At 41.0% G+C, this 60,948-nt stretch overlaps 4 protein-coding genes across 7 annotated transcripts; 2 read left to right on the top strand and 2 right to left on the bottom strand.

Moving 5' to 3' along the window:
- Window positions 1-2,435: 2,435 nt before the first annotated feature.
- On the bottom strand, window positions 2,436-5,127 carry LOC139424015 (protein SCO1 homolog, mitochondrial-like). The gene is made up of 7 exons (XM_071175696.1): window positions 4,884-5,127; window positions 4,637-4,756; window positions 4,377-4,467; window positions 4,004-4,201; window positions 3,718-3,810; window positions 3,493-3,608; window positions 2,436-3,375 (listed from the first exon to the last, which is right to left on the bottom strand). The coding sequence occupies exons 1-7, from the start codon at window positions 5,043-5,045 to the stop codon at window positions 3,241-3,243; spliced, it is 915 nt and encodes a 304-aa protein (XP_071031797.1). The 5' UTR covers window positions 5,046-5,127; the 3' UTR covers window positions 2,436-3,240.
- A 454-nt stretch (window positions 5,128-5,581) lies between these two features.
- Window positions 5,582-7,311, bottom strand: LOC139364966 (transmembrane protein 220). Its single transcript, XM_071102245.1, has 6 exons — window positions 7,069-7,311; window positions 6,826-6,855; window positions 6,652-6,712; window positions 6,311-6,434; window positions 6,160-6,219; window positions 5,582-6,043 (listed from the first exon to the last, which is right to left on the bottom strand). Exons 1-6 carry the CDS (start codon window positions 7,177-7,179, stop codon window positions 5,914-5,916), a joined length of 516 nt encoding a protein of 171 aa, XP_070958346.1. The 5' UTR covers window positions 7,180-7,311; the 3' UTR covers window positions 5,582-5,913.
- A 377-nt stretch (window positions 7,312-7,688) lies between these two features.
- On the top strand, window positions 7,689-26,102 carry LOC139364965 (dual specificity mitogen-activated protein kinase kinase 4-like). 3 transcript variants are annotated; one of them, XM_071102242.1, is made up of 13 exons: window positions 7,808-8,330; window positions 9,241-9,276; window positions 10,754-10,786; window positions 12,696-12,798; window positions 14,056-14,227; window positions 14,605-14,724; window positions 14,881-15,000; window positions 15,122-15,173; window positions 15,336-15,463; window positions 23,739-23,816; window positions 23,963-24,111; window positions 24,423-24,468; window positions 24,679-26,102. In XM_071102242.1, the coding sequence occupies exons 1-13, from the start codon at window positions 8,186-8,188 to the stop codon at window positions 24,790-24,792; spliced, it is 1,296 nt and encodes a 431-aa protein (XP_070958343.1). In that variant the 5' UTR covers window positions 7,808-8,185; the 3' UTR covers window positions 24,793-26,102. The 3 variants fall into 3 exon arrangements, with proteins under 3 accessions (XP_070958345.1, XP_070958343.1, XP_070958344.1); XM_071102244.1 differs by lacking the exon at window positions 10,754-10,786 and having other exon boundaries at window positions 7,689-8,330; XM_071102243.1 differs by lacking the exon at window positions 10,754-10,786 and having other exon boundaries at window positions 7,959-8,330; window positions 12,708-12,798.
- Window positions 26,103-28,645: 2,543 nt separating this feature from the next.
- On the top strand, window positions 28,646-37,538 carry LOC139364963 (zinc phosphodiesterase ELAC protein 2-like). 2 transcript variants are annotated; one of them, XM_071102241.1, is made up of 23 exons: window positions 28,646-29,131; window positions 29,250-29,300; window positions 29,386-29,456; window positions 30,565-30,629; window positions 30,729-30,855; window positions 31,027-31,173; window positions 31,748-31,803; window positions 31,892-31,950; window positions 32,039-32,111; window positions 32,227-32,339; window positions 32,462-32,560; window positions 32,693-32,831; window positions 32,994-33,079; window positions 33,309-33,430; window positions 33,657-33,753; window positions 33,846-33,984; window positions 34,094-34,132; window positions 34,238-34,347; window positions 34,453-34,552; window positions 34,679-34,799; window positions 35,448-35,526; window positions 36,151-36,295; window positions 36,636-37,538. In XM_071102241.1, the coding sequence occupies exons 1-23, from the start codon at window positions 28,803-28,805 to the stop codon at window positions 36,879-36,881; spliced, it is 2,613 nt and encodes an 870-aa protein (XP_070958342.1). In that variant the 5' UTR covers window positions 28,646-28,802; the 3' UTR covers window positions 36,882-37,538. The 2 variants fall into 2 exon arrangements, with proteins under 2 accessions (XP_070958342.1, XP_070958341.1); XM_071102240.1 differs by lacking the exon at window positions 34,094-34,132 and having other exon boundaries at window positions 28,648-29,131; window positions 36,636-37,152.
- The last annotated feature ends 23,410 nt before the right edge of the window (window positions 37,539-60,948 follow it).

The following is a 60,948-nucleotide window of genomic DNA, read 5'->3' as shown; positions in this document are numbered from 1 at the left end:
AGACAATCTGGACCCTCTCTTTCTAAAACTCTCCGCCGCCATTGTTGCAACCCCTATTACCAGCCTGTTCAACCTCTCTTTCGTATCGTCCGAGATCCCTAAAGATTGGAAAGCTGCCTCGGTCATCCCCCTCTTCAAAGGGGGTGACACCCTAGACCCAAACTGTTACAGACCTATATCCATCCTGCCCTGCCTATCTAAAGTCTTTGAAAGCCAAGTTAATAAATAGATTACTGACCATTTCAAATCCCACCGTACCTTCTCCGCTATGCAATCCGGCTTCCGAACCGGTCACGGGTGCACCTCAGCCACTCTTAAGGTACTAAACGATATCATAACCGCCATCGATAAAAGACAGTACTGTGCAGCCGTCTTCATCGACCTGGCCAAGGCTTTCGACTCTGTCAATCACCGAATTCTTATCGGCAGACTCAATAGCCTTGGTTTTTCTAATGACTGCCTCGCCTGGTTCACCAACTACTTTGCAGACAGAGTTCAGTGTGTCAAATCGGAGGGCATGTTGTCCGGACCTCTGGCAGTTTCTATGGGGGTACCACAGGGTTCAATTCTCAGGCAGACTCTTGTATATATATCAATGATGTCGCTCTTGCTGCGGGCGATTCCCTGATTCACCTTTATGCAGACGACACCATTCTGTATACTTCTGGCCCTTCCTTGGACACTGTGCTAACTAACCTCCAAACGAGCTTCAATGCCATACAACACACCTTCCGTTGTCTCCAATTGCTCTTAAACGCTAGTAAAACCAAATGCATGCTTTTCAACCGTTCGCTGGCTGCACCTGCCCGTCCGACTAGCATCACCACCCTGGACGGTTCCGACCTAGAATATGTGGACAACTATAAATACCTAGCTGTCTGGCTAAACTGTAAACTCTCCTTCCAGACTCATATTAGACATCTCCAGTCCGAAATCAAATCTAGAATCGGCTTTCTATTTCACAACAAAGCCTCCTTCACTCACGCCACCAAACTTACCCTAGTAAAACTGACTATCCTACCGATCCTCGACTTCGGCGATGTCGTCTACAAAATAGCTTCCAACACTCTACTCAGCAAACTGGATGCAGTCTATCACAGTGCCATCTGTTTTGTTACCAAATCACCTTATACCACCCACTGCGACCTGTATGCTCTAGTCGGCTGGCCCTCGCTGCATATTCATCGCCAGACCCACTGGCTCCAGGTCATCTATAAGTCTATGCTAGGTAAAGCTCCGCCTTATCTCAGTTCACTGGTCACGATAACAACACCCACCCGTAGCACACGTTCCAGCAGGTATATCTCACTGATCATCCCCAAAGCCAACACCTCATTTGGCCACCGTTCCTTACAGTTCTCTGCTGCCAGTGACTGGAAAGAATTGCAAAGAACGCTGAAGTTGGAGACTTTTATTTCCCTCACCTACTTTAAACATCAACTATCTGAGCAGCTAACCGTTCGCTCCAGCTGTACATAGTCCATCTGTAAATAGCCCACCCAATCTACCTACCTCATCCCCATACTGTTTTTATTTTATGTACTTTTCTGCTCTTTTGCACACCAATATCTCTACTTGCACATCATCATCTGCTCATTTGTCACTCCAGTGTTAATCTGCTAAATTGTAATGATTCACTCCTATGGCCTATTTATTGCCTTACCTCCTCATGCCTTTTGCACACACTGTATATAGACTTTCTTTTTTCTACTGTGTCATTGACTTGTTTATTGTGTTATTGGCTTGTTTATTGTTTACTCCATGTGTAACTGTGTTGTTGTCTCTGTCACACTGCTTTGCTTTATCTTGGCCAGGTCGCAGTTGCAAATGAGAACTTGTTCTCAACTAGCCTACCTGGTTAAATAAAGGTGAAACAAATAATGAGTGGAGTGCTTTGCCGAAGAGTGCTGAACAACTGCTGTGCCCTCTCTAGTTCAGGTTACCAAGGAGGAACTCATCAACAGGTTCTTGCCTAAAATACAGTCATCGGCTGCATATTCAGTTTGCAAGGATATTGAGAAATAATTTGTATGTATTGTAAAACACAAACATATGAGTGTGTGTGTGTGTGTGTGTGTGTAAATTCATTGAAAATGATTTGTTACTATGAGCCAATCATGCATCTATGGATATAACCAGAAATAGAGGCTCCTGTGATTACCATTTATTTGCAGAACAATGGGCCCAGTCAAGACACTGTCCTGGCGGTTATATCAATAGCAACATGATTACAAGTCAAGCTGTTAAATTAATTATCTTGGACGGTACTCTACCCTTGACAACTCCTATGAACAACAAACTCTGACCAGCACGTGTTTGCCACTAGGAACAGGCTAGTCTACAATATGGTTGTACAAAGTGAAGCCCTGATAACCTGCATGGTAGCCTACGACTACATGGGCAGTAAAACAAAAAAAAAATCTGACAGACATACATAATTGTAAGTTCAAGTTTAATAAATTAAACATTACTTTGGAAATTCAGTTGAAATATGACTGATTTATGAATAGTACAAATCGAGTAACCAAAGAGTTATTACAGTGCATAAATGTTTCTGGTGTCACTGAGACGAGTCCAGGTTTTGGGTCAGACTTAACAGCAAGGCTAAAAAGGAGAATTAGTGTAAAGGAAGTAAAGCCGAACTGTAACTGCACAAAGACAACGATTCATGTTTTTTTCCATTAGGAGTGTCCAAGGGTAAACACTGGAAACCTTTAGTTCTTCAGTATTGATTTCCAGGGAATACTTCCCCCCTACATTTTATGGTAGTTACATTTGTTTAGGTACTTAAAATCAAGTATTTCTGGTTGGCTCATATTTTACATCGAAACAATTGTATTTCATATCGATTTAAATAATGGGCAAAGCAGAAAAAATAAACACTTAAGTATTGTCCACACCCATTTGCAAAGAATCACTTTAAATCATCTTAGACTTAAATATGATATTAGAGACCATGTTAAATGGTGAACCGCAACAAGGAAATGGTAAGTCGTAGACATCTGAATTCAATGAAAAGCTGTAATGCAAATAAATATTCCATGTCATTGACATAATATGGCAGCGTTCAGTCCTGCTGGGCCAGAGGCTGCTGGGCCAGAGGCTGCTGGGCCAGAGGCTGCTGGGCCTGAGGCTGCTGGGCCTGAGGCTGCTGACGGTCTCTGAAGGCTGTGAGAGGCACACAAGAGGTGTTCCCAGACACAGACAGTGAACTTGACCAGTTCTCCTTCATCTCACCTCTTAATTCCCCTTCTTGTACTTCCTCATGTGTGATGCAATGGAAGAGGAGATCTCAGCGCTCCTCTTGTTCTGTCCAAAATACTCTTTGAACTCTCCGTCCGGACCAACCAGGTACATGATGATTGTGTGATCAACCTGGAGTCAAGAATAAAGGAGGTTTCATTTAGATATCAATTCAGCTGGGAAAAGTGGGAACTTTACTATGACCAAATGAGAGTTCTGAATAAGGGCAGGATCAGACAATGAACTCACAATGTAGTCGTTGTCTTCATCCTTTGGTCCCTGGCTGTAGTAGACTCTGTAGGCTCGAGAGACCTGGTCAATTTGGGCCATTGTCCCAGTCAGGCCAATGAGCTTAGGGGAGAACTCTGGGGATAGAGGACAGAGGGGGAATGTTATTGTTCCACCAATGTGAGTCTAAGCCCCCCTTTTACCATGACATGGAAGCTACAGTAGTTAATGGCTTGTTCTCTTTACCTTTCACATATGTCCCCATGGCCTCAGGTGTGTCCCTGTCAGGATCAATGGTGATGAGGATGGGGGTCAGGTTTGGAAGAGACTGTATCCTGTCTGGGAAACATCGAAAGAGATGATGTTGATCACAACAAATCTCCTGTACATCCCAGTGTTGTAGCATTAACATTATGCTTTGTGAAAACATGATATGAGTGACTGACTGGATACTCACTCAACCATCTAATTTCCATGACATTCATAAATAATATGATGCATTATAAGAGACGTTTAAAATAAAACACTTTACCTATTTCATCGACCACCTCAATCATTTTTTCGATTTCATCAGGACAGATGTCAGGGCAGTGTGTAAACCCAAAGTAGATAAGGACCCACTGGCTGAGGAAATCCTCACTTTTACAGGGTTTATTATTCTGATCCACAAGAGAGAATGGACCTCCAAGTGCTGGTTTCCCCATTGACTTTGTCCTTTCTCTTTCAATCACTGCAGTGCATGTGTAAAAAAGACAACATAATGGAAAACAGATTGTTACCAACATGTACAGAAACTGACGATTAACTCCAGTTCAGTTCGGAACATAAACTAATTTGTGTAAATCCACTGTTGGATGTAGCCTAATGCATGATGGTGAGCATGCCAAGAGGTGAAATGTCCTTACATTCTTCTTTTTCCTTCTTGAAATATTTCATTCCGGCAAGGAGAACACCCCCGAATGCAAATGTTATTGCTAATGATTTCCAAGTCACTGGCTGCAGAGGATAGATGAATGGAGACAGGCAGAGCAACAAGGTTAAGGTTAAAGACAAAGCAAAAGGCACTGTGCTTTATTTTATCCATAGACATTAAAAACGGGTTTTATCAGGTGCCCAGCCACAGTTGTTTACATATCACTCAGAAATGAATTGATACGTTACATACTCCTGTCTTTTTGGTTTTATCACCAGAAGGGGGCGGTGGAGGTAAAGACGAGAACGATCTTGAGTCGTAAAAAGACAACCACTGTGATGTCCGGCACGTCCAACTCCCGCATAGATTTACCTGCACAGTGCATGAGTACACACAATATGTTAACATGATGGTTAGGTACAATGATATATGTCTTCAAGCTGTTAGTCATTCCGCGCTTCAAACCGTGAACACATGTTGTAAGCCATGTATGACCTACCAGACGGTGGACTGTCCGTGGTGAGAGATCTGTGTACGGAGAGCTAGTCCTTCTCGATAAAGCGCGTGTAAAGTTGCAGATTGTGCTAACGCTTTGGTGCGAAATCATACGGTTTAACAATCGACAACTCAACGTCTGATACGATATTAGGCCCACTGCCATGATAAGCTAGTTTGTCAAGATCTCAATGCGGAAGTGGTGGCAGAATTTTACACAACGTGAATCATGAAAGTAAAAACGCATTCAAATTCCTGATCTTGGATCAGTATACATTTTACAACGATGCTCATTGACCGAGTGGTTCGTAATATCAACCTTTAAAGCTGACCCTGGACCTGCCGGCGAACACAGTTATTTCTGGCTGTTAGAACCGGAAATTACGCACCTGAGTCCAATTTTTGTACTGTGTTCTCTGGGCGCTACTGACATCTAGCGATTATAAAACATAGTACAGAAAATTTACTTTTCATTGGCAGTAGCCTACATTAGCTGCCAACTTTAACAAGTTAGGAGCACCAAAAACAAAATGAGTTTGATTTACATTTATTTAAATATAGCCTACATTACTTTTAAAGCACATATCCTGTAGCTATTGAGGCGCAGTGGTGCTAAATAAGAATATCTAATTATTTGGAGTACATGCATTTCTTTCAATTTCGATTTCTGATGCAAAACATAATAATAAAAAGCCATTTATATTTCTTATTAAATTGCTTTATTTTACTGTGATTACACCAGATATCACCACAAGTGCAATGGGTTGCCTACAACAACAAAAATGTTCAGAAAGAGAAAAGTATGATTCCAATAAAAAAAAGGAAAATGTATCAATCATATACATTCTAATTTATGACATTGTCACTTATTTAGATGTATGGTTTAGTAGGGGTGCTTTTTTACATGCGTCTTTTTAAACAATGCATTCATGATTTCCATGCTGCCACTGTAGCTAGGTCATATCCTCTTGTAAATGTTCCAACCCGCAGATATGTTGCTCACTCGTCACTGGACTATCTTAATGAATGGATATCTACAGTGCAGTTTTACAATGCGGGGGCCAGCTGGTCCTCAGCTCCTTGTTAATGTAGTAGTACAGCCAGGCCACAAAGGGGAAGATTGTGATGGCAACAGCAACAGACAGTCTGAGAGCCCCAATAGAACTAATAGAAAAGAGTTACGACAGTACAGATATCAGTGATGTACTGAGTTTGAGTCTTTTTTTAAATAAAGTATTGCATGTAGGGATATGGTCCAAATCTATGTTGAAAGTCCTTACCTTCCAGAGTGTTGACACAGGAGAAGCCAGACAAGTATCAACATGAGACCAGAGAATTCCCTGGGGATAGAGAGAAACTGTTGTGACCAAAAATAATTATTGTACACAATGCTCATCTAAACAGAAAAATATTTTGACTGTGAGACTATACCTTCCCTCCTCTTGCTGGAAGATATTTGTGATGTGCTTTTTATACAGAGTCCATCCCATCATGGAAACAACAGCAGTCGAAATAAGCACATGAAGTTTAGCAATTCTCCTCCAAAGTAGTGTCTCTGAAAAACAGTCTCTCAAGCGTTTAAACATTCAGGGTGCAGTGCAGGCTCATGCATATATATTTCTAGCTTTAACTACACATGATATAGCTACAAGATACTAAACAGTCAATGGCCTTTTTCACTGGCCAAAAATTTTAAAATGGAAATGTTATTTAATAGGAAAAATAGGCAAAGGTCATTGATGGATCTCTATTCATCCATAATGCCCACATACCTGTTACATGTGGTTTAATGGCAATCAATAAACACAGATTTGCTGGAATAGCATAGGCAACCTGGAAATAGAAAAGGCGTGTATGTGGAGTACTGTAAATAAAAATAAATAAAAAGCACTTTGATTATAGTAATTCATAAGAACATTAAACGACTAAAAAAAGCGTGATCCTACCATCCATAACACTGCATCCGGATCGTTAATCTATGCCAATAAAAAAGACAAAGGATAAGACGTGGGATTTACTCAGTTAGGCCAAATATTCAGAGACAGACATACACCATGTTCACTCATTAAATTACTCTGCTAAATCCATGAGATCAACAGAAGCAGATATACCCACAGCTAACGCCAAATACAGTAGGCTATAGATACAAAGTATCTCAAACAATGCAATCAAATAAGGGAATCACTTGCCTGCACATAACTTGCTAGAGCAAAGAACAATGACATGCATACATTGCAAACTCTCCAAATGATCAGAGAAAAGTTCGTTTTTGTGCACTTAACTTCACTAGGTTCGTTCATTGTCACTGTCTATAACTACAGAACCAGTTTCTAGTAATCAGCAATTCGACAGCAAATTTTCCTCCTGGACTTTGAACCATAAACTTTGCGTTGAATCCGTATCCGTTAATTTTTTAGAGTGAGGTTTGAGGTATGAAGTTTCGACAACTTTACATTTATAGGCACGATTGCAAAGTCGCCAAGACGCGTTGTTTTCTATCTTTTTTATCCTGGAAACTGCTTTCTGAATATATATGACTAAGGAAAACGATTAAAAGGTACATATGTGTTACTGTTACATTAAATACTGATTTGGCTACTTTAAAATAAAAACAATTCTGGACAGTATTACACACTACTTTATTGTACGTAAACTGAAATTTTACTGTTTACTGTATGGTAATTCATAGCCTAATGCTAGAAATCGCCCCTACCCACTGATACACGGTCAGATATGTGTCTTCCCCCTACTGCTTTAATTAAGTTAACGCTGGCGGTATGGTTAACTGAGCCTAGATTTGTGTTCCTCGAACTCTGCCCACAAACACAGCAGCGTCGCGTTGGAAGCTGTGGGTGTTCACGTTCGCAAGTGACATTTGGTCAGCTGACAGAGTCTCGACCAGAGACGGAAGAGGAAGCGAGACACCCCACTCGCTGATTTTGTCTGTTTTTTTTCTGGTTCAATTAAATTAAGTAGACCAGACCAAGCTGCTATTGCATTGGTGTCTATGGGAGACACACCCAGTTAAGTAAGCCGGAACTGACCTTTTTTCAATGGTAAAAGGCCTGACTGAATAGTCTTTATTTATCCACCATCTTTGGTCTCGACTATGTGGAAAGGTGGTTACTGGACCGTCTAACACTGTCCCGATTTCTTACTGTCTGTTGGTAGTTACAGTCTTGTACAGTAGCGCTCTCTACATCCACTACGCACATTTGAGTCGAAGAAGTCTGGCCAGTTTGATTATTCTCCAGTCTTGTTTTGTAAGGGTGAAGTTGCTCTCTGCATTGCAGCCTAGTGCTGCTGATGGAATTCAAACACACAATGGCGACACCCAGCCCCAACAACTCAACAACATCTACCAGCCACAACAGCAATAACGCAGGATCTACAGGCTCACATCACCACCAATCCCAGTCGCAACACATAACAACAATGAGCAGTATGCAAGGTAAGGATTGTAAAATACCAGCTTGTTAATAACTAGATATTTTTTGTGAATGGTGTTAACGGAAGTAACCTAATGACTATGCTAACGAACTAGCTATCTACTTACTAACAGATAACTTGCCTCAGTTGTATCCACACACTATTACTAATTTGTTAGGTAGTTAAGTTGTGTCTACAGTTAACGTTAGCTAGCGACTGTCAAAATCAGTTTCCCTTACACCCAAAACATTGTCTTCTAATCAAATAACGGGTTCTGAAAATGGGTTTTGTTAGAAATTATTAACACCAAAAGCAACGTTAGCTAACCACAGCTTACGTTAACTAGTGAATAGTTGGTAAGTTAACTCGCTAGCTAGATAACGTTAGCTAACAAGCGGCATTGCTAGCTAGCCTAAATAACGCTAGCTAGCTAGAATATAAGAAGGCCTGTCATGATTTATCTGGATGTGGTCATGTGTTGCTTACTGTCTTTCAATGTCAGGTTACCTCTAACTAGATAACTACAATATGTTGCAGTTCTAAAAAATAACAAGATCATGTCGGGATGTGTTTTGGGGAAATTCATTGTATCTACTAACATGCTACTGTAGCAGTTACCATATAATTCCAGTCATTGCACTAACGCTAGTTAGCATAAGCTCGCGAAACTACGTCAACTACTGGATGCAGAGACAAAAATGTTATCCATGATTTGATCTGACTCTTGTGAAGTGGATAAAGGGCTTTATTACTAAAATCTCGAAGTATCCTAGGCCAGGCAGTTATTGGTAGCCCAGCGACACTTGTGCATGATAATCTCTTAGATTTCAAATAACGTTAATTTACATCCACCAGGAGAAATCTGTTAAATGTCCACCCAATGCATATTAGCTAGCTATGTTTTTACAAACTATATATTTCTTAACTTACAGAATCCAACACGTGCTGGAGATGTCAGAGTGAAACAGGTAGCTAACGTTACTGTCAAAATTACACATTTTATAAAGATATATATACATCTTTGTTGTTGATGCTTTAATAACAATAACTGTCGTAGCTCGTTAGTTTCTTTTGGATCTGGTTCTATACTTTTGCATGCCGTTCTCAATCTGATATTTAACAGGTAGTAAATGAAAGAAACATATGTTATGCTCCGCTTCTGTTAGTGTCAAAGTATTGAAACTACATTTCTGTGATGTTTTTCCTTCCCTTTCCTTAATGCTACTAACTTCCCATAACCCTCCTGACTTGATGCTGATCAATGGTGAGCTGTCCCAAGAATAGTATCTTCAATTGTCATTGTCTCTCCCTGCCAGGATCATTTTGTGGATGCATTTCATTTTCTATCGCACACCCCTCCATTTTTAAAAAATAATTTGAAGGTTGTTATTTTTATACGTCTACCCCAATTATCTCCACTGAATCTGCCTGAGCTAATCCTCAATCATACCAAAGTTATCTTGGTTGTTTCCTGCTATATGTGTGTGCATGTAGTTTAATCTCCCCCTAGCAATACATGTTTCTGTGTGGTGGAATGCTCAGCGTAAACGTTTACCAGTTATGTCACTGATGTGAGGCCAAGTTCTAAAAGTTCATTAGTTCACTCAGCAGAAAATAATTTGAGTATGTCACGAGGCCATAGCCACACTTGTTTACAGGGACATTTCAAAGTGCAGTGTTACATTTGACAGTAAAAAAAGAATAACAGAACACGGTCTTCCAGATTTGAATAATAAATGTTTTTAACTCTTTAGTTATTGGTTGGTTTCTTTTGGAAAAGTGCATACAACATACAATAGGGTCTGGGAAATGTACCATCCATAGCATAGAGAAGACAAGTGCAAGAGGTAAGCCTACGTTTTTAGTAGGCCTTCCTTAGCACCAGTGCCTATTCAGCTAGTTGTCTCTGTGTTCTTATTGTATAATTTGGGGGGCTTACGCAAAGGAGCTTGACTGCTTCAAACTAAGTACATTTATGATTATTAACTCTAACATGCAACATTGATAACACGGCTGCTGCCATTTCAGCTGGTAACATCTGATAAGTACCCTAATTATTTAGTTAAGTATTGCATTTAGGTTAGGCCCAGATAACATATTTCCGGTCAGCATTTCTTCAATTGGGCTAGTTGGTCATGTTTTAGTGTGTGTAGTAGTTGTCCACACTTGGCATCAAACTGTGATTCATCGAACTTTCCAGGAATGAAGCCTCATTTAGCAAAATCAAGTTGATTTGAGATACTTCAAATAGTTGTCAGTCAAGGTGGTGCCGGGTGTTGGGAAACAGTGCTGCATCGTTCCCTGGTCTAAACTGAAGCTGAGAAGAACAGTGTTTGTTGTTTACCACGTTTCCTAATAGAACTTGATTGTTTTTTGTTTATCGGTCAAACAGTAGCCTAAATAAAGGTGAAATATGAAAAAGAAATGTTCTTTTCTCACCTCTAGGGTTTCAGATAAACCTGTCTGGAGCTCCCCCAAGTAAGCCAAACCTCTTTTGCTACAGTACCAACAGTTCTCAACCCTTTGCTTCCGCCTGATGGTCTGGTATGGGGGAGTCTGTCCTCTTTTCTCAACTAATCCAAGTGAAGAGTTGTTGGGGTCAAGTAGGCTTGTGCCGGTTTTGATAGTTACGGCTAGTAGTTGAGGTTAAACATTGATTATCCTAGAGTTAGAGTGCAGCTTATGTTGGTCTGTGATTTAAGACATTAGGTCATAATATTTTACTGATGCAAAGCAAGTGAATGAAAGACTTGTCCAACTGAGTCTTATTGATTTAACTTCTCTGTAGTTTAAAAAACAACAACGGTTGGTGTTAACCATCCTGTATGTTTTCACCTTACTATTAGATATCACCAAACAATTTAGTTTCATAATGTTCATTTACCAAGACGTTCCAATCCATATTCTGATCATCCATCATCGGCACAAGCCTAGGGCTAAGAGCTTCCATTAGCATTGGTGTATATAGATTCACACTTTGGCTTTCAACTGGTCTTTACCACTGTTTGGTTCGGCCTGAACTGATAACCTACACAAAATAGCACTGTGTTGGAAAATACATTTATCTTGACAGAAGTGTAGTCCTTTTGCTTGTATTTATTTATTAGGTGTGTTTTTAATAAACATTATCTTTTTAGTTTGAGTACTTTTAGTCAGCTTGCTACTAACAAGCAACACTAGCTAGTAATGCTTGGGGTTTTGTCACATTGTTTTTCAAACCAGTTTGCAGCTGTTTTGTTTTGAACACGTAAGTGATTTTTGGCATGAGCTGTACTTAAACACTTACCTGTTGAGACTTGGAGACACTAGTGTAATTTCCAATGGCGTGTGCCATCTTATTGGAATTTGAGTACATACATTCTTGTGGTGTTTTGGGTGGAGAGAACAGAATGCATCCTTCATTTCAAGGTGAACTCAGAACACTTGGGAAGCTCCTTCTCCTCTGGCAATATTTTCCAGTCTGCAGTGTAGGCTATTTTACTCTTATGTATGGTTATGAGCCAAAAGTCACATTTTCTATTATCAAAGATACAGTTCTGTCAGATCAATGCTTTTGTTCAGTTAGAATGTCATGACACAATGTTGTCATGTTTCACAGTCTCTGGGTAGTAGCCTAAATGAAAAATAATAATGTAAAAATCAAGAAAAATGGTCTGTTTTTAATTTAAATTCTCACCTATTCCCTCGTTATTGCTTAAATTACCAAGCAAAACCTACTAAAACATGGTAGGTGAGGGTTGGATTTTAGCTAAGCCTCCAGCCTGAATAGCCATGGTATGTGATCTAGTACTAGGCTATGGTTTAGAGCAGGTGTCTACTGAGAAGTGTATGCCTCTGCATCAACTTCAGTTAACTGGTCAAAGTATATACCTACCATCTGCAATGAGTCACTGGTACAACCAGGACATGTCTTGTAAAAATACCTCCAGGGGGTTTCTGTTCCTGGCCACTGAGGCTGTAGCATACACACATTTGATTGAGAACCTGTTATTAGACCTACTCGTGATTCATTTTAATTTGGTCAAGACCTGTTTTGTTGACTCCCATATAGCTCAGTATCAGCCAAAATCTCAAAAGCAACATCTATAGAAGAAATGTATGTTCTCACAGAGAAATATAAAGAGGGATGCCTTTGGTAAGAAGCAGGTCATTACTCTTACATCCATCGTCCCTAGATGTGGATTGCATGACTTCAGTAAATTTACTTGAATACTCTTGTTAAATTTACCTCTCCATTGCTTTATTGGTCTCTCATTCTGTGGTATGGTAACTGTTTGTTTTCATGTTGTCTTTGAGTGTGTAAATGTTGTTTTCTGGTTCTTGGCTCTATACCTGCCATAGATGTCTTGTGTGCAATCTGACATAAACTCTGCCTCTTCCCTATCAGGTAAACGCAAAGCACTGAAGTTAAATTTTGCCAATCCCCCGATCAAACCAACGACCAGATTCACTCTGAATACAGCAGGACCCCCATTCCAGAACCCCCACATGTAAGTTGACCTCCGAACTTTGCATGGATGTGGTTTTCTGAAGATGTACATGGAGCGGAATTTGCATTAGCCACAATGCAAACTCCTGCATAATGAATTGTTATATGACTCTGCACTCTAGTCTACAGTCTGCGGAGACTCTTTATCTCCAAAGCCACACATTGTCAATGTAACATTCAGTACGGTATAGGTACCCAGGCAATCTGTCACAATAAAGACAGGCTAAGTGAAGTTGGAATGATTAGCAGTTGTTGTATTTCTATCTCCACCTGCTCATGGAAAACCGACAGTAACTGAATGTAGCCTCAAGTACCTGTTTGGGCAACACCATTGTAGTGTGAATAAGCCCTGTGTCTTGGCTGTGTAATTAGATGATAACATGAACCTGCTAAGTTACCCTGGAGAAGCAAATGAATGCTGGATAATGCAAACTGAACAAACGGATGCCAACTAACGATACTTTTTCAGGTGCAGTATTTTATATATATATATATATATTGAACAAAAATATAAATGCAACATGTAAAGTGTTGGTATCATGTTTCATGAGCTGAAATAAAAGATTCCAGAAATGTTCCACATGCACAAAAAGCTTATTTCTCTCAAATTCTGTGCACAAATTTGTTTACATCCCTGTTAGTGAGCACTTTATCCTTTGTCGAGATAATCCATCCACCTGACAGGTGTGGCAAATCAAAAAGCTGATTAAACGTTATGATCATTACACAGGTGAACCTTGTGCTGTGGACAATAAAAGGCCACTAAAAAATGTGCCGTTTTGTCACAACACAATGCCACAGATGTCTCAAGTTTTGAGACCGCATGCAATTGGCATGCTTACTGCAGGAATGTTCACCAGCGCTGTTGCCAGAGAATGTAATGTTAATTTCTCTACCATAAGCCGCCTCTAACGGCATTTTAAAAAAAATGGCAGTACGTCCAAATGGCCTCACAACCACAGACCACGTGTAATCACGCAAGCCCAGGACATCCACATTCGGCTTCTTCGCCTGCGGGATCGTCGGAGCCTATGCCATCCCAGGCCCACCCATTGCTGCACCCCTGCCCAGTTATAGGAAATCCATAGATTAGGGCCTAATTTAAACTGACTGATTTCCTTTTATATGAACTCTAACACAGCAAAATCTTTGAAATTGTTTCATGTTGCATTAACATTTTTGTTCAGTATATGATTGAGGTGAAATTAACTCAACTAAGATTGTGTTTCTTATGTCTCCCACCTATTTCTGTGGCCAGAGAGAGGCTGCGTACGCATAGTATCGAGTCGTCAGGGAAGTTGAAGACCGCCGGTGGCGATTGTGACTTCACGGCTGAGGACCTCAAGGACCTGGGGGAGATTGGGCGGGGCGCTTACGGCTCTGTCAACAAGATGGTGCACAAGCCCAGCAACCAGATAATGGCTGTCAAGGTGACTACCCCTTACTGACCTCTTATTGACTAAACTACAGGAAGTGTTCAGGGCAAGATTTATGCCTGCTCATCAGTCTTAGGCTATATTGCGAAATGAACTCACTAATCATCATAATCACCAAAGTGTAACTGACTCCCATTGCAGGATATGGTAACATGTTGCTCATGGTAAGGGGAGGAAGGCTTGTAATAATGGCTGTAACAGAGCGAATGGAAACCATGTGTTTGATGTTGATACCTTTCCACTAATTCCACTCCAGCCATTTACCATGTGCCCGTCCTCACCAATTACGGTGCCACCAACCTCCTGTGACTTCCAACCATGGTCGCAATTGAAAGCAACATGCATCTGATTACAATGTGTGTCTCCCACAGAGGATTAGGTCAACGGTTGATGAGAAGGAACAGAAGCAGCTGCTAATGGACCTGGATGTGGTCATGAGGAGTAGTGACTGTCTCTACATAGTTCAGTTTTACGGGGCTCTTTTCAGAGAGGTGACCATGCAAGTCTTTCACTTCTGTGTTTTGTTGATTGATTTCTCTATATAGGAAATGCATTAGATGTCAATCAATCGTTCTGTGTAGTTAGCAATAAGCAGTGTATTGTCTTCACGCAGTAATGTTATGTCTTATAATTATTTTCTTTGTCAGGGGGACTGTTGGATATGTATGGAACTTATGTCTACCTCCTTCGACAAATTCTACAAATATGTATATTGTGCTTTAGATGATGTGATTCCAGAGGAAATATTAGGCAAAATAACATTAGCTGTAAGTTTTCATGCATTTTCTCCTTACATAATTTACACTGATTCAATTTACACGGATTAATTTGACAGGAAGGGTACATATTTCTCTATATTAATTTAGTTGCTATGTGTTTTCATTACAGACTGTGAAAGCACTTAACCACTTAAAAGAATACTTGAAAATAATTCACAGAGGTAAGATGACTCCAAAATGGAGAACTTGTTCTTTATTTCCTCATTTGAGATGGTTATTACCTCACAATGCTCTATTTACTGTACCACAACAGAAGTGGCACTTCCTTTACCCAGAACTCTTAGTCTAGCTTTGTCATCTCTTCTATATGTTTCTCCTCTCAGACATCAAGCCATCTAACATCCTCCTGGACAGGAATGGCAACATTAAGCTTTGTGATTTTGGCATCAGTGGGCAGCTGGTGGACTCCATTGCCAAAACCAGAGATGCAGGGTGCAGACCGTACATGGCAGTAAGTGATATATGGGGATTTCAGTGCATTGTTCCATTAATGGCTGAAAGACAAGACAAGTGGAAGATGTACAACTAAGGCTCTTTCTAAGAATACATTTCACTTTCACACGATCCAGTACATAATAAGAATTCAACTGTTTTGGTACTTAGTGACTTGGTGGTGATCGTCAGTTGTAAGGAGACTGTAGTGTTGTTGTTATTGAGGGAAGGCAGGTAGTTAAGATTGTTGGGCCAGTAACCGAAAGGTCGCTGGTTCGAATCTCTGTATCCGACAAGGTGGAAAAATCTGCCGTTCTGCCCTTGAGCAAGGCAGTTAACCCCTAACAACAACTGCTCCCCGGGCGCTGATGAAGTGGATGCCAATTTAAGGCAGCCCCCTACACCTCTCTGATTCCCCTTTCCTTATTGTTGATAGCAGCGTTGGTAATTATATTATGGTCGCTCCTGATATCTGTTCTTGTTGTCTTGTTCCTATTTCGGATTAGCTGCAGAGGAATCTCATGCCGTCTGTGTGCATGCGACATGGTTGAAGTCGTCCAAACTGCTGGCAGTGCAGATGAATGAGCTCATCGTGTCGTTATCACAGGGTTAATTTTCTGGCGGTGGTATTGCTGATGGGAGAAGGGAGCCCCGGCCCCTCCAGTTTCCATTCTAAATTTGGCATCTCCCTATCAGGATGTAGGGCACACCTCTGCCATATCTCTGCCACGCGTCTACCAGAAGGCCAAGGAAGGGCTGGGTTACTTCATTCATGTCTGTCAGAATAAAGCTGTTTGGGTTGGTGCTCCCACAGCTGTGAGCTCACAGTGCAGGAATCCAACCCGCATGACTCCAGTTCCCTTTTTCAAATATAAAAATTGCAGACCTGCCAGGTGCTTCTTGGCCACCCCATTGCTAATTGCTTTAGCACCATTTGTCTCTGTTTGGTCTAGATATTAGAGAGGGATTGATTTCACTTCAATGGAATATTATGTACTACACTACAATTAAGTAGGTTAGATTTGGTTCATGGTATTTGGTTCAGGTGACAGTCTAGCTCTGTTCTTCTCTGGTTGTTTTAATTTAGATCATTTAGCTGGCAAGTGGCCACGTCTGAAATGTTTATGTTGGAATATGCTCACTAATTATTTTGCACACTAGTGTCAGGTTAAGGCTACTACCACACAAGGCTACTACCACACAAGGCTACTACCACACAAGGCTACTACCATTGTGTACCAAAGCATTCTTAAATCAACAGTTCTTTCATTTGAATTAGGAAATACTTTATGTATTTGAAAGCAATTACACATCTAAATGAAATGTGCACCGATGTCGTTTTGAGTTGATAATATACACTGAGTACAATACATTAGGAACACCTTCCTACTATTGAGTTGCATCCCCTTTTGCCCTCATAACAGCCTCAATTTGTCAGGGCATGGACTCTACAAGGTGCCGAAAGTGTTCCACATGTATGGTGGGCTGGCCCATGTTGACTCCAATGCTTCCCACAGTTGTCAAGCTGGATGACCTTTGGGTGGTGGACCATTCTTGATACACACAGGAAACTGTTGAGCGTGAAAAACCCAGCAGTGTTGCAGTTCTTGACAAACCGGTGTGCTTGGCAACTACTACCATACCCCGTTCAAAGGCACTTCAATATTTTGTCTTGCCCATTCACCCTCTGAATGACACACATACATACACAATCCATGTCTCAATTGTCTCAAGGCTAAAACATCCTTTAACCTGTATCCTCCCCTTCATCTACACTGATTGAAGTGGATTTAACAAGTGACATCAATAAGGGGTCATAGCTTTCACCTGTTCAGTCTGTCATGGAAAGAGCAGTTGTTCTTAATGTTTTATACACGGTGTAGTAGGTCTGAGTAGTTGTGTTTTGAGTTCATAACATGTCTGAGTAGCTGTGTGCTGTGTCCTAGGTGAGAGCTGGGCAGCCAGATCTTTTTCAGTCTTGGCAGAGGTGAGCTGGTGCTGTAGCCACTATGCCATAAAACACATCAGTGCTGCGGTCAGGGAATTCTGTCCCACTGCTATGAATGAGTGACATCATCTATTTCTGGTGCATGAATGAATGAGCCAGAGGAGAGGAGGTGCTCCCTCCACTCAGCAGCATGGCTGGTAGAAGTCTGCTTCTGATGACCTTGGCACTGTTTGGAACCACTGCATTTTTCTTTATATGCGTGGAGGTGAGGTCATACGTGAAGTAACTGGCTGAGGTGATTATTATGAAAGGCATGTAGAACCAGGAAATGAGGACATGGACAGGGTTTTCCGTTGGGCTGTCCCAGACTAAAAATTAATCTTGGTCGACCAAGTGTAGTCTTTTCTTTCGACCATTCTATTGGTTGAAATTTTTACATTTTAATTTTTTTTTATATACACACCCTATGTGTTTTAAAATGAACTATGTGTATTGAGCTTGTCTGGTACTTTAAGCACAGTTTGATTGAAATAATTAACACACACATGTCTCGAGGGAGCCAGTGATCAAGATCGTCTACCCCCCGCTGGCTGCGTTATTCTCCTGAAGTTGCCGGTAATAGGCTACTCCAGGGGTCGACAACCTTTTCCATTTGGAGGGCCAATTTATTTGACCATTTCTACCGATCTGCGTGCCAGTTATGATTTTCATATGCTCATTTTCGTGGAACAGTTTCATTTAATTTATAATGGTTTTTGTATCTCAATCTCTGTCATGTGGTTAATCTAAATTCTATCTAAATGAAAAAAATACTACAAATCTAAAATAACTTCTATTGCCAAAGATGTAAGAATAGCCTACATAAAACCAACAAATAAAAACATTGCAGCCTGCAGGTAAACAATATCCTGACTAAAAAGAAATATCTTAAATCACATATAAATCACATTGGTTACGCGTGGCCTGTCTGCAACAAACTTCAAAGGTTTCAATAGTCTGACCCAAAGCTAGCCAATTTGCAACATTGTATCAAATATTCTGGGCCCTCAGTTTCCCACAACAGGGACATGCACAATTAGCCTACAGCTGTGTAAGGGAAAATATGTAATCCGGTATTTTATGACGTTTCCACTGGATCAGAGCATTACATTGTTTCCTTTCATGCCAAGTGGTTATCGGAAGGGAGAGCGCTGGATTTCTGTTCTAACACGTTGAGTACCTATTGTCATTTTCAATGGATTCTAAAAACAGACTTTGTTTACTTGCAGTTTGAGGTCAAGAAAGTATTACTTTGAGAAGCTCATTAGTGATGGTGGGATAAGACGATCAGAAATACTATCAGACATCTCAAATGGGCACATTTATAGGCCTACATTTGCCCGCAGTTCAGGTAACCTAGGCCTACTTCTTTCTATATGCGTAATCGGGTGTGCTCCAAAGAAAAAAACTATGAATAAATTGACAACTCTTAAATGACAGGAAATAAACCAAAACTTGTTTCTCACACGTGTAGCATAGGTGGTGAGCTCTGCAAATGATTCCACTTTGACAATGGGAAGGGTAAATGACTAATAATATATTGAATGCATTACCAGAAATAACCGTAACCAAACAAACATGTCGATTAGACATTATGGGAATTAATGGGAAATGTAGGTTACTACTGGTGAGCCTATGTAATGGGAAATTAATATACACTAATAATTAGGGCAAACAGTAAACACAATTTATGAAACAATGAACGCACGAGCGCATTCTCGAGAGACGTGTCTTGTGCATTTTAGTAAAGATTATGGATATACTGATGGATTAATCCTCAATGGATTAGTCCACTCAGAGTAGCGCAAATCAGACAGGTGTGCCATAAAATAAATATTTTACGACTGCTCGACTAAAAACATCTCAGTTGACCAACAGCCTATCGACTAAACAATCGACCAGTTGACTAAATGGGGTCAGCCCTTGGGTGTATGTTGTATACTGTTGAATAGACAATTGAGTGCCATATGTATTTGGGCAGTGAATCTATTCAAGACAAAGGAGATGATTGTGGACTACAGGAAAAGGAGGACTGCGCACACCCCCATTCTCATTGACGGGGCTGCAGTGGAGTAGGTTGAGAGCTTCAAGTTCCTTGGTGTCCACATCACCAACAAACTAACATGGGCCGAGCACACCAAGACAGTCGTGAAGAGGGCACGACCAAGCCTATTCCCCCGCAGGAGACTGAAAAGATTTGTCATGGGACCTCAGGTCCTCAAAAGGTTCTACAGCTGCACCATTGAGAGCATCCTGACTGGTTGCATCACTGCCTGGTATGGCAACTGCTGAGCATCACTGGGGCCAAGCTTCCTGCCATCCAGGACCTCCTATACCAGGCAGTGTCAGAGGAAGGCCCTAAAAATTGTTAGACTCCAGCCACTCTAGTCAGACTGTTCTCTCTGCTACCGCACAGCAAGCGGTACCGGAGCGCCAAGTCTAGGTCCAAGATGCTTCTAAACAGCTTCTACCCCCAAGCCATAAGACTAAGAACACCTAATCAAATGGCTACCCAGACTATTTGCATTGCCCCCCCCCCCCTCTTTTACACCGCTGCTACTCTCTGTTGTTATCATCTATGCAAAGTCACTTTAATAACTCTACCCACATGTACATATTACCTCAACTAACTGGTACCCCCCTGTATATAGATAGTCTCACTATTGTTATTTTACTGCTGCTCTTTAATTACTTGCTACTTTTATCTCTTATCTGTATATATTTTTTCTTCAGCTGCATTGTTGGTTAGGGGCTCGTAAGTAAGCATTTCACGAAGGTCTACACCTGTTGTATTTGGCTCATGTGACTAATAAAATGTGATTTGATAGTGATGTTTAGGTTTGATACCGGCGCTCCGAGGCATGCTTCAAAAGCTGCTTAGCGATCACTTTGAAGCAGTGTGCCAATGCATGTATCTTTTATCAGAAGTATGTCATCAGTTACATCCAACGCTTTGTTTGATCATGTGTTTTTTCAAACCGTTTGCTGCGAAATGCAAAATTTGTGGTTCCGGTGCTTTCTTCAAATCCAAGCTGCTTTCAAACACCGCCTTCTACTGGACACTACTTATAAATATAGGTAGGATTTTGCACATGTAGTTTCACCTGACAAGTAGTTTAGCAGATAGAGTAGGGAACTATGGAACATAGAGTAATTGTATTTATGATGGATCCCCATTAGCTGCTGCCAAAGCAGCAGCAATTCTTCCTGGGGTCCAGCAAAATTAAGGCAGTTTATACAATTTTTAGAAACATTACAATACATTCACAGATTTCACAACAAACTGTGAACCCTCAGGTCCCTACTCCACCACTACCACATCTATAGTATGTTATCGTGTGTATGCATGTCTGTGCCAATGTTTGTGTTGCTTCACAGCTGTTCCATAAGTTTTTATTTTTATTTTTTTAAATCTAATTTTACTGCTTGCGTCAGTTACTTTATGTGGAATAGAGTTCCATGTAGTCATGGCTCTATGTAGTACTGTATGCCTCCCATAGTCTGTTCTGGACTTGGGGACTGTGAAGAGACCTCTTGTGGGGTATGCATGGGTGTCTGAGCTGTGTGCCAGTAGTTTAGACAGACAGCTCGGTGCATTCAACATACCTCAATACCTCTCATAAATAAAAGTAGTGATGGAGTCCATCTCTCCTCCACTTTCTGCCAGGAGAGATTGACATGGGTATTATTAATATTAGCTCACTGTGTACATCCAAGGGTCAGCCGTGCTGCCCTGTTCTGAGCCAATTGCAATTTTCCTAAGTCCTTTTTTTGTGGCAGCTGACCACACGACTGAACAATAGTCAAGGTGCGACAACTAGAGCCTGTAGGACCTGCCTTGTTGATAGTGTTGTTAAGAAGGTAGAAACTAGGGCCTGTAGGACCTGCCTTGTTGATAGTGTTGTTAAGAAGGTAGAAACTAGGGCCTGTAGGACCTGCCTTGTTGATAGTGTTGTTAAGTAGGCAGAGCATCGCTTTATTACAGATGGACTTCTCTCCATCTTAGCTACTGTTGTATTAATATGTTTTGACACCATGACAGTTTACAATCTATGGTTACTCCAAGCAGTTTAGTCATTATTTATTACAAGATTTAGTTGAGGTTTAGGGTTTAGTGAGTGTTTTGTTCCAAATACAATGCTTTTAGTTTTAGAAACATTTAGGGCAAACTTATTCCTTGCCACACACTCTGAAACTAACTGAAGCTCTTTGTTAATAAGTGTTGCAGTCATTTCAGTCGCTGTAGTAGATGACGTGTTTAGACTTCCGCATACATAGACACTCTGGCATTACTCAAAGTCCGTTGCATGTCATTAGTAAAAAATGTAAAAATCAAGGGGCCTAAACGGCTACCTGGGGGAATTCCTCATTCTAACTGGATTATATTTGATAGGCTTCCATTAAAGAACACCCTCTGTGTTCTGTTAGACCAGGAACTCTTTATCCACGTTATAGCTTGGGGTGTAAAGCCATAACACATATGTTTTTCAAGCAGCAGACTATGATCGATAATGTCAAAAGCTGCACTGAAGTCTAACAAGACATCCCCCACAATCATTTTATCATCAATTTCTCTCAGCCAGTCATCTGTCATTTGTGTAAGTGCTGTGCTTGTTGAGCGTCCTTCCCTATAAGCATGCTGAAATTCTGTTGTCAATTTGTCAATTCCTGTCTCTTCATAATTTGGTCCGATATACTTGGATGTGGAGTTTCAGCATTGGTTGCTGGCATGTCATCCCTAAGTTTGCTTATCTTGCCAATGGAAAAAGTCATTAAAGTAGTTTGCAATATCAGTGGGCTTTGTGATGAATGAGCTCCATTCAATAAATGGAGCAGAGTTGGCTTTTTTCTCCAAAAATGTAATTTAAGGTGCCCCAAAGCTTTTTGATATCATTCTTTATATCATTTATATTTATTTCATAATGTAGTTTATTTTTTATCTAGTTTAGTCACATGATTTCTTAATTTGCAGTATGTTTGCCAGTCAGTTGGGCTGCCAGACATAATTGCCATACCTTTTGCCTCATCCTTCTCAACCATACAATTTTTCAATTCCTCCTCAATCCAAGGGGATTTAACAGTTTAGTCATTTTCTTAATGGGTGCATGCTTATTAGTAACTGGAATAAGTTGTTTCATAAATGTGTCAAGTGCAGAGTCTGGTTGCTCCTCGTTACACACCACAGACCAGCAAATATTCTTTATATCAACATATGAATCACTACAAAACTTCTATGACCACTTATACATTATATTAGGCCCAGCCTTTGGGACTTTGGTTTTCCTAGATATGGCTATAATATTGTGATCACTACATCCTATGGATTTGGGATACTGCTTTAAAGCAAATATCTGCAGCATTAGTGACGTGAGGGTATGAGGTCAAATACCATTGAAGAGACACTATTTAGAAAATTATTTTGTGAAACCACACTTTCTACACTGTTCAAATGTTGTTTTATTTAGTATAGTAAACATTTCTGTCTTAAGCATCCTAAATAATGCCATAGATTCCGTTTTTGAGAAATGGTTAACTTGAAGGGCAAAAAAAGGAAGCCTGACGTTAGGTGTGAACCTGGTATTCCAACTGATCATCTAAATCCAACGATTTACTGTTGCGCCACTGAATTTTGATGAAAACAGTGGAGAAAACAATATTCTCTGATAATCACACACAGATGCCACTAATGTGCATTGTGACCAGATAATGACGCTCTGTTTTAATGAACCATTTTTCAGTGAAAGCACCGATGCCTTTCCCATCACTACTATTCACCATTCTCTTACAATTGAACAAGACCTGGCCTAAAAGTTCAAACGCACCCAAAACAAACTGCAAATGCATCCAAAAAGCAAAAGAGTTTATAGAGTTACAAGCTTGATACAGTTGTGTGAGAAATGATATGGAACCAAAAATGAACCTTCAGATTACTGTGAATTTGTCCAAATACTTGTGATTTCTTAAAATGGGGGAACTAGATACATAAAGTGCTTTTATTTCAAAAGGACAAAACAGATACCCTCAAATATATGGTGTTATTTTATACCATTGCTTCAGTCATTTGATTATCCAAAATACTGGCGTATAGAGCCAAAATAAGATGAGCTTCACTGTCCAAATGCATATGGTGAGGACTGTATACACACTTGTCTCACAAGTCTCTGTTTTGATATTTTTTCTTCAAGTTGTCTAATTTTGAACATTTTATTTGAATGTTTGTTCTTCATTTGAGTTTTTTCTCTTTTAAAGGCCCATCTATGATATCACTATGATGAGTTGTAACATGTTTTCCTTGTCTCTTCCACAGCCTGAGAGAATAGACCCAAGTGCCTCCAGACAAGGCTATGACGTCCGGTCAGACGTATGGAGTTTGGGGATAACACTGGTGGGTCCTCAACCCTCTTGTCCACGTTGTCTTTAACATTCAACGAGCTATTTGAAGATACACTGAATGTTAAATCCACAAGACAAGATTCTTCTTTGTTTTTGTAATATTGTAACTGTAGACTCACCATGTGGGTTTTTTTACAGTACGAGCTGGCGACTGGGCGGTTTCCCTACCCAAAGTGGAACAGTGTGTTTGACCAGTTGACACAGGTGGTGAAGGGAGAACCTCCACAGCTTACCAACTCAGAAGACAGGCAGTTCTCCCCCAAATTCATCAACTTTGTCAATCTGTGGTAAAGGACAAAGATACAACTTCTGCTGGCACTGCTTCAATGTTATTCTCACGATGATATAGTATAAGTTGAAGTATATTGAATCACTGCAGAGAAATATTGTCAATGTAAACTACTGCATACTTTCATAGTATTCACCCACAAATAATAGATGTGAAATTCATAAGGTAATCTTCTGAATGAGACATCATCTGGATTTCATTTCCCCCTGGGGGACAAAACATGTAATGTCTGTTTTTAAGTCTCAGAGACCCATGATGTGGTTTTTTGCAGGACAGAATTTTAATTATTTATTCCCTTTGCCCCTTTAGCCTAACAAAGGATGAGTCAAAAAGGCCAAAGTACAAAGAGCTTCTGGTAAGTATGTACGTCCCGTGTGGCTCAGTTGGTAGAGCATGGCACCTACAGTTCAATGTTTGATTCCCACAGTACGAGGGGGGTGTATGAAAATGTATACATACGGGCGTCTGCTAAATTAATAAATATGAATTAATGTAATTGTATTAAATGCAGAGATACTTATCGCCCGTACATATTATAACATGTTTCTGTGTCTCTTCAATACAGAAACATGCTTTTATTCTGATGTATGAGGAGCGCTCAGTGGATGTTGCCAGTTACGTCTGCAGAATCCTGGATCAGATGCCCACTTCTCCCAGCTCCCCCATGTATGTCGACTGACTGTAGAACAAGTAGAAACGGAAGCCTGGAACAACAACAACAATGACCTAAAGAGTTGCTTCATCCCATACTGCAGTGTTAAACTAAGACTGGAAATGTACAAATTAAAACACCACGTGTACTAAGACTGGTGATCAGTCACGTCTGTATGCTATCAACATTCTCACACTTTTCTCTATCCTACACACACACTTACATGTAAGTACAACTAGTAACTGAATGAATATACCATGGTCTTGGTTCACCTCGATGTGAGACCTCATCTCTAATGTGGATACAGTACAGTGATTTAAAATCTGGAAATGTGTTTAATCACTTGTGGAATATATGATTTGGAGATACTGGAATCATGCTCTTTGACTCTTCCCACCTCTTCCATGTATGTTACTTTAAGAATTGTGGTTGGTATCTTAAATGAAACCTTGCTTCTTATGGTGTAAAGCAATTTAAAAACATAACAGCATTGATGGACAGGATCATGTGGCCTCCATCCAATGTTGTGAGGGTGCTGCCGTCACTGTGCAATGGACTTTGTGCTGATTATAGAAATAAAGAGAGAAATAATTGTGCTTTGAGAGATATTTAGTTACTCTGCATCTATTTGAGCTCAGGTTAATCCATTGATGTAAGAAGGCAAGCAACCACACAAACAAACACACTCACTGGCTCTCTCAGCCATGGCATATGCAACACTCTCTTTAAATGCTAAGCTGTATGTATGTATGGTGCTGTTGATCTGTAATTATTCATAATGCCATCTTGTATCCCTGTATATAGCCACACATTTATCTGTAATGAAATTGCCTACTGTTCTGGATGTTGCAACCATTCTAATGGACCTGACCGGCCCCTAAATATTTCAGCTGATTGTTTCTTAAATGCATGGTACCTGAACTGTTTTCAGACTGTGATTGATTGACTCCTATAATATTCACAATGTACACAGAATCTAGAGGTTTAGTACACAGTGTAGTTCACATCTTTTTAGATTACCAGATATAATTGAAACTTAGTTGACTTCTGGTAAAATACTGGTACAGCAGTAAACTATTAAATTGGCTGGATATCATTGCATACAACATGCATTTCAATGTTTGCAGTTTTACTGTAGAACATTCAAATTAGAATATCTTGCTGGGCAGAATGTGTAAAATATTTAATGACCTGAGAATATTAAAATGAGCTTATGAAATATAAGGATGTATCAATTTCTTTTATCTTTCATCTGACTGAAAAAATGAGTGTACATTTTGAGCTTGGTGTCACAGAAAAATGTAAGAACTATCCAACAAATAAAACCTGTACAGGGATTTGCCTTACTGGTGTTCATACAGAGTAACTCTGGCAAGTGGCAATGGAGCATTTGAAACACATGAAGACCTTATTTACTAGTTTTTGCTTTTGTAATTCATTATTTAAACCATTCCTTTTGGTCAGGATAATTGCTGCACAATAAAGGAAAGCAACAGGCCTGTAAGTCAAAGCACAATATGAAGAAAAATTTAATATAAAAAAGATTGATATTCAAAGAAATATCTCATTAAAAATGTATTTTAGGGGTCAAGGGGTACAAGCTAGCAGGATAAATGGTAAAATAAGACAAATAGCCCACAATGGTGTCCCTCTCTTTTAGCAAGCCAGTGTGAAGAGTCTGTAGCACTATAAATAGAATGCCAAATTAATGATATTAATAAACATTTACATTTGTATATTGTCTTTTAAATTCATAACATATAAATATGACTATCCAAATATAAATGTTTATTTTTAACATCATGAATTTGCCATACAATTTATCAGTCTACCTGACTTGCTACATATGAAGCTATTGATAAGCTCTGTTATATTACTGAATATAATGTTGTCAGATATTATTAGCTTTTATAAAAAAATACTCCAGTTTATTTATTGGTTGTATTATTGCTATATTGCAAATCAATGCAAAAGAACAGTGAGACCTCCCATATGTATTAATACTCAGATGGCCCGTCCCTGGATGTTGTGTTAAATGCTCAACAACAAAGCTTTCCTAAGTGTCCAACAAACATTCTCTACCCTTAAACTTGTTCTGAACACCTCCAAAACAAGGATCATATGGGTTGGTAAGAAGAATGCCCCTCTCCCCACAGGTGTGATTACTACCTCAAGAGTTTAGAGCTTGAGGTAGTCACCTCATACAAGTACTTGGGAGTATGACTAGACGGTACACTGTCCTTCTCTCAGCACATATCAAAGCTGCAGGCTAAAGTTAAATCTAGACTTGGTTTCCTCTATCGTAATCGCTCCTCTTTCACCCCAGCTGCCATACTAACCCTGATTCAGGTGACCATCCTACCCATGCCAGATTACGGAGACATCATTTATAGATCGGCAGGTAAGGGTGCTCTCGAGCGGCTAGATGTTCTTTACCATTCGGCCATCAGATTTCAATCAATCAAATGTATTTATAAAGCCCTTCTTACATCAGCTGATGTCACAAAGTGCTATACAGAAACCCAGCCTTAAAACACTGAACAGCAAGCAATGCAGGTGTAGAAGCACGGTGCCTAGGAAAAACTCCCTAGAAAGGCCGGAACCTAGAAAGAAACTTAGAGAGGAACCAGGCTATGAGGGATGACCAGTCTTCTTCTGGCTGTGCCGGGTGGAGATTATAACAGTACATGGCCAAGATGTTCAAATGTTCATAGATGACCAGCAGGGTCAGAAAATAATAATCCCAGTGGTTGTAGAGGGTGCAACCTCATGAGTAAATGTCAGTTGGCTTTTCATAGCCGATCATTCAGAGTATCTCTACCACACCTGCTGTCTCTAGAGAGTTTAAAACAGCAGGTCTGTGACAAGGTTGCACGTCCGGTGAACAGGTCAGGATTCCATAGCCGCAGGCAGAACAGTTGAAACTGGAGCAGCAGCACGACTAGGTGGACTGGGGACAGCAAGGAGGCCAGGCCAGGTAGTCCTGAGGCATGGTCCTAGGGCTCAGGTCCTCGGAGAGAAAGAAAGTGACAGAGAGCATACTTAAATTCACACAGGACACTGGATAAGACAGGAGAAATACTCCAGATATAACAGACTGACCCTAGCCCCCCAACACAAACTATTGCAGCATAAATAGTGGAGGCTGCCACCAATACTCCTTAAAGGACACATCACTGCACTATATACTCCTCTGTAAACTGGTCATCTCTGTATACCCATCGCAAGACCCACTGGTTGATGCGTATTTATATATATTTTTAAAACTCTCTTTGGCCTCACTCCCCCCTATCTGAGATATCTACTGCAGCCCTCATCCTCCACACACAACACCCGTTCTGCCAGTCACATTCTGTTAAAGGTCCCCAAAGCACACACATCCCTGGGTTTCTCCTCTTTTCAGTTCGCTGCAGCTAATTTAGCGACTGGAACGAGCTGCAACAAACACTCAAACTGGACAGTTTTATCTAAATCTCTTAATTCAAAGACTCGATCATGGACACTCTTACTGACAGTTGTGGCTGCTTTGTGTGATGTATTGTTGTCTCTACCTTCTTGCCCTTTGTGCTGTTGTCTGTGCCCAATAATGGTTGTACCATGTTTTGTGCTGCTACCATGCTATGTTGTCAAGCGTTGCTGCCTTGCTATGTTGTTGTTTTAGGTCTCTCTTTATGTAGTGATGTGTGTTTTGTCCTATATTTATATATATATATTTAAAGTTTAATCGTAGCCTCCGTCCCCGCGGGAGGCCTTTTGGTAGTCCGTCATTGTAAATACGGATGTGTTCTTAACTGGCTTGTCTAGTTAAAGGTTAAATAAATACAAAATAAGCACACCAATGATCGAGAGCGTGATGAAGACGTCATCAATCTACGCCGGAAGAAACACAGTTGAGCGTCAAATCACATGTCTTAACCGCTGAAGTCCTGACTGAATGTTTATGTTTCAATGATATGTGGGCTGATAAAGATTATGCAATGATTGTCGATACGTTTGCTGTCTTGTACGACGAGCAGAACTGACTTCCATTAAACCGAATGTTTAGTATGACTAAAGTGTCTCTACACTGTAAATCTATTGCATGGCTATTTGTGAGACACACACCTACGGGTCGCCTACAAAGCTTCGCATGCAGTGAACATCTTTTTCAGTTTCTGCGGACAATGTCTACGAACACAACAGACAACCAACATCGGGGATCAAAGAAACCCAGAGCACCCAAAGAAACATTGCGACATGTGAAGTCTAGAGAGCAGAGGAAACGTGGAGTGGATGTGCATGGACCAGCCACTGTCTACGCGCAGGTCGTCGGGGCAGGGAGCCGAGATAATGGCGCATCACTTTATGTCTTCTCTGAGTTCAATAGGTAACTTAACCAGAGAACATGAGTGTCTGACAATTTGTTGCCAAATATATTTGTATAGTGGGTATCAGAAAGGCACTTGGCTGCATCATATTTGTTTACCCTTTTCCCTCTGTGGAAGGTACCTCTTCAACTGTGGTGAGGGAACACAGAGGCTGATGCAAGAGCACAAGTAAGTTGAATTGCCTCCTGTCAATTTTCAACTAAAATCTATAATTCAGTCTCTGCTCAATAAATCTCAATGTTCCTCTTGTCAGGTTAAAAGCTGCTCGCTTGGACAACATTTTCCTCACTAGAATGAGCTGGGAGAATGTTGGTGGTCTATCAGGTAAGTTGCTTGTTATTCTAGCCACTTGACATCAAGTCAGTTATCTGTCAACCTGGAAAAAACTGTGCATACATAATAGACAGATCAACGCTTATTGCGTGATTAGCCTATGTCTCTGTGTACTGTCATGTGAAAAAGTAAGTACACCCCATGGAAAGTGGTCATTTTGTTGTTTTTACATATTTGCGCACATACATATTTGAGCTAAATTCCAACCACATTCATTGATAAAGGTAACCCAGTTTAACAAATCACAAAAAAAATGTGTTTGGCTGCAATGCCAGATGCCATGTTTGGCTAAAACGAAACACTGCCTTTGAACAGAAGAACCTCATACCAACCGTAAAGCATGGAGGTGGTGGCATTATAGTTTGGGGCTGCTTTGCTACCACAGGGCCTGGCCAGTTTGCCATTATTGAGTCAACCATGAATTCAATATTATACTAGAGAATTATTGAGGAGAATGTGAGGCCAACTGTCAAAAAGCTGAAACTAAACTGAACATGGATCTTGTAACAGGACAATGATGCAAAACTACAACAGAATGTCTAAAAAAATAAGAATTGAGGGTATGGAATGGCCAGAGTCGAAACCCAATTCTCAAATGTGTCAAAAAACAGTGGGGGGACTTGAAGCGGGCTGTACATGCAAACAAGCCCCCATACATGACACAATTGAAGCAGTACTGTAAAGAAGAGTATGCAAAAATTCCTCCCAGTGGATGTAAGAGACATAGACAGTTGCAAGAAACGGCTACATGAAGTTATTTCAGCCAAAGGGGGCAACACCAGCTATTGAAGCTAGGAGTGTACTTATGTTTCCTGCACTATGGAATTGCGTTTCGGTTGATTTTTGATTAATAAATGATTGCAAAGTATAATCTTTCTGTGTCATTTGTTAAATGAGGTTACCTTTATCTGTCAATAATGTTGACGTGAAGATTACATAGCCATCTGTCCAAATATGCACCAAAAAAGACCACTTTCCAGGGTGTGTACTTACTTTTTCACATGACTGTAGCTAGACATAGGTCAAAGGTTATTGCATGCTTAGCCTATGTCTCCGTGTATGTCCTTAGATGTGATAAACTGTGTACTCTCTGGTTTAGGGATGATATTGACACTGAAAGACACTGGTGTCCCTGAGGTTGTTCTCTCTGGACCACCACAACTGGTGAGTGGACATTGTAGCAGTACAAAAGATTGTCTGTAATGAGTCAACTGTTTTTGTGGTATCCTGAGTCTAATATGTAATTTCCTCCTCTTGATCTAGGAGAAATATGTGAATGCCATCAGAGTATTTTCTGGACCACTGGAAGAAATCAAGCTAGCTGTTCGACCATACACCGAGAAACAATACACAGATGACACAATGACAGTTAGTCAAATACCAATATTTGGTGAGTACTAGAAATCACCTTGGTAATTTTTTTTTAGAATTGAGTAATTTACTGTTACTCACACTCTTTATCTTAAAGCATATTAAGTTTATGATGGGTAAAATAGTGAATATTTGTGTTCTCATACTGAAAAGTTGGTAGTTGACACTCTCTTAACCCCAATTATACCAGCCCAACTCAGAGATGATGGGCCAAAGTGCTCCCCTAACTCAGGGAGGAGCAGCCCCTCCAGTAGTCCCCAGAGGAGGGAGCTGTGGAGGCCGGAAGACTCTGAGGACACCAGCACAGACAGCAGGAAGGAGAGAGCAACCAGCCCAGGTAAGACTAGGAGCTTGTAGGCTCTGAAGCCCAGGCTGCACATGCTCTGACTGTTAGAAACCCTGGGGACGAAGATGATAAAAAGAGGGGAAGTATGGTGGAGTCTACATGGGCACTAGTGTCGCTAATCAAACCAATCAACTATTTTGCTAGGATGGAGCTACAAACAGGTTGTGTTTCTGAAAATGTTTCTGACTTGCAAAAAGCTAGCTAGCATAAGATACAAGACAGACTGCTAAAACTTTGTACAACACAGTAGGAAAAGAGATACGGACGAACAAAACAAGTAAAAACAAAAAAGAAACACAAGGAAATGCCTCTCCTGAAGGAAAATATCATTTAATATTCCGAGCCAATCAAATGCAAGTGTTAACCCAGGCAGCGCTCCCATTCAAACGCAAAATTCAATACTAAATTTATCCAGACTTCCAATAGTCAAGTCAACGGGAAGAGATTGGGAAGGATGACCCACGAGACTAAAGGAGCATGCAGCGCTATCAGGGACATCAGTGCCCTAGTTCAAGGATGTTGAGCTCCAAAGGGCACCAATTCCCACATTGCATTTTCATTTCAGGTGGAAAAGCAAGAGCAACAAGGGATCCTTCTTTAGTTGTGGCATTCATTTGTAAGGTAAGAAACACAATATCATTGTCTCAGTGACATACTGAATTATTGCATTGTGATGCAATTTATGTCAAATTTTATCTTTGACTTGCAGCTTCATCCTAAGAAGGGGAACTTCTTGGTTGCTCAAGCAAAAAACCTTGGATTACCAGTGTAAGTTGATTGTTCAATACAAATTCAGTTTTGCCTGCTCAACAAACTTGAGCCGATTAATGACTTTTTTGATGCACTTTCTCCACAGAGGCACTGCAGCTATTGGTCCTCTCATTGCAGCTCTGAAGGATGGGAAAAGTGTTACCTACGAAGGAATAGAGGTACTTCAATTATATTTGGTTGATTGTTGGGGCTCTGGAATTTTGGATTAGCTATTGTAAATGTTAGATACATTTGGTCTTGTTATCTGATGTGATCCTGATGGTTGTCCTACAGATCCATCCTGAGGAGGTGTGCACTCCCACTGATCCAGGACCAGCCTTCATTGTTGTGGAGTGTCCCTCTGAGGAGTTTGTTCAACCAATCTGCATCGATCAGCAGCTGAGCAGGTAATGGCCTGAGCGAAGTTGGCCAAATGTGTCAAAGGCTGCTTCTGCATCCTGCGTCATTACTCCTCGGGCCTTCTTTAGGAGATTGTAGTTAAGTTCTGAGTTATTTGTCTCATCTGCAGATACCAACGTGGAGGAACAGAGGACCCTGCTGCCTTAGTAGTCCACATGAGCCCTGAGTCTGTGCTGAAAACAGATGAATACAAGCAATGGATGGAAAGGTACAAAATCAGCCATATGTAATACTCAGTTTCAGACTGTTTACATATTCCATATTCTGCACTTCACTTGTCTCTCTGTTTTCTGTTGGTCTTTCTACATGTTTAATGTTTTTGTGTGTTTTTGTATTTTAGGTTTCCATCTACCACGGAGCACCTGATCCTGAATGAGCAAGTTTGCACTGTCCACAACGTCAGGAGCCACAAGATTCAAACTCAGCTCCATCTGATTCATCCAGAGATATTTCCAGAGCTCCAGCACTATACAACAAAGGTAAGTTGTGAAGTGCTACAACTTTCATTATTCACCATTGTAACCTGCTGTTACACAGAGATAAGCGTGTTCATTTGGAAACCTTGTGTATCTTGCGTTGTATTGTGCTAATCTGTTTCTACTCTTGTTTTTGTTTCTACTCTTGTTGTTGATCTTCTCAAGGAGACCCAGGCTGCCCTGCATGTCCCCAATGTCAGAGCCGAGTGTCTTCTGAAGTTCCAGCTCAGACCCAAGATTGAATGGCAAAGGTGAGTATGTCCTTCAGGCCACAGTTTACCAGACATTAGTCTCCACTTACAAAGGGCTGCTTTGTCAAAGAAAACCATTTCAGATGAAATACTACTTTCAAGTGTGACTTACTATTTCTTCTATGATCTTATAGATGCCAACACTGTCAATGTCAAATGAGAGCGTCGCTGCCCCTCTCAGCATTATGTGATGAGTGGTGTGTGTGCTCTACTGTTTCTTATTCATCAGAGATGCCATCCCCTCTTGTGACACTGAAGAGTTTGTGAAAGAGGCTGCGGAGGCCCCTAACTTCCTCCAAGAAGTGGAGGATTGCAAGCGGTTCCGTGCGACTGATGCTGCAGTGCTGTCTGGTGAGCCCTGCTCTGATACAGGTCAGGCTAGAAGCCCAAGGGGAGATGTTACATTGCTCAGTCCAAAGCTCCATCAATTTCTCTTTACTCCTCTTGAATGGAGTTGCAAACATTTCACTCTGGGCATTTAAGAAGGTAACAGAGTTTAGTTTCCTGTAGTCCTTTTGTCTGATAGAATATCATAGTTTTAAATTTCAATGGCATAGAAAAATTGTGTTTCTTGCAGGGCGGGCAGAAAAATACCCAGAGGTGGTCTTTTTAGGAACTGGATCAGCTCTTCCTATGAAGATCAGGAATGTTAGTGGTAACTTGGTCAACATCAGGTAATGGCCCTCAGGTAGACTCGAGTTACTATAAAAAAAAATCCTTAAAGATGTATGTGAGGTAGCCAGTATAAATGTCCCATCTCCTTCAGTGCCACTCAGTCAGTGCTGCTGGACTGCGGAGAGGGCACCTTTGGCCAGCTGTGCCGACACTATGGGGACAGTGTGGATGAGACACTGGCAAAGATCTCAACCGTCTTCATCTCTCACATGCATGCGGACCATCACACAGTAAAGATTATTTTTCCTATAAATATTTGTTTATTACAGAGTTATAGCATATATTCTGGCATAAAGTCATTTTAAATCAGTTTTTAAAGAATATGACTTTATTTTCCAGGGATTGTTGAGTTTGCTGTTTCAAAGAGAGAGAGCCTTGGTCAGTAAAGAGTTTCTCTTTTTCAGATTTTAAGATGAGTCCTGTTTAATTCATGCAAAATGGAACACTTTAATGAATGTATGTCCTTATCTCTTCACCGTTCAGGCAACTCTTGGGAAAGCCTTCAGCCCCATCTATCTGATAGCCCCTGTCCAGATGATGACCTGGCTCAACCAGTACCATGACCACTGTGAGGAGATCCTCAGCCATGTCAAGTATGTCAGGAAAGACACGCCTTACTCTGTTCAATTCATGCTTTTAAACCGGATGATATGATGTCCATCGTCTCTAATATTGATGTATTCTTGACTATGTTTCAGCATTGTCCCAAGCAAAGTCATGTGTGAGGGGGCTGAGGTGTCCAAGTTCAAAACCAAAGCATTCATCCAAGCACTGCTGAAGAAATCTGATTTAGCAAAGGTATGTGGAGACTTGAACAGGCTGCTTCGTGGTTCAATAAGACTCATAACACTCTTGTTAGGTTCAACGACTGTTTATTGAGGCTGTCATCAAAGCTTAAATACATATATTCTGTTTTTCTCATAGTTCCAGACCTGTCCAGTGCGTCACTGTAAGAATGCCTTTGCCTGCAGCATCACTCATCAGTCTGGCTGGCAGCTAGTCTTCTCTGGGGACACAATGCCTTGCGATGCCCTCGCACATATGGGTCAGTACCAACAGTTCTCGACCCCAATTGTGATGTTTGTACAGCTCCCAGAATTTGTGTGATGTGAAAAGATTTACACACTCTCTATGAACCACACTTGTGACTTCTGGATGAAATGGTAAATACTCACCAATGCCATTTGATTTGCCGTTACGTGCGTTCCACAGAGCCATACTCAAATTTTGGACCCAGAGTGTATCCTGTAACTTCTACACAGTTGCTGGTGGTATGATATACATATAGATCACTGTTAATGGACTAGACATCTACAGTAGCCAGTCTGATCTGAACCTGTCATCCATGCTCTATGCTGTCTGGCATCATTTACCAGATATTGCTTAATGCTATCGATCGGTTACAAAGTTCGCTATGAATCACAAGGTCTCCCACATAGTTCCTGTGGGATCCCACTTCATTGTCTCTTTTTAAATTGTTTGACTGGATGTGATCCAGCTGAAGACTCCCAGAGAGAGCCTGACTATATCCCATGCCTGTTCATTATAGAGGCCTGGGTGTGCCAGACAAGCAGGGCTGGCTGATGGTTTATTACAGCTGTGTGATTGATTTCCTCTGGGAAAGGAAGAGAAGCTTGAAGTGCTGTGCCATGCAGTCGTCTTGTGATTCATGTTTGTCATTGTGTTTTCAAAGGAAAGAATGCAACTTTACTTATTCATGAAGCCACATTGGAAGATGGATTGGAGGACGAGGCTGTGGAGAAGAGACATAGGTTAGTAGATGGATCTAGTATGGTGCTTCTCTTCAGAGGTGTCCTTCGTTATTCTATTAGGAAACTATCTTTCTTGGGCTGGATTCAATCTATATTGCAGAAGATCCACGTTAAACATTTTCGATTGAGTCGACACATGCAGTGTTTACCGTGAATGCAGTCTCCACAAACGAGTAGACATTGCCTTTAAATTTCAATCGAGCCATAATGCATATCTTCCGTGATACTTCTGTGATACTGATTGAATCCAGCACAAAGTGTGAAAATATGACATGCATTGAAGGAGGTAAACAGAAATAGACGAGTGACATTTTTCAGCTGACAAAGAAGCTTTTGAGAAGCCAGTCATTTTTAGAGGGCATTGTAACTGGCTGCATTCTTCTCTGAGATTGACATTGATTTTTGGAACTCTGTATTGGAGGTAATGAAGGCACTTCTGCCTTCTAGCTGAAATTTCAGTGACTTTGGTTAAAGAGCTCCATCTCGCATTGAAAACAACTTGAAAGTCATTGAGTTGCACTGAACAAACTCTGTATAGCTTACCATGGGGTTAAGTCTGGTAATTACTGTTAGAATAGTAGCAGAGTAGCATCATGCTTCTCTGCTTGCCTCCAAAAATGACAGTACCACCTCCCAGGCCATCGGTATTGGCATGAAGATGAATGCTGAGTTCATCATGCTGAACCACTTCAGCCAGCGCTATGCCAAGATCCCCCTCTTCAGTGAGGACTTCAACGACAGAGTGGGAATATCTTTTGACCACATGAGGGTAAGTGAGTGGTGAATGGTGTACTTTAGTCCACTTGTTATGCATAGCAACATTGAAATGTTTATGCGGGTTCTGCACATCTAAAATGTAATTTTCCACTGGATATGTGTAGCCTCAGAATGAATTAGGACCATGATTCACTACGGTATGAGCAGACAATGCCCCTAGTCCAGGTAGAATACTCTCGGACAACTTCAGTTTAAATCTAGAGGTACCATTTTAAGGTAACATTCCGAATGTGTTAGACTCCCATCAGAGATACATCTCCAGCTGCCTCAGAGGAGGCTGGGTATGTTAAAAGACCTCCTCTGAGTGATCTCTCTTCCCTGTCTCTCCTCAGGTTCGGTTTGGAGACTTTAGAATCCTCCCCAGACTCATCCCGCCCCTCAAAGCCCTGTTTGCCGAGGAGATCGGAGAGATGGAGGAGAGGAGAGGGAGGAGGGAGCTTAAACAGATGAAAGGAGTCATTGCTGAAAGCAACGAAGAGCAGAGGACACCCAATGAAGGCGAGATGGGCAAAGGTGCCAAACGAGAGCCAGAGGAACCAACACAGGTCGTGGGAAGTAAGAGACTCAAAACAAACTAAGACCCTGACCATAGCTTTGGGTTACACCAGAGATTAGTGTAAATCAGATGACTGTTATTTTACTGAGTTTATTTAATTGTATTTTTATGAGAAACTTGCATGAGTGATGCTCTGTAAAGTAAGAGATTTTCATTTGGCTGGACTGGCTGCCTTCATCGCTTGTGAATAAAGAATTTCTGTTTTTCCTGTCATTACCATTGCTGTGTATATGAACCATGTAATTAACATAGTCTTTGATTTTGCGTTTAAAAAGTAAAGCAATGTCAATCATGCTCCATGGTATTGGCCTGTTGTTTTCTAGCAACAACTCATACAACGTTTATGTCCTATTAAACTACTCCCTTAAAAGTTGCATCCGAACAAATGAACTAAGTGAAGTTGTCACACATGGATGAGTAGTATTACATTGGACTGATAGTCATACATAATAGTCAAACAGCACCATGGTCACTCGTTGCTTAACAGTTATTGGCGAAGGTTGAGGTTGCATTTCATCATAGATGATGGTCTAGGTGTGCTGTGTGATGGTATGAATATGATATAAAGCTTCACATACCAGATGAACTGTTTTTTTCCTTTTTGTAAATCATGTTATTGAAATACAAAATGTGCTATTGTTCTAGCCCTGAAAAATTAAACAGCGACCTCTGTCAAAAACAGTCCTGATCTTTCAGTGAGACAAGACCCCCTAAAGCACTGTGCCAGCAGCATGCTCTTTCTGTGTGACAACTCTGTTTTGATGTCATATTTATTGCAGTAATCAATACAGTTAGAACACCTTATATACCAATTAATGGGGCTACTGCAACTTTACTGACAGGTGGCGTTTGCAGCTGACAGTTCACTCTAAATGGATCCCTATCAGTGGAGGCTGGTGGAAGGAGCTATAGGAGGAGGGGGTCATCGTAATGGCTGGAATGGAATGGTGTCAAACACATCAAATATATGGAAACATCATGTTTGGAAACCACATGAAAATACGTTTGACTCCATTCAAAAATTCCATTCCAGCCATTACAATGAGCCTGTCCTATAGTTCCTCCCACCTGTTGCCTCTGATCCCTATACAGTTTAAACAAAGAATGGTGGATAACTGAGTGCCTGTATCGCAGCTCTTTGTCTATACCAGAGAGCACAGTAGCCTATACTCTAGTGTGACGCAGTACTGTCCCTCCACATGGTGGCTGTATCGAGCTGTCATTGTTTTATTATTCTATAGATGGGCCAGCAATGACCTTCTGGAAGCTGTCTGAGAGAGGAAGGGCCACAGCCTCACCACCTTCCATTTCAAAGACCGTTTACAGGCCAGTCTCTCAAATGACATGAAGTGTTGACTGTAATCTACTCTAGATGAGATCATTTGCCTACACTAAATGCATCAACTAAATCAAGTCAAATTGTATTAGTCACATGCGCCGAATACAACAGGTGTACAACACTGTACCTTACAGTGAAATGCTTACTTACGAGCCACTAACCGACAGTGCAGTTTCAAAAAATAAGAATAAGATGTAAAAGTAACAAGTAATTAAAGAGCAGCAGTAAAAAAAATAACACTATATACAGGGGGGTTGTGGTACATAGCCAATGTGCACGGGCACTGGTTAGTTGAGGTAGTATGTACATGTAGGCAATGCGAGTAGTCTGGGTAGCCATTTGACAAGATGTTCAGGTGTCTTGTGACTTGGGGGTAGAAGCTGCTTAGAAGCCTCTTGGACCTAGACTTGGTGCTCCGGTATCGCTTGCCTTGTGGTAGCAGAGAGAACAGTGGCTGGAGTCTTTGACAATTTTTAGGGCCTTCCTCTGACACCGCCTGGTATAGAGGTCCTGGATGACAGGGAGCTTGGCCCCAGTGATGTACTGGGCCGTTCGCACTACCCTCTGTAGTGCCTTGCGGTCGGAGGCCGAGCAGTTGCCATACCAGGCAGTGATGCAACCAGTCAGAATGCTCTCAATGGTACAGCTGTCAAACCTTTTGAGGACCTGAGGACCCATACCAAATCTTTTCAGTCTCCTGAGGGGGAATAGGTTCTGTCGTGCCCGCTTCACGACTGCCATGGTGTGCTTGGACCATAGTCATGAGTGAGTGAGGAATGTATATGCTCTCTTGGAGCAGCAGGTAGCCTAGTGGTTAGAGCGTTTGGCCAGTAATTGAAAGGTTGCTGGATCGAATCCCGAGCTGACAAGGTAAAAATATGTCGTTCCGCCCCTGAACAAGGCAGTCCCATAAGACTTACCTCGTTGGCTCAGCCACTGTTCCCTGGTAGGTTGTCATTGTAAATAAGAATTTGTTCTTAACTGACTAGGTTCAAATAAAATTCCTGTTAGACTTGCCTGTCATAACTATTGTAAACAGTAGTGTAATGCCAATATGTTCACAGAATTTGCATTGGTTTACTAAAACCCCTACAGAGAACAGCTGAGGCCAGTCGTGATCCTCTGTCCAGTGCTGGCCACTTGGTCTGCATGTCCCTTGGGTAACATTTGCATTTCAATTGGGTATTGATCTTTCCACATTGATCATTCTCCACCTAGAGGACTAGATCCAGCACTAGGTGGTTATCTCAGACTTGTTGTTGTGTTGCCATGTGAAGGGCCAGTGATAATTCATGATGTTGGAACTTCCCAAAGTCTGTTATCCTACTTTCCCTTCAGATGATTGGTATCATTTTTTGTTGTAACTAGGCAAGTCAGTGACAGTCTAGGAACAGTTTGTTAACTGTCTTGTTCAGGGGCATAGCAACAGATTTGTACCTTGTCAGCTCGGGATTGGATCTAGCAACCTTTCTGTTACTGGCCCAACGCTCTAACCACTAGGCTACCTGCCACCCTATGATGCATTATGTGGCATGACTCAGAGTAGTGTCTCCCCATATCATTTGTTTAAACAAAACTAGAAAACTGAGCTATCAAATATTCTCTGGGAGTAAGAATTTAGTCAATATCTCTGTGTTATAATGTTGATCTCATTAGAAGTGTTGTATTTCTGAGTCTGCCTGTAGAGGTATAATACTATGAGCGTAAGACTACACAGTGACATCTTTACTCTCGTTCCCAAAATACGAGGGGATATGAGATTTCCTAACCTGTGCTTCAGTGAAGTAGCAGAATTGTCTTGCGGCGAATCTCACACTTCACAATAACAATATGACTTGCAAGGCATTGCAGCTTAATGTCTGCTCCAATCCTGCAGTGGCATCGTGAGAGAGAGTGATGTACAGTCATTTTTTCCATTTACCACTTGAGGGAGCGGTAACCATGAACATCTACTCAACACAAGGTAATGGCACATATAGGCTCAGGGAATTCACCCATGAGAGGGGCCAATCATCAATGGCACATAATTACAAAACACTCCTAAAATCATGAATAGCAGACATGATGCAGTGGTGAGCCACAATAGTCTGTCATTCAGGTTCCAGAAAGCTAATATTTACATTTCAGCAGACACTTCTATCAAGACAGACTTACAGGAGCAATTCGGGTAAAGCACCTTGCTCAAGGGCACATTTTTCACCTCGACAGCTCTGGGATTCAAACCAGCAACCTTTTGGTTACTGGCCCAACACTCTTAACCGCTTGGCTACCTGCCACCCTATCTCTGTAATGCAAGTCTTTACTGAATAAGAAGTATGTATAAGTTTTGTCTCATGTTTTCAAGGAGGCTATTTCAGGCCGTCGGTCGTATCCCCCTATGACACAGCTCCAGTATAGTGTGTCTGTGTGTGTTACCCAAGTGAGACATGACAAGTTCTACCTGTAGAGAGAACTGAGGTGGGAGCTTTGGAGTTCTGAGGCTTACTGTAGCCTACATCTCACAGGAAACAGGACACTTAGCCCTGTGCAATATGTCATGTCAGAGGCACACACTTGTTGGAATACTGCAGACCTGTTCCAACACAACAGATGGATTTCCATCTGAATATTAGCTGGACCATGAATGATTAATAAGCAGGTTCTAGATGACTTCTGTGTCTGTTAATTGTACTCCCAATATGTTTCTATCAGGTTTACCTTTAGCATTTCCTGAAACAGCAACAAAAAAGGCATTTCTGAATGGGTAAGGCTGCGGCATACATATCAAGAAGACTCCTTCCTTTTGTAGATAAGACAAGTGCTTTAACTCTCAGTTGAATGTAACGTGAGTGTTTTTCTGGGCTTAGTGGGCTCAACGGACAGGTGATTACCGTATTTTCTGGAGTGTGAAGCAGTCTGTTGAAGAGTCAAAGCTTCTAGGCCCAGTCCATTAGGGCCCATTCTAGTGACAATGGCCCATTCTACCTGGGGGCACCTAAATCACAAGCAGTGGGGCAGAGAGTAGGCTAAATCTCTCACAGCTTTTGTTGTGACTAGAATTCGTCAGACAGAAAGTGACCGTGAAGATATACTGGATCTGCAGTCAACTTTCGCATTCATTGCACATATATTTAATACACCAATAGTATGATGCTTCTGTTTTAATTGTATCATTAATTTGCTAGTCTGGTTGTTTCTGTCTGTACATTGAGTTTTTTTAGCAGGACAAAGTGGGCCAATTTGGCTTTGGTATTGACCCTTTGGCCATACAAGTAGTTTTAGCTTTCTCTGAGAAGCATTTGCATGTTATTTCTTTGGTAGATGTGCTGTGTTTGCCTTTCTTTTTCATAGTGGTTATTTGTGGATATGGTTTAGGCCCTCAAGGGATTATTTCTAAATGAAGTCGAATAGAAGAAAGAAGCTTCTCCATCATCTCTGCATTCAACTATCTTGTCTGGAGACTTTATCTACCCAACATAGCCATAGATAAAAGAGAATGTCATTAAAATATAACATCGTCAAACAGGGAGCCACTTCATTGTTAATGTTTGTCATATATTTTTGTCTGGGAGGGGAGACGGCAGACGTAAACAGAACGGGGCAGGAGGGCAGCCTCCAATCAGATACACCTCTGCAGACTTGAATGTCGCCTCAGTCCAAAGTCAATTATGCAGCCTGCTCTGCTCTCTTCACATTTTCTGCCTGGCTGCTGATTCAAAGAGGGGCCCTATTCTCCGCCAGAAGGAATCAACGTGTGAGATAATCTGAGGGGACTTCTGTGAAATTCGATGACTGAAGAGGGACCGGGACTTTAAGCCACTCCAATTGGAGGTTACGGTTCTGGCCAACTCATCACAGCTCACCTGGACAGGTCAGTAATTGTGGGCAGACGGCCATCGCCTGAGACCCCCACACGACTGTCACTCAGTCGTCACCTCATATCGAGCTCTTCATCTCCACTCCTCATCCTCTGTCATCCATCTATTACCCTCCGTCCTACTCCGTCGATCCTAACGCCTGAGGAAGATCCAACCTGGACCCATCTAGAACCCTCCCCTGCAAGGACGGAAGAGAGAGGGGAGGCTGTGAAATTGAGATCAGATTTCCAAGCCAGATATTTGATAACTTTGCAACACGGTGAAAATAGATTTTTTTTGACTTTTTAATGCTACACAAAGAAAAGACAAGAGAAAGAAGGTGTGTATAAGGGGTCTCTGCATGACAGAGGGCATTAGTATTCCACGTAGCAGGGCCAGGGTCGGCCTGTCTTCCCCACGACGAAGCTGCATTAACAGACTGTCTGTAGAAGAAACCTCAGGAGACATGAACAACACTGGTCTTACCTGGCCCTGCATGTGAATGAAGTTGGATTCTCCCCACGCTGCCACGAACGACAGGGTGCTCTTACATCCACCAGCCGTAACCCAACAAAAAGCACCTGCCGCATAAATGCAAAGCACAGGAGATTAGAGGGGCAGGATGGGATTCGGGATGTGCTGGCTTGACAAAGTTTCAGATTTAGAGAACACATTTGCATAAAATGACTGACTGCCATAGAAGGTTTTGGGGGATGGACTGTAGCATTGATTTCTTATTCAAACCCAAGACTGTTGGGAATATATGATACTACTATATGATACTACACTTACGTAGTATTCTAAACAAGTCAATAAAATCACGCCCTTCATTTACTTATTAAATCCTTTGCCAAAATACCACTTTATTTGAGCTTTATGATTTAGAAGACCAGAGAGACCAGATGAGGCCCCTTACGTTTTTTTTTATAGAAATATTCGGATCTTGTGTGGCTGAATTCTCTCTCCCTCTCTCCTACTTCCCTGTTTCTCTCTCCTACTTCCACTTCTTTCTCTGTCAACATTGTTTCAAAATTCTAAGCAGAAGACGCCTAATTTTAATGATCTTGCAAGGGGGCCTAATACTTTTTTGCAAATCCTTTGCTTTTAACGGAAAAACGCTGTGCATTGAGTGGAAAGCTTTTAATACTGCTTTAACGTTGACTTGCTTTCTCAGTATTTGAGTGATCCCTAAAGCAGCAGCATATCACTCTGTCCCTAATGACATTGCCATGGACTTCAGTTTATGCACGGTGAATAACCCCTCTATAATATCCTATTTTCTAAATGTCCTGCTAAAGTTTCAAAGTGCCCTTCAAAAGTAAACTTTCTCTCTGTTCAGTAATAATAGCAGTCAGTCCAGTTTTACATCAATATTTGAGTGTCTTTTTGGAAGACGGTATAGTTCGTTGTTGACACTGTAGTCTAGGTAGGGCTCTCTTGCTGTTGATAATCCTGATGATACTTTCACACCGTGACTGCGATTGTGATGCATTTCTCATGCCTACCTTATGGTACGAGAGGTGTAGTGGGGTAATATCTGATATGTGTATATTTTATACACACCTCACATGCGGCCCATAATAAGACTATGCACTTAGCCTATTAAATGTATTTATCTGACTCCATAAAGAGGATTTAGAAATATGCACAAAACTATAGTTGAGTTACAGTAATAGGAAATCAAGAAAGGTCTAAGAATTCTTTCAATGGCAAATAGATTTATTTAACATTGTAAAATTAATTATTACATTGAACAAGGCATAAGCTTAAGTTACAAAGCATTAGCAAGCATTACAAGGCATTATCTACGCATGAAGATCCTAGAGTTACCAAAGCCAAGCATGAACATAACAGGCCTACTCAAGCCGAAAGCCTGGGCAGGATACAGGATAAGAGGCAGAATAAATGCATTTAATTCCATTTATAACATTTGAAGGTGTGACTCTTTCAAACTAAAACCAACCACCATCGATCAATTAAACGATACCAAGTTACAGTAACCTGATCACCCAGGCCCAATCTCCACAGGATGTCACAGCATCGAAAGGCTTGTGTGTGGGATGAGACCGTGGAGATAAGGCAGAATTGCTAAAGACGATAAAACCCTTTGCATAGACCAGTTAGAGTTCACCCTGTCCAGATACAAGTTACCACAGAGATCATGCATCCATATAGATAGCATCAGAGTTATCCTCAGGGGACAAGTTTTAGATAGATACCAGACATGGAAGCAATCGCATCACGAACATACATTTAAATAATCAGTCCTCTGGTTACTGTAACAGAGAGATACATGTTGGCACTTCAGAGAGGGAAGGGCTGACTAGTCCTTGGGCATTGTCTTTTTTGTTTTGCTGGGCCATTTGCCATGCGGCCGGAGGTGACAGACAGCACATAAATTAGGGACGCGTCTATAGAGGCACTTAACAGAAATTGATGGTCTATGCTCTTGCATAATTTATTGATTCATTATGGCATGAGTAATGGGCAGTAACTTATGGCAGAACATATTACAGTCTCATCTGGGATCTGTTGCTACAGTATCATGGATATGACCTTTTTGGGTTACACTGAAACCGTTGTCAACTTATGGTTCATTGCTTTATGTGTCTTCCAGCCTCCAAGACAGTGTAATAAGGTATTTGCATATTGCACCCATGACCTGGGAGAGCCTTGTGTTTTTTGACTACATGCTGTGAAAACACCTCGTTATCCATCTTCCCTCTTCATACCAGCAGATCCAGACCAGCCTCGCCAGTGAAGATCTGTGTATCAGTTATTTTTAACAGTAAATTGCCTGTCTTGCAAAACAGCTTGTTGGGTAAAAATAAAAAATTCCCAGGACCATAAATACAAATTCCATCTAGACACCGTTGCCCTAGAGCACACAAAAAACTATGCATACCTCGGCCTAAACATCAGCGCCACAGGTAACTTCCACAAAGCTGTGAACAATCTGAGAGACAAGACAAGAAGGGCCTTCTATGCCATCAAAAGGAACATAACATTTGACATACCAATTAGGATCTGGCTAAGAATACTCGAATCAGTTAAAGAACCTATTGTCCTTTATGGTTGTGAGGTCTGGGGTCCGCTCACCAATCAATAATTCACAAAATGGGACAAACACCAAATTGAGACTGCATGCAGAATTCTGAAATACAACTTTGTACAACTTAAAAAACAAATAATGCATGCAGAGCAGAATTAGGCCGATACCCGCTAATGATCAAAATCCAGAAAAGAGCTGTTAAATTCTACAACCACCTAAAAGGAAGCAATTCACAAACCTTCCTTTGTAACTCCCCATCCCGTGTCCGGGATCGTTGTCATCATCTGACACTAATTAGCATAACGCAACGGACATAAATATTACTAGAAAATATTCCTATTCATGAAATCACAAGTGAAATACAGTGCCTTGCGAAAGTATTCGGCCCCCTTGAACTTTGCAACCTTTTGCCACATTTCAGGCTTCAAACATAAAGATATAAAACTGTATTTTTTGTGAAGAATCAACAACAAGTGGGACACAATCATGAAGTGGAACGGCACGCCCAACTTTTCAGTTTTTGATTTGTTAAAAAAGTTTGAAATATCCAATAAATGTCGTTCCACTTCATGATTCGCAAGGCACTGTATATTGAAACACAGCTTAGCCTTTTGTTAATCACCCTGTCATCTCAGATTTTGAAAATATGCTTTACAGCCAAAGCAAGACAAGCATTTGTGTAAGTTTATCGATCGCCTAGCATAGCATTATGTCCAGCTAGCAGTAGGCAACTTGGTCACGAAAATCAGAAAAGCAATCAAATTAAATCGTTTACCTTTGATGAGCTTCGGATGTTTTCACTCACGAGACTCCCAGTTAGATAGCAAATGTTCCTTTTTTCCAAAAATATTATTTTTGTAGGCGAAATAGCTCCGTTTGTTCTTCACGTTTGGCTGAGAAATCGACCGGAAATTGCGGTCACGAAAACGCAGAAAAATATTCCACATTAGCTCCATAATATCAACAGAAACATGGCAAACGTTATTTATAATCAATCCTCAAGGTGTTTTTCAAATATCTATTCGATAATATATCAACTGGGACAGTTGGCTTTTCAGTAGGACCGAGAGGTCCTAATAATGGCTACCTCTGTATTTTACGCAAGAATCACTCTGAGAGCCATCAGGTGACCACTTACGCTTACGCTCATTATTCAACATAAATGCGTGAAACTACGTCAAAATGCTGTAGACACCTTGGGGAATACGTAGAAAAAGTAATCTGGTTGGTAGCCCATTCACTGCTCAATAGGGACGCATCGGAACGCAGAGCTTTCAAAACATGAGTCACTTCCGGATTGGATTTTTCTCAGGCTTTCGCCTGCAATATCAGTTCTGTTATACTCACAGACAATATTTTTACAGTTTTGGAAACTTTAGAGTGTTTTCTATCCTAAGCTGTCAATTATATGCATATTCTAGCATCTTGTCCTGACAAAATAGCCTGTTTACTCTGGGAACGTTATTTTTCCAAAAATGAAAATACTGCCCCCTAGTTATTAACAAAGCCATCACCTACAGAGAAATAAACCCGGAGAAGAGCCCCCTAGCAAGCTAGTCCTGGGGCTCTTCACAGACACAAACAGACCCCACAGAGCCACAGGACAGCAACACAATTAGACCAACCAAATCATGAGAAAACAAAAAAACGATTACTTGACAGAATTGACAAAAAACAGAGCAAACTAGATTGCTATTTGGCCCTAAACAGAGAGAATACAGTGGCAGAATACCTGACCACTGTGACTGACCCAAAATTAAGGAAATCTTTGACTATGTACAGACTCAGTGAGCATAGCCTTGCTATTGAGAAAGGCAGCCGAAGGCAGACCTGGCTCTCAAGAGAAGACAGGCTATGTGCACACTGCCCACAAAATGAGGTGTAAACTGAACTGTACTTCCTAACCTCCTGCCAAATATATGACCATATTAGAGACACATATTTCCCTCAGATTACACAGACCCACAAATAATTTGAAAACAATCTATTGGGTGAAACACCACAGTGTGCAATCACAGCAGCAAGATGTGTGACCTGCAACCAGTGAAGAACACCATTGTAAATAAAACCTATATGTATGTTAATTTATTTTCCCTTTTGTAACTATTTGCACCTCATTACAACACTGTATATAGACATAATATGACATTTGAAACATCTTTATTCTTTTGGAAATGTAATGTACATGTACATTTCAATGTACAGTACAATGTACATTTTTTATTGTTTATTTCACTTTTGTTTTATCTATTTCACTTGCTTTGGCAATGTAAACATATGTTTCCCATGCCAATTGTCACGAACGTCGTCAGGGAAATGACCGGACCAAGGTGCAGTGTGGTGAGCATACATTTTTATTATGAATGTTGCCAACAAAACAAGAAACAAGAACCGGCCGTAAAGCTTACTAGGGCTATAGTGCCACTAACAAAGACAACTACACACAAAATACAAAGGAAAAAAGGCAGCCAAAGTATGATTCCCAATCAGACACAACGACCGGCCAAAACATAGAAACAGAAAACATAGAAATCAAGAAACTAGAATGCCCACCCTAGTCACACCCTGGCCTAACCAAAATAGAGAATAAAAGCCTCTATGGCCAGGGCATGACACCAATAAGGCCCTTAAATTGATATTAAAATATAATATTGAGGGAGATAGAGAGAGGAGGGGGAGACTCGTAAAAGTTGTGGCCAGCACTCAATGCCAACTATTGAATTAGAGATTTACCACACACTGAGTCTGTCTGGATGTGTGCTGCATGGAATCTATTGAGAGATAGAATCATGCTTTCCCTTTTCTGAACAGAAATGAGCTATCAGTTTAATCTCAAAAGGAGAAAGAGGCATACATAGAATACGCCTTACAATGCATTCTGTGTTAAGACCAGTGGTTCATTTGTTTCACCTTGTGGAATGGTGATCTAATTCTAGATGTAGTAGCAGTGCTCAGTTGAAGACACGTCTGGGGGAGTTTCTGAAAAACAGTTAAAGACGGGACAGGTTCAGTAGAACAACTGGCAGTCTTTAGGAGTTACATTATCTCTGTTTATGTCACAATCGTCGTAAAGATGAGACCAAGGCGCAGCGTGGTATGCGTACATTCTCTTTATTAAAAGAATGAACAAAGAACTAACAAACGAAACGTGAAGCCATACAATAGAGTGCTGGCAGGCAACAACACATAGTCAAGATCCCACACCAGAAAGTGGGAAAAAGGGCTGCCTAAATATGATCCCCAATCAGAGACAACGATAAACAGCTGTCTCTGATTGGGAACCATATCAGGCCAACATAGACATACAAAACCCCTAGACATACAACAACCCTAGACATACAAAAAAAAACCTAGACATACAAAAACCCTAGTCACACCCTGACAGCTTAAAGTGTATGTACATGTACTATTTGGGTGTGATACAGTTATGTGTGTTTGTGTCAGATGTGGGTCCAATAGAGTTACCTTAGAATACACAAAACTCCAGCTGAAATAGCATAAGCTGTAGCAGGCTGGTGGTGTTAGTATGCTGAACTCTCACTGGTGGTTGTGGGACAGACAGCTACACTCTGAGAAAAAAAAGCTGCTATCTAGAACCCTTTGAAGACCCCTTTTTAGTTCCAGGTAGAACCCTTTTGGTTCAAGGTTCTACCAAAAGGGTTCTTCAAAGGGTTCTAGATTGCACCTTTTTTTCTAAGAGTGTAAAAAAAAGGTTATATCCAGCAGATCAAACAAATGTCTCCTATCTCTTCTTCGGCACAATTACGGCAGGTGGTCCGACGCTACAGATCTCATTGTGTCAGATCTCAGCACTTAGAGCTCACTAGCCTTCCGCTTGCAAGTATCCCTCCCCTGCTTTGATTTCCCTGTGGGCCCACATGTAGCCCTGACACATGCGTGGGCCTCTGAGGCTGTTCAAGTTGACACAGCTGTCCTTGCTCTTGTCTTCACACACTGTCTACCTGGAACTGCGAAGAGGAAACTGTCATACTTCATTATGGTATTACTTAGGCCTGCGAGTTTTGACATCTTGTTAACCAGCTAACACATGTTTCCATTTCAAGCAAAAGCTCTTCCTCAAGCAAAAATATGAGTTTGTTTGGTTCAGATGAATCAAGATGAATTGGTGTTACACAAAGATGAGGAAATGAACAGGTATATTCGTTACGATATAAATTCAGGGTTGGGTAGGTTACTTTCTAAATGTAATCTGTTACAGTTACTAGTTACCTGTCAAAAATTGAAATATGTAATGTAACTTTTGGATTACCCAAACTCAGTAATGTAATTGGATTACTTTCAGTTACTTTTGAATTACTTTCCCCCTAAGAAGCATTCGAAGAAGACAAAAAGGATCAAACACATTTGGTGTGTCATCATAGTGGTCTCTGACTTGTGGTCAAGACTAGCTCAGGTGGAATAAACTTAAACTTGCGCCTCTTTTCAATTGAATGTTATTGAGAACAGAACGGTTTAATAGTGTCTTTTGTTGTTGCAAACATCCCTTTTGAATTTAAATGTAATCCAATAAGTAATCATGTAGTTTTTCAAAAGTATCTGAAATCTGATTACAATCCAGGCTGTAACACAACCGGCCGTGATTGGGAGTCCCATAGGGCGGCGCACAATTGGCCCAGCGTCGTCCTGGTTTGGCCGGTGTAGGCCGTCATTGAAACTAAGAATTTGTTCTTAACTGACTTGCCTAGTTAAATAAAGGTTTAAAAAAAATGTAAACAATATTTTTGCTGGTGATGTAAAGAAAAACAAAAAAGGTAATCAGATTACATGTAACTTTTTACAGGTAATCAGTTACTCCTCAACCGTGGATATAATACTGTATGATACATTGCCAAAATGTTTTGCTACATTGCCCATGCACATTTTCCCCTTAATGGTAAACGCCAGAATGATTGGGAGCCAATCACACGATGGTGTGGCATCTGTCCAGAGATAAGCTTGCTCCTGAGGAAGGAAGACAGCCAGAGGTAGACAAAGATGGATCTGTCTTATCTACCCAAACACTGGCATCATGTGAAAGGTTGATTTAAGAAGTTCTGGGATAATTAAGCCTGAATTCAGTGCCTCTTCTACTTCCAGAATTCTTTCATTTGTGAACTTAAGAGACACAAACACCCACAAACATTCTGAGCCAAATCTCTGTTCCACCCTCAAGGTGGCCATGTGATGAACAGCATGTTTTAATTGTGATGAAGAAGGAATGCACCTGTCCGTTTATAGTTGACAAGCTGCTCGGTCATGAAAATCAAGGCAATCTAGCTACCATTGTCTTACTTTTCGACGCTCGTCCCTGCAGGCGGAATCAACGCGCTATCTGACGTAAGACAATGCCTTCCTACAACATCAAATCAAATCAAATTGTATTTGTCACATGCGCCGAATACAACAGGTGTAGATCTTACCGTGAAACACTTACCTACAAGCCCTAGTGGTGCTGCGGTCTAAGGCACTGCATCTCAATGCAAGAGGTGTCACTACAGTCCCTGGTTCGTATCCAAGCTGCATCACATCTAGCCGTGATTGGGAGTCCCATAGAGCGGTACACAATTGGTCCAGTGTCGCCCGGGTTTGGCTGGTATATGCTGTCATTGTAAATAAGACTTTGTTCTTAACTGACTTGCCTAGGTAAATACATAAAAAAAATAACCAGCAGTTCAAGAAATAGAGTTAAGAAAATATTTAAAAAATAAAATAAAAATGAACACAATAAAATGACATAACAATAATGAGGCTGTATATGGGGGTACCGGTACCGAGTCAATGTGCAGGGGTACCGGTACCGAGTCAATGTACAGGGGTACAGGTTAGTCGAGGTCATTTGTACATGTAGGTAGGGGTAAAGTGACTGCATAGATAATAAACAGCGGGGGGTCAATGTAAATAGTCCGGTGGCCATTTGATTAATTATTTAGCAGTCTTATAGCTTGGGGGTAGAAGCTGTTAAGGAGCCTTTTGGACCTAGACTTGGTGCTCCAGTATCAATTGCCGTGCAGTAGCAAAGAGAACAGTCTATGGCCTCTGACACTGCCTAGTATATACACTACCGTTCAAAAGTTTGGGGTCAATTAGAAATGTCCTTGTTTAGGGGCCTCCTGGGTGGCGCAGTGGTTAAGGGTGCTGTAGTGCTGCAGTGCCAGCTGTGCCATTAGAGACTCTGGGTTCGCGCCCAGGCTCTGTCGTAACCGGTTGCGACCGGGAGGTCCGTGGGGCGACGCACAATTGGCCTAGCGTCGTCCGGGTTAGGGAGGGCTTGGCCGGTAGGGATGTCCTTGTGTCATCGCACACCAGCGACTCCTGTGGCAGGCCGGGCGCAGTGCGCGCTAACCAAGGTTGCCAGGTGCACGGTGTTTCCTCCGACACATAGGCTTCCGGGTTGGATGCGCGCTGTGTTAAGAAGCAGTGCAGCTTGGTTAGGTTTTGTATTGGAGAAGGCCTGCATCCCGGAGTCGCCTCTTCACTGTTGATGTACTATCTAAACTTGGATTAGCTAACACAGCATTGAGACTGGTGTTTTGCGGGTACTATTTAATGAGGACTTGAGGACTTGTGAGGCGTCTGTTTCTCAAACTACTTGTCCTCTTGCTCAGATGTGCACTGGGGCCTCCCACTCCTCTTTCTATTCTGGTTAGAGTTTGCGGGGTTCTGTGAAGGGAGTAGTACACTGCGCTGTTCGAGATCTTCAGTTTCTTGGAAATTTCTCGCATGGAATAGCCTTCATTTCTCAGAACAAGAATAGACTGATGAGTTTATAGACTGATGAGTTTCTAAGTTTTCAGTCTTTGTTTCTGGCCATTTTGAGCCTGTAATCGAACCCACAATGCTGAGGCTCCAGATACTCAACTAGTCTAAAGAAGGCCAGTTTTATTGCTTCTTTAATTAGAACAGTTTTCATAATTGCAAAAGGGTTTTCTAATGATCAATTAGCATTTTAAAATTATAAACTTGGATTAGCTAATTCAACCTGCCATTGGAACACAGGAGTGATGGTTGCTGATAATGGGCCTCCATATGCCATATTCCATAAAAAAAATAGTTTCCAGCTTACAATAGTCATTTACAACATTAACAATGTCTACACTGTATTTCTGATCAATTTGATGTTATTTTAATGGACAAAAACAGTGTGGTGTCCTGGCACCACACTGCCCGGTCTCTGACCTCCTCCCTATAGGTTGTCTCATCGTTGTCGGTGATCAGGCCTACCACTGTTGTATCGTCAGCAAACTTAATGATGGTGTTGGAGTCGTGCTTGGCCACGCAGTCATGGGTGAACAGGGAGTACATGAGGGGACTAAGCACGCACCCCTGATGGGTTCCCGGGGTTGTAGGTTGTTGCCTACCCTTACTACCTGGGGGTGGCCCATCAGGTAGTCCAGGATCCAGTTGCAGAGGGAGGTGTTTAGTCCCAGGGTCTTTAGCTTAGTGATGAGCTTTGTGGGCAATATGGTGTTGAACGCTGAGCTGTAGTAAATGAACAGCATTCTCACATATTCCTTTTGTCCAGGTGAGAAAGGGTGGTGTGGAGTGCGATTGAGATTGCGTCATCTATGGATCTGTTGGGGCGGTATGCAAATTGGAGTGGGTCTAGGGTTTCCGGGATGGTGTTGATGTGAGCCATGACCAGCCTTTCAAATCACTTCATGGCTACTGACGTGAGTGCTGTAGTCATTTAGGCAAGTTACCTTCGCATTCTTGGGTACAAGGACTATGGTGGTCTGCTTGAAACATGTAGGTATTACAGACTTGGTCAGGGAGAGGTTGAAAATGTCAGTGAAGACACTTGCAGGTCCGCGCATGCTCTGAGTACACGCCCTGCTAATCCATCTGGCCCCGCGGTCTTGTGAATGTTGACCTGTTTAAAGGTCTTGCTCACATTGGCTACAGAGAGTGTGATCACACAGTCATCCGGAACAGCTGGTGCACTCATGCATGCTTCGGTGTTGCTTGCCTCGAAGCGAGCAAAAAAGGCATTTAGCTCGTCTGGTAGGCGCATCACTGGGCAGCTTGCGGTTGGGTTTCCCTTTGTAGTCCGTAATATAAGCCCTGCCACATCCGACGAGCTTCATAGCCGGTGTAGTCGGATTCAATCGTAGTCCTGTATTGACGCTTTGCCTGTTTGATGGTTTTTCTGAGGGCATAGCGGGATTTCTTATAAGCGTCCGGATTAGTGTCCCGCTCCTGTCATCCATGGCTTCTGGTTGGGCTATGTACGTATGGTCACTGTGGGGACGACGTCATCGATGCAATTATTGATGAAGCCGGTGACTGAGGTGGTATACTCCTCGATGCCATTGGATGAATCACAGAACATATTCCAGTCTGTGCTAACAAAACAGTCCTGTAGTGTAGCATCCGCGTCATCTGACCGCTTTACCTTCTTTATGTGCAGCACATTCTGAAGCATTGTCTTCTTGAATAATACATTGTGATTCTCATTGCAATCGTAAACAACTTATGACCCAGAGATGATCCCTAGGAAGAAACTATTCAGGACCATATCTGTTCAGATGATTAGTATGCCTAACGCAGACCAAGGGTATCTGAGAAAATGGTATACATTTGCAATCCTTGCATTATTTTGTGCATTAGTTATTAAATGATGAATCATCATAGAGAAAGTCCTTCTTATGGCAGTAACCTTCACTTGTATTCCGTCTGAATAGCTACGCTCAGCTCTATGTTAATTCCTCTGTCTTCACAGACTGCTCAATACAATATAAACAAAATCATGTATTGGCATTGCAGCATATGGTAATGTTTTTATAACAGCACAAGACAGATCATATTTGCAAGTGAAACAAAGTACAAACAATATAGCTGTCTATTTCTGCAGAGAAAGAAATGATGGCAGTTTGAAAATACAATAGCTAGTGAGCACTTCTCAAAGGAACAAGAAGCCAGTCGCAGGCCAATCGTTTTAACTCCAAGATGAGGACGTTTTAATTTAACATGGGAGGAATCAGAAATAATAGAATGATCATGAAGTTAGACTGTGGCTATTCAGTGGAAATGAATGGAGCCTTTAGCTGAGGTAAGGCTTTCTGCCTGGGGTGATGAATGTGTGCAGGCTTATTATCGTTGTACTGTATGGTGATATCATCTCAGTCTCTCCTAAGTCCCCCGGTGCTGTGGAAGAGTGTCCTTGGTTACTGTCAGCTCAAATACTATCCCAGGACTGGAGTTAGCAGGCACTTTTTATATTGGGAAACCACTGATTTCACTTGACTCAGTCATGCTGAGAACCATCAAGCCTAGATGAAAACCGTGTTTTTCACTAATGCAACACACAGTTTAATAAGAAATATGGGGCCAAAATAGGAGCAAGTGCATGATAAAACATAAATAATATTTGCTGGTTAGATGAAAACACAAGCTACTGACTTTAGCTGTATAACTTAATACCGAGGGTGATGAGTCTTTGACAGGGAAAAACAGAATTGATGTATATCCACTAGCACTGTGCTAAAAGTGAGGAAAATGACCTAGCATATAAATCCCATTGTTGCCAGAGACACAGAAAGCCATTAACTGTCTCAAATGAGAATAGAGAGGCAAACCTTAATCCTAACATTAATGGCTGACGTTAGAGACAATAGCCAAACCATTGCTTGTTAATGTGGCTTAATTGCTTTTTGGGACCATAATGAAATATTTCAAGGAAATGTAAATGATTGAGGAATGCCCCCTCACTTAGTGTAAACCAGAGCATAATGGACAATGCAGCTAAAGTGCAGAGCGTTCCTAACATATAGCTATGAACGACAGGTCTTAGAATTGTGTTATTAATTATGGAGCTGAGTCAGAGGATGTTTGATGGACTGGTGGTTTTCCTTTTTTTACATTTTTTTCTCTCACTCCAAATACAAACATACACATACAAACTTACAGACGCACACAAACGACTCCATCCCATCTGCCCAGACCCACATGCTCACACCCCCATCCATAGTACCTGCATTATTTTTTGTCACGTGGCCTTAAATTGGTCTGGTGGTTTTCTATCAATTCTAAGGAATTCTGTTCAAATTGAAGCTGATGAGAAAAAAGTATTTCAAGAAAATGTTATAACATATGGACATTTTGTGCACTGCAGAAGTAACTCACCCCATTCGTACAAATGTGCGCAACCGAGACATTCAAACGAGGCTACAAAGAAAACTAATGGGACTGTAGCGACTGTGTTGACTTCAAAATCTGGGGTGTGAACTAACTTTCTAATCAAGCGGTGATCGACATGGTAATGGCTCTATAGTATTGGAGAAAAGTTGAAAAAACTGACCCTCCATTACATGTTGACGTGTCATGTCGTAACGTACAGCACGCATAAAGCAACTATTTCTGTCTTACAATCTCTCTCCACCAGGTGTAGCACTTCTCTCATCGTTTAAAAAAGAAATGGACAGTGACGGGGTAAGGGGGGGATACCTAGTCTTTTTTCTGCGTCATCACTGTAAGCGATCATGACTCTCAAAGCCGCTGTTTACTTCTGAAGATCACTTTAGCACCGCCCTAAAAACCTGATTCAAACTCGACACAAACCTTCAAATAGGTATGTAATGACACATTATATAAACTCTTCATAGTGTTTTATTTACAAGGTGATACGTTGGACACATCTCCTCTCCTTCTCACTAACACGCATTAGTTTTGCTTCCCCACCTGCCATTTTTAAAAAGCCCCGACGGAGCTCATTGCTTTCTTGAATTATGCAGAAACGGGCAGCGTGGAGGTCATGTCATTAATTTTGTTGGAAAGGGGAGAAATTGTGCTTTACAATGGTATTGACATTACAGTTGATCTGGAATGATTACGTTTTTGGGGCGCTAAAATAAGGTCAATTGTACGGACCAAGGCGATGTACAAAAGTGAGTGAGTTTACGTTAACACAAAGAATAATGATAATGTTCTGTTTACATATAAAGGGTCAGTGAAGTCAAAAATGTGATTTTCCTGTGTTTTATAAATATTTCCATATTATGAGGTTGGAATAATGCTGTGAAATTGAGAAAATTATGATAATGCACTTATAGTGTAAGAGCTGTTTGAAATTTCACCTTGTTTGTTTTTTTTGGACCCCCTGGTGACGACCAATAACAAAGAAAGTTTAGCCTCTGCTCTGCCAAAAGTTAGTTTTCAGGTTACGCATCCCTCCGATTAGGCCTCTCTCTCAGACCACTCCCAGACAGTCCTAGCTACATTTTTGCTTGAGACATTTAATTTAGCTAAGAAGCTATTTTTGTTTATTTTTGACCATTTGAATTGAAAACAATCGCTCTAAGGTACTTAATTTCTACCCAGAAATGATTTGATATTGAGATAAAAATGGCTGCATTTTAACTTTAAAGTAATGAACTACTATCTTAAACCAAACATGTTCCTATAAAATGAAGCATGAAGAGTTTTTTTTAACATAATGCAAGATTCCTTAAGGTTAGAGCCCTTGCAATCTGTTTGAAATTTCACCTTGTTTGTTTTTTTTGGACCCCCTGGTGACGACCAATAACAAAGAAAGTTTAGCCTCTGCTCTGCCAAAAGTTAGTTTTCAGGTTACACATCCCTCCGATTAGGCCTCTCTCTCAGACCACTCCCAGACAGTCCTAGCTACATTTTTGCTTGAGACATTTAATTTAGCTAAGAAGCTATTTTTGTTTATTTTTGACCATTTGAATTGAAAACAATCGCTCTAAGGTACTTAATTTCTACCCAGAAATGATTTGATATTGAGATAAAAATGGCTGCATTTTAACTTTAAAGTAATGAACTACTATCTTAAACCAAACATGTTCCTATAAAATGAAGCATGAAGAGTTTTTTTTAACATAATGCAAGATTCCTTAAGGTTAGAGCCCTTGCAATTTGCGTTTCCCAATAATTGCGAAACTGTGCCAAATCAATTCTCTGATCAATCAGTAGAATGTGTATAAGATGTATGGATTGAAGGTAGAAGCAGAAGTGTTTATTAGTTTACTCCAATTGGGGGATCGGTGGTAAGGTTTGCGGGGAATAATAATAAAGGTATATTCTTTAAAAAAGTATGTATGTCTATATAGGTATGTGTATGTATATATGTGTATATACTGTATATGCATGCGTGTATGGATATATATATTTACCCATAAAATATGGGGGATTGGAAATGATGCAGACAATTACATTGGAAGCAACATTCTTTCCGCAACATAAAGCTGATCCACCCTCTAAAATGTTTATTTGTATTTTTAATTTTTAAAATAATAGTTCTCTGATCAACCTTGTCACTATATTTCTCAGCAGATTAGCATGTTGTCCTTACAGCCTGTCAATTGCCTCATATACACTTTGTGTCAGCAGGTCTTGAAAATGGGCCTTCAAATTCCAACTCTGATTTTCTCAGGGGCAAGAATAAACCTTCGATGAGCATCCAACTCACAGAGTTTAATGTCATTGTTGGTGGAATTGGAATACACCCAAAAACACTTTCAAATATTTGGCACTTTGGATAATTAGGTCATTTGAATACTTGTAAAAGATTGTTTGCTTGCCAAAGAGAGTTCATAATCACTTGTGTTAGTGATACCTGCAGACAGTAGTTGCACTCCTTTCGGGTGCAATAAAGAGGAGCTACTGTAGGTGTGAAGGCTGCAATTTAAATTCTAAATTACTTCTTGAATATTTACTCTTTCCTGACTGCAGGGTATACAGTATAAAAGTTTATAGACTGTTAAACAGCCACCACTAACACTGAGTGGCTGCTGCCAACACACTGACACTGACTCAACTCCAGCCACTTTAATAATGGGAATTGATGGGAAATGATGTAAATATATCACTAGCCACTTTAAACAATGCTACCTTATATAATGTTACTTACCCTACATTATTCATCTCATATGCATACGTATATACTGTACTCTATATCATCGACTGTATCCTTATGTAATACATGTATCACTAGCCACTTTAAACTATGCCACTTTTACATACTCATCTCATTTGTACATACTGTACTCGATACCATCTACTGTATCTTGCCTATGCTGCTCTGTACCATCACTCATTCATATATCCTTATGTACATATTCTTTATCCCCTTACACTGTGTACAAGACAGTAGTTTTGGAATTGTTAGTTAGATTACTTGTTATTACTGCATTGTCGGAACTAGAAGCACAAGCATTTCGCTACACTCGCATTAACATCTGCTAACCATGTGTATGTGACAAATAAAATTTGATTTGATTTGATTTATACAGCATTTAATTAAATTACCAGCACCCACCAGCACCCATTGCCTACAGTGTAAACAATATGACCATTCTGCTTCATGGGCTCTCTGTCATAATCCAAATGGAATCTTCTATTATATTGAGTTATATTTTCAGTTGTTTTTACTCTCTTTCTTCACTTTGGCTCAGAATTTCATTGATCCCTTGGAGGGATACATCCCACATTCTCCACTCAAAAGAAACGGGAATTTAAAAAAAGTCATGAAAAAGAGAGATGCGCTAGATGGAGGGAGGGAGAAGGAAATGATCTTGACTGTCAGTCGCACTTCTCCCCTGCAGAGTCGGTTCATCTCTCCACCGCCTGACATAATCGTCTGTAGATGACCCGTCGAGGGCTGCCGGCAGCAGAAACAGGTGTCCCACTGATGGGGAGGAAAAACGCAGAGAAGCCGGAGAAATTCACCGCGTAATCCTTGGAGGAGGCTAGTTGACACATGGCAGGTCAATGGGGGGACCAGAGCAGGCCTCCAGCCCCCTGGCCTCCCTGTCTACCTCCATCTGGGCGAGAGATCAGAATAAAGATCTACAAAAAGCAGACAGGCTCTGCATTGATTCATATTTTAATAATTTATGTCAGGTCTTTTGCAATGAGGGGAAGACCTATGGGACTTGAGCTTATCCAAGGCCATTCATTTTCCTCCGGTACATAGCTTGAAATTTCCATTACTACAGGTGCCAGAGTAGCTCTGCATATAATAATCTCTTTACATTTGACAGTAGATTACAATTAGTTCATTCATCCAGCACAATAGAATGCCATCAATTGATTACCTATCAAGAGATGACAACCCTGGCAGAAGCAGGCACAATAGCCCCAACATTATGTATTGTTTATTTACCCACTATTTGATACGTTTGCATCTTGCTATTTTTGTTTCCTTTTGACCATTTGAATTGAAAATAATCACTCTAAGGTACTTAATTGCTACCCACAGCTTGAAATGTCCATTACTTCAGGCGCCAGAGTAGCTCTATAATAATCTCTTTACATTTGATGTCACAACAGTAGATTACACTTAGTTAATTCCTCCAGCACAATAGAATGCCATCAACTGCAAACCTATCAAGAGATAACAAACCTGGCAGAAGCAGGCACAATAGCCCCAACACTATGTCATGCTGATTTTCCCACTGTTTGATACGTTTGCATCTTGGGATCTGCAGTGAACCAGGTGCAGCAACAGCACCACACTAGCCCTACTCCAGGATCTAACTGCGGCATACGAAACTCAATCACCTCAGCAACTATTCTCAAAGGATATTTTACAATTACCAGCTCCCTTTTGTCGTACAGTATTAGTCGTCCATTATGACTATGTTATTATGTATGTTTGAAGTTAGATGTTAGAGTTGACAAGTTTAGGAGGATCAGCTATTTCCAGGAGAAGTCATTTGAGGGACATGTTTCATGAGTGTGATTTTCTTGGTGCTGAAATTCATGTAGAGAGGCAAAGCTGCATTACCCTTTTCTAATTGGATGTCATTATATAGGGGCAAGTAGCTGAGACATGCTTTCTTTATTATGAAATGCAATTACTGGGTCTTGTAACGTTCTGCTCCTCCAGAGATGACTCTCTTAGATGACTCTCTTAGATGACTCTCTTAGTCAATTTGTCTCTCTCTGCAAAGCACTCTCGGTTACATAAAAGAGGGAAATCAAATTTATTTGAGAAAGAATGGTTTTATGTTCATTATTTTAGTGAATAACTTTTTAATGAGCTTTAAAAATCAGATGGAATGAAATCTTTTGTAATGAAACTATTTAGTATAAGATGGTTAATATTGCTTTGACTGCTGTGAGGAGAAATAAAAAGAGGAGCTGAATTGCTTCATTAACGGTGCAATATTTACAGTATCAGCAACATAGCACCCATTGGACCATGTATATCAGGTTATATATCTTCACAAACCATTAGAGACCATTGTGAAAGTTGTTTTCCCTGTTCAACATTTTATAAAGCGGTATAGGTCATCACTCTTGGCTTGCCTTACTTAATTGACCTGAGAACCAGCATACTATACCACCATCATTCATTCAAGGTCCAGGATCTAGCGAGCTAGGAAGAATGTCAGACTGACAGAGTTTAAAAGTGTGTTCTAAAGCTATTACAGACACTGAATCCTCCTGCACAGGCAGCCTATTTCCTCTCACCAATAACTCTGTTTCTCTAGTGTCCCAATTTGTGGTGCTGGATATTGCTTGTTTTCTCTGGATAATGGGACACATGGATAAGTAATGGCCACACTCCTCTATTGTTCCATTCTTCTCTCCCTCCCTCATCCTTCTCTCATTATTTCCCCTTCTGTGGTGAGGCAGCTGTGAGGCCAAGCCTCCCTTCATTGCTGGTCAAATGGCTCCTCTCGTGCTCATCGTGGGAGTGAGGAGGGATAGAGAGTGAATCTCCTGGGGAAGCGGAATCTAGACCAAAGCCTTCCTGTGCGCCGGCCTCGTAATTAAATTGGCAGATTAAATTCTCTCTTATTGTGGAGATTTAATGAATATTCACCAGGCTTCGGAGCGTCTGGGTGACATGAGCTTCCCTTTAGTTATCACATTAACCCTGTCAGACTCACCCTTC

This window comes from Oncorhynchus clarkii, chromosome 13 (assembly GCF_045791955.1).
Source record: "Oncorhynchus clarkii lewisi isolate Uvic-CL-2024 chromosome 13, UVic_Ocla_1.0, whole genome shotgun sequence".
Lineage (NCBI taxonomy): Eukaryota > Metazoa > Chordata > Actinopteri > Salmoniformes > Salmonidae > Oncorhynchus > Oncorhynchus clarkii.
The sequence above is the reverse complement of the archived record's forward strand: the minus strand, read 5'-3'. Positions and strand labels throughout refer to the sequence as shown.

What these genes read in the sequence shown, in the direction of transcription:
- LOC139424015 (XM_071175696.1), bottom strand. Translation starts at nt 5,045, where the DNA reads ATGGCAGTGGGCCTAATATCGTATCAGACGTTGAGTTGTCGATTGTTA. An exon ending in CATGGGGACATATGTGAAAG is followed by an intron (nt 3,609 to 3,717) that starts GTAAAGAGAACA and finishes CTCTATCCCCAG; the next exon opens with AGTTCTCCCCTAAGCTCATT. An exon ending in ATGAAGACAACGACTACATT is followed by an intron (nt 3,376 to 3,492) that starts GTGAGTTCATTG and finishes TCTTGACTCCAG; the next exon opens with GTTGATCACACAATCATCAT.
- LOC139364966 (XM_071102245.1), bottom strand. Translation starts at nt 7,179, where the DNA reads ATGAACGAACCTAGTGAAGTTAAGTGCACAAAAACGAACTTTTCTCTG. An exon ending in CTCTAGCAAGTTATGTGCAG is followed by an intron (nt 6,856 to 7,068) that starts GCAAGTGATTCC and finishes TTATTGGCATAG; the next exon opens with ATTAACGATCCGGATGCAGT. An exon ending in TTCCAGCAAGAGGAGGGAAG is followed by an intron (nt 6,220 to 6,310) that starts GTATAGTCTCAC and finishes CTCTATCCCCAG; the next exon opens with GGAATTCTCTGGTCTCATGT.
- LOC139364965 (XM_071102242.1), top strand. Translation starts at nt 8,186, where the DNA reads ATGGAATTCAAACACACAATGGCGACACCCAGCCCCAACAACTCAACA. An exon ending in CCTGTCTGGAGCTCCCCCAA is followed by an intron (nt 10,787 to 12,695) that starts GTAAGCCAAACC and finishes CTTCCCTATCAG; the next exon opens with GTAAACGCAAAGCACTGAAG. An exon ending in CAAAGTACAAAGAGCTTCTG is followed by an intron (nt 24,469 to 24,678) that starts GTAAGTATGTAC and finishes TCTTCAATACAG; the next exon opens with AAACATGCTTTTATTCTGAT.
- LOC139364963 (XM_071102241.1), top strand. Translation starts at nt 28,803, where the DNA reads ATGTTTAGTATGACTAAAGTGTCTCTACACTGTAAATCTATTGCATGG. An exon ending in TAGTCAAATACCAATATTTG is followed by an intron (nt 30,856 to 31,026) that starts GTGAGTACTAGA and finishes CAATTATACCAG; the next exon opens with CCCAACTCAGAGATGATGGG. An exon ending in TATCTTTTGACCACATGAGG is followed by an intron (nt 36,296 to 36,635) that starts GTAAGTGAGTGG and finishes GTCTCTCCTCAG; the next exon opens with GTTCGGTTTGGAGACTTTAG.